The sequence below is a fragment of the Anser anser genome (genome assembly GCF_964211835.1).
Source record: "Anser anser genome assembly, chromosome: 3".
Classification (NCBI taxonomy): Eukaryota; Metazoa; Chordata; class Aves; order Anseriformes; family Anatidae; genus Anser; species Anser anser.
The window spans coordinates 102,901,370-102,962,901 of record NC_139722.1 but is presented as its reverse complement, the minus strand read 5'-3'; the positions used below and the strand labels follow the sequence as shown (position 1 = coordinate 102,962,901).

General features: G+C 41.6%; 1 protein-coding gene and 1 long non-coding RNA gene across 6 annotated transcripts in view; both read left to right on the top strand.

Moving 5' to 3' along the window:
• The window catches only part of PROX1 (prospero homeobox 1), a 48,614-nt gene extending 41,166 nt beyond the window's left edge, over positions 1-7,448 (top strand). For 3 of the 4 annotated variants that reach the window (XM_083832017.1, XM_083832018.1, XM_083832019.1), the window contains exon 5: positions 1,676-7,448. In XM_083832017.1, the coding sequence (XP_083688143.1) occupies positions 1,676-1,864 (189 nt within the window). In that variant the 3' untranslated portion in view covers positions 1,865-7,448. The remainder of the gene's footprint in view (positions 1-1,675) is intronic. The other variant, XM_083832020.1, reaches the window with a different exon arrangement.
• A 16,274-nt stretch (positions 7,449-23,722) lies between these two features.
• On the top strand, positions 23,723-53,986 carry LOC310897176. Of its 2 annotated transcripts, XR_014582118.1 has the most exons (5): positions 23,723-29,200; positions 29,292-36,823; positions 49,048-49,189; positions 52,923-53,025; positions 53,890-53,986. It is a non-coding gene; the product is annotated as an uncharacterized lncRNA (long non-coding RNA). The 2 variants fall into 2 exon arrangements; XR_014582119.1 differs by having other exon boundaries at positions 23,723-36,823.
• The last annotated feature ends 7,546 nt before the right edge of the window (positions 53,987-61,532 follow it).

Genomic DNA, 61,532 nt, shown 5'->3' with positions numbered 1-61,532 from the left:
TGGAATAAGTGAAAGGTAATAGTTATTTTCTTCCCTCCTAATTACTGCTGTAACGAAATGTCTGTGCGTTTCTTTCTGTGCGGCCTATGAAAAATTTCCACAGCTTGTCTTTGGGAACAAAGAAAACACGTGGAGCCAGATTTCGCTCTTGGAGGTACACAGAGAGCTTCCACAGGCTTCAGGAAACAGACTCTGTCAGCTGATGTCAGGGGAGCTGATCTCATGCTTACCCGGTGGCAGAACGTGGCTAGCAAACTGTTAGTATTTCCCCACCGGCGGTAGGTGAGCTAGGCCCCAGAGCCGTATAGTATCAGACTAAACATAAACATTTCCAGACAAGTTTTCTGGAAGTGGCTTCTAAAGGCAGAAGAACAAAGGCCCAGGTCCAGGCACTGATCTGGCGATGCGACATGCATCCAGTGACTGAGTGAGATCTGCCCAGGCCTGTGTTGGCCACGGGGACAGTTGGAGTGGACGCTACTGCAGGTCAGAGCATTGCTCTTGCCAGGTGTACCCAGTGTGGGCAAATAATAGCACTGAGGGAGTGCTTACTATTATAAGTGTGCTGGCCAGTGGCCGGCCGTGCATTAGCAGTTCTAGCGCAGTGAAGCCATATTTCCGTGATAAAAATGGAAAACAATACCCTTATGGAGATGACCTCAACGTTGCGACTGACCTGCAGTTTGTTGTGGTGATGGCTTTCAAGTCGTTTAAGGAAGAGGGTAAGAAGGTGGTGCTGATGTCTGAGGCAACTATGTAGGGTAAATTACCAAAGTCTGGAGTCAATTGTGTTTTTTAACATTCACTCGTTGTTTAGGGGTTTCTGAGTGGAGTGCCCCTGCTAGCAGCCGTTTGGCTCACCTGTGGGATGACAGTGGCATGTAGAAAACCCAGATGAGTTTGACACACCTAATTTCTCTTCTCCTGTTATGACTAATCTATGATGAAAGCATCTTTGTATTGACAAGGAGAGAAGCAACTCCGTAGTGAAAAAGCGAGTAACGTCATTTGGAGCACAGTGCGTCCAGTGAAGGGGTTGGGATTTTATTTGTAGCCTTCCGAAAAAGAAGGGAAGACCATAGTGGCTCCTGAGAAGGCCATCTTACAGGAGTCTCTTGCACAGCAGCCACAGAACCAAACCATTCACGGAAGGCTTGTTTGCTTGCTTGTTTTTCAATTACGAACAACATTCAGAGATATCCTATTTCTTTGGTAGCTTTCAGCACTGGCTGTGACCAAAGTTAAGCATGAAGGTACAGACAGTTTTCTAGGCATGCATGACATGTATTAGTCCCCACGTAGAGTGGAGAACATAGTCATAAATGCATGGGTAAAATATCAGACTGGGATTTCTCTCCTTAAAGACAATTGTGTTTGTTTCCCCTCCTGCTAATTATATCCTATAAATCCCCACTCTCCAAACTCAGACAGTAACATTTTGTTACCTACATTCTGTCAGTAGACTTCACAAAGATCTCTAACACATGTTATAAAAGTTATTGCTATACTACTATATATAACAGCTTTGCATAAGAGAATAGAAGGCTGCCACATTTAGAAAATGCAGGTGCTATGTAAGCCTCTTTCTGAAAGAAAGAACTTAGCTCAGTTTCCTTTGAAGAACCAGAGACTTGAAATTGAAAACTGTATTAATGCCATTGTCTCCTTGTATCAGCAGGTTCCAGAGAGATTCCTGGAAGTGGCTCAGATCACGTTACGGGAGTTTTTCAATGCCATTATCGCAGGCAAAGATGTTGATCCTTCCTGGAAGAAGGCCATATACAAGGTCATCTGTAAGCTGGACAGTGAGGTCCCTGAGATTTTCAAATCCCCAAACTGCCTACAAGAGCTTCTTCATGAGTAGAGAGTTCAGCAGCTATTTATGAATGTATGAAAGTAGCAGTCCCCTTCTGATGCCCAAGTCATGTGTGTCTCTATTTTAATTTCATATATATGTGTATCACATACATATATATGTATATGAAATTAGACTGTGATCCCTTCTGGATTTGAGTTTTCGTTCAGTTCCAAGGGGATAGTTATTTTACTTCAGCCTTCGGTTTACTTTTACCCGAGACCCTTAACATTTGGAGAATAAATGGGGTTAATTTTCAGGGAGAAGAGTTTGGAAGCGTGTAAAAGTCTGTCTTAGCGAGTTAGGGCATTATGTTTAAAAACGCTTTGTCAGATTTATTGCTTGCTGCAAAGTGGCATTTTGTCTTAGTGAGACTAATGTCATGGCACAATACTACAGACAATGAAGTTTATATTATGTTTATACTGCTAAAGGTCTGAACTCTGTGGAGTCACTTCATGAGCTTGGAGCTTCTTTTTTTTATTATTTTATATACTTTTAAACCAATAACTAGATTTTGTTTCATACTTCAAAAAGCTACAACATCTATTTTAGGTACTCACTCCAAGAAGTGGTACCGAAAAAGCAAACCCTATTCTTCATGCTTTTCCTTACAGAAATGAGAAATACCCTGCACCAGTAATCAACATGCCAGGTTTTTGTTTTTCTAAATTGCAGCAAGGGACATTTGCACAAATCAAATACCATTCTTGCAGGGTGAGGCCAGTAATTCATGCACAATATTGTATCAACCACTCTAATTTTAGAATACGGTCAGCTTATTAAAACGGAAGCATTTCACTCTCCATAGAGTAAAAATGAAACCTGCAGTGTACTAAATTGCCATGTCTTGGTCTTACTTCAAGTGGCATCAGTCCCTAAATTTATTCTTTTCTTAATCTGTTCTGCCCCCAGAAATCCCCTTTCCAGTATACAAAGTTTTCTGTCTGTATTTGACATCTGTCCTGAAAAGCACTTTTTGAATGATCTTATATATAGTAGAAGAAAGCATCTTCACCTCACAATGCTGAGGGAAAAAAAAAAAAAAAGACTTGTTTGTAGCTGTAAAATATAATTAGTCTTTTCCTAATCAGAAGAATAAAAATTACATTTTCATAAAAATCTAATCAAGCATATACAAAAATCACAGTGTCCTCCTGGCTATGCAGGTTTCAGATAGCCAAATTGGATTTTTTAAATTACTGTAAGTGCAGCTTAAAACAAAACAAAACAAAAATCTATTTGAGCAATGTGCTGCACTTGTCCTCTGAAGCTGGAGCTAGTCTTTACCAAAATCTGAGCTACAGTGTAAAATCCGTGATGGATCTGGATTCGCCTGAATGCTATACCACGATATGTCAGCACATGGAAAGAAAGCTAGCTGCTAGTTCTTGTGCTTTCTTCAATGGCTCTCCTTGTCTCACGTTTTCAGAAAGGTATTGTCTCCAAAAGTTTGGGGGAAGGTTGAATATGCTATAGCACTCTTTGCTATTGTATTTGTCATTTTCTCTGTCGTCTTTTGTACAGATGCAGTAAGAATTTATTGTTATCGTCAATAGTATTTTCCCCTACATAATTCAGTCTGAGTCTAGAGAAAGTTCCTAATTAGCTAAGAATTGTATTTAGACCATCGAGGATATTGATATCTTATTTCTTTATTTTAAAATTACATTTTGACTTTGGAGAGTGAAAGTTTACCCATGTGACTAAAGAGCTGACCTGATCATTGCAATTTCACTTCATTTACAAATACTGCTGATAGACAGAAATGTATGAAAGCAATTATTGTCAGCAGAAAGCCTTAAAAACCTGCTGACTTCAAATTAAACAGCACAATCCTACGATTCCCTGTCAGTATTTTCAAGCACTGGCAGTATCTTTGGAGTATAGGCAATGCAGACAATAGCATGGGATGAAGTGCCAACATTTTCACTATGCATTAAAAGCAAAACAAATCTTCTTGATCTTAGACTCCCTGAGAGTACCTAATACTGTACATATCCTCACAGTAGACAGGATGTGTCTTTTTCTTTCTTTTCTTGTGTTTTGTTTCCTTTAGTTCTCTTTCTTTTCCCTTTTTTTTTTTTTTTGGTTTTCTTTTTGTGTGTGTGTGCATGATTTGGTAAACATTACACTTCATAAAGATGTAACTCCAGTGAATTCTGAGTAAGAAAGGATGAAAATTGTATTCATGCACTTTTTTTTTTTTGATTTATGGGAAGAAGTGGCATAAAATGCTCAAGTTTTAATATAGCAAGTTCATCATTGGCATACCATCAGATACAAAATATAACACTGCATTGTCACCTTGGACGTAAGAAAGCAAAGCCATACTTTAGTCATACTATGTGGACATACTACTAGCTACCATCCTGATCTGTGATTTTACCGTTACTTTTATTATGTTTATTATTATTATTATTAATATTAATATTATTATTATTTGGCTGCAATGTGATTCACATAATCTAAATAAGTGAAATTGTGTACTCAACAGTTGATGTTGTTGCATTTATTTATTTATTTATAAGTAGCATAATCTCAATAGTAAATGAGGCATAGGAATTAAGAGTAGAAATTTCATCTTAAAAGAAAAATAAAACCTCCTTGGTCTGAAAAAGGAACACATGATAATTTGATCATTTCAGTTATGTGATTTTTCTGCATTTTATAGCCATATTGCCTTTGTGCCTCCGAACACACCTAAAATTATAAATACATGGCATAGCTCCTACTAAATTGTAAGCAGAAAAGTGTTTTTTTTCCAAATGATCTCAATACTATTTCACTAAAATGGCTAAAAGGCAGGAGGCTACTTTTATTGTAAAGAGAAGCTTACATAGGGAAAGAATTTCAAATTCCATGTAGAAATCCCATGTTGCCATTCATTTACTGCTAATTCAAATTTATTTCTGCATATAAACTTGAGGTTATAGTCTGTGCCTATAGTCTAGACCTTAAATGCACCAGCGGAAGGATAAAAAAAATCCTTCAAAATACCAGTTTTTCCCCCACAAGTACAATTGTTCTTGTGCCTTCTGTGGCTTACAATTTTCATCTTTTAAACTTTATTTTTCAATTACTACAGCTGCAATAAACACTAATTTTTTTTTTCCGGCTGTTTGACATACTGTTGATAGCTATGCATATTTTGTGTCTTTTTAAAAATTAAAAAAAAAAAAAAACAAAGCAGGAGAATACGTTTTTGAAGAAGAGAATTTTTAGAACAGTTTGATAACGCAAATTATTTTTTCTCAATTGTTTGAGCAGCATTCAAGTTTTGAAAATTCTTGTAGAAGCCAATTTTTTGTAACTGTGGTGCAAATCTTGTGTTTTCTTAGCCTGATGAAAAGTAGTATAGAAGCAATATTTCATACGTGACATATGTGCATATACATATACATATGTAGTCACACAGAATGTGTGTATGTATGTATATATACACAGAAACACACACACACACAAAATATGCGTATGAAGTGAAAAGCTTACCTTTTTCCTATCTAGATTAAGAACCTATTTTAGACATTTGTTATGTTTTGTGAAAAGAATGTTCTATTTGAAACTACAAAACATTTAATTCTTACTGTATCTCTGGTTGTTTAATGGGAACGTTTCACATTTAATGGTAAACATGTGGAAGATGTTAGAATGTAGTAATTATTTAAGAAAGTGTTCACCCATGTATTCCTGAGGTTTGCTTTGTGCCTCTAAGTATTATTTAATTAAAGTGTTTTAAGTTTGCAGAATCTTTGTTACTGTACCAGGTATGTGGGTGAACATTGAAAACCGAGGGGAACTTTTATAAAGCAATGTAAATATTCAACCTTAAGGCTGTTCTTGCGTAAAGACATAAGATTTTAATAACTACATTCTGAAAACATCTGTTGAATTTATAAGAAACACTACAGTAACTGTATAGATAGTTGAAAGCATTCTTGAAAATCCAGCTCTCTACTTTTAAAAGTTAAGTCTCTTTCATCAGATGTCAAGGGAATGGGTAATACAGTTTCTGTAAAATTGCAGAATTTTTTTCTATGTATAGGAAGTCAGTTAATAGAAAAATGTTTTTTTCCACAGGTTGATATTAATTAAGAAATAAAGGTGAAGATTTTGTGGCTTTAAAGATAGGATTTTCACCAGCAGCATTGAAAGATTATACATATATATATATACAGAAAGATATATATATATATAAAAATGGAAAGTGGTTTACAAAACCCCCAAAAACGAGCACTGTACATGAGAAGTGAAAGCAAAAACTATATTTGCCATGTGTATTATATAGTAATCATTGGTGTTGATAGTGCAAATGTTTCCTTCTGGTACCAACTATGTGTTTGAAAATTCCAATACGCATTGTTTTCAAAAAGCTCCCCTTAAGGAATGTAACTGGTTTATATGAGTAAGCAGTTACTGTATTGCACTTAAATGTTCTGTTGAAGGAAATGCAATTTTGTTTTCTGTAGAACTGTTGGTTGTAAACCATCTATAAACTGAAGCTAAAAAAGCTCATATTTAGAGCTGGGATGAAAACTGGTATTTAACCTTTGCATCTTCTTAGGAATATCCTTTTTAGTCTACGAAAGGTGGTGGCACTATGACTTTATTTAGTCTTTTCATCTGAGCCACAGTCACCTCTCCCTCCCGAAGCAGCCACCTTCCAAATGCACAAATATACTGGGATATGTAGAAACAAATCTAGAAGAAACAGCGAGCTTACATTTTCCTCTAAAATCCATCCTTTCTGCATTAAGTATACCACTCAAGTGAAATATTAGACAAACACGATAACCATCTCATTACCATGTAACATGTAAGAGTCAGAAACTGAAAAAGAAGGAAAAAAAAAGAAAAAAAAAAGCCTCTTTAGGTTGGTTTAAATGCTGCCCAGAAGAGTCAAAGGTTAAGGTTTAAACTGATATTGTCCCAGCCATTACTCATATGTATATAGTTACAAAAGTGACAAAACACTGCCTTTATATTATTTAGCAATATGTTGTAAATAGCATTATTAAGCTCTTTTTTTTGTAATAAAGACCCTTTAATTTGAAGATAGTACAATAATTGAACTGATAAAGTCAATTTTTGATTTTTTTTTTATTTTATTTTTTAGCTAGAGGCAATTTCAACTGTGGATTTTTTTGTTGTTGTCTATTGTTCTGAAGACTTTGCATAATTTATTGGTTTAATTTATCCTAATTTATTTGATGAAGGTGTACAATTTTGTATTACCAAGGATGTACTGTAATATTAATTGATGACAAGATAAAACAATAAGACTCCCCTGTCTGTTTGAAAAAAAAAATAAAAAAGGTGCAGTAGACAATTGATTGAAAAAAAAAAAGTTACAATTCTAGCTTGGCAGCTACTAAATTTAAGATAAACACAGGAAAAATGTTTTTGGGGGGGTGGATTTTATTTTGTGTGTTTAAAGCTTTTGTATACTCTCCAGACTTTTACCTTTTTGCTTTGTACCACTTAAAAGATACAGTAGTTCAATTGCCTTGTGTGCCTTCCATCTTCTCTAAACTGAATGTATGTGCAGTATATATGCAAGCTTGTGCAAAATAAAATATAAATTACAAGCTCATTGCCATTGTTTATATTTCTTTCCAAAAGGTGATGTTGCCCAGTATCAAAAAGGGAATCACTGGAAACTCTCTGCTGTGGCCAGGCTGTATCTAGGATTGTAGTCCTCTGCAGGTTTTCTCTCCCCCTTAGTTAGAATTATTTATTAATGAAACTGCCAGCCCTCTTGCAAAATGGATATAATGATTTATCTAATCCGGTGTCATACCTCCAGCACTGGTTAAGATAATGAATGTTATTTTGCAACAGTCTATCAGAGAAGGAGTAACTCCCAGCACCAGACATGCTATGTCTGAGGCATACATGGCCTCAGACATAGCCAATGTAGCCACCCTGAGCTAGAAAGTTCCTGTCTTTGGGATATTTAATCATTTCCTGAGTACACCTGCCATGCTGGTGTCCTGCAATAGGGATTTCCACCAGTTAGGTGAATGCAGAATAATGCTTGGTTTGGTGTGGTTTACATTTACTCCTTTTATCAACCTTGTTAGTAGTAGTGCCCACATTTCATTCTTTTTATTTCAATCTATCCCTCTTTCCTGGATCGCTTCCTTTTTGAGCTGCATAATCATTAGCACTGTATATAACTAATCTGTTCTCACACCTTTCCTCAAAATGCAAGTCTCATTTGTGCATTGTTTTTCTCTAGTCCTTCTCTCTTTCTGCTGCTTCATGTGTATCTTAAAGTCTTGAGGTTGAATGAACCACTGAATTAAATTATTGTCTGTGTTTCAGATATGAATGGTATCTTTTTGGCTTAGAATTGGTGCAGATGGCAGTAAAATGGTAATTTATTTGGATTGCAAATATTCTTGCAAGAATTTTTTGATTTTAAAGGAGGACTATGTTAAAAATACGTTTTCATCTGAGGTCATTTACTTTCATAATCTTCACAGATTCCGCCTCAAGACACTGTAGACTCGAGCTGGAGCATGAACGCAATGTTAGCTACACTGTAATAACCTAATAAATACTTCATCTCTGCAACAGCAATTAGAACTTCATGTCTTTTTATACAGTTGGAATTGCATTTGCTGGGCTGTATCAACAGCAGGTGTAAAGGAGATGATGAAGTTGCACCTGTGTAACTGGTAGTCCTTGAGGTGTAAGATCGTCTCCGATCTTATTGCAAACAATCTGCCTCATATCTATCTACATTACCAAGCCAGCATACTAGAAGCATTGTCAGGTCAAAATACTTGACATTCAGGTTATTTCTTAAGGAAATGCTGCCCCACAGCACTATTTGTCTGTATATTCGGGAGACTGCTAGGACTGTGGCACGGTGATCAGGGTAGGCTGAAGTGTCTGAAATGTCAAGAATCCTGGCTCGTCTGCTCCCGAAAAGCTCCAGCCTTGAGTAGGTCTTCTGCCAGCCTTGGTTCAGAACAGGCATGGGCATCCCAAAAACGCTTTCCTTGGAGGAGGAAAAAAAGGAGGAAAGCTAAAAAAAGGCTGAGGAGACCCAAATTAGATATCTGCTTAAGCATCGCCTAGCAAAGGCTTACACGGGCAGCCAAGGATTATGTGGAAGGGCTCATTTTTGTGTTAGGTAGCAAGAGTTAACTCGATGAAGGAAAGGGAGATCACCCTTAGGTACCCAAATAATGGACGGAAGGATAAGATCTGCATGGGTAATTGCTAGCTCACCCTGTGCCCAGATCATTTTTTCTCTCAAATATACTTGCTCTATGAAATACATTTTACCCTGCAGTTGAAAACACACAGAGCTCTAAATAAGAAATCCTGGCTATTGGCATCTCATAATACTGCAGGAGTTCAGAGCTAGACTGGAACTTGGCAAGTGGTCCCTGTCACTGCAAAGGGCCAAATCAACTTTCCCAGGCTTCGAGCACCCTGAAATGATCCAAATTCTGCAGATCTGGCCATCTGTGCTTGGAAATCCTCAGTTCCCCTAATACCTGGAATTTTTACAATAAGGAAGATAGCGCGTTCTAGCTTTAAAATCCTTAGGAAGACGTGAATCATCTCTGGCCAAGGCAAACGGAGCGGTTTTATGCCACTGAGACCGTTGGGAGGAACTGGGGTCCTTTACATGACGAATTACCGGGAGGCTGAATGTGGAACATGGCATTTTGTGATTTGAGAGCCTGAAAGAGTTAATTGCTCTCGTTTTCTTGGTCTGTACCCTTATTTATGCCCAGTCTAGGTTGTGCCAACACAATTTCTATGGAGATGATCCCTTCTGATCCAGTCTTCCCTCTTTGTTAGGAGGGGAAGGGAACTGGCTGGTGAGTTGCAGCATGCGACTGCTTTTAGGAAACAACGGCGAGCACATCTCTCGCTCTGCGACGGGTTACAGTGTTTCCCCAAACAGACTAATCTGATTCAGTTTTAAAATATGGCGCTGGGTTTATTTTAAGAACACAATACAGAAAATAAATTAAATCTTCGCTAGAGCTTATTGTTCAGCAGGGATGGAGGGCTCCCATGGTGGTGGCAGCACTGCTTGATAAAGGGGGGGTGTGTGGGGGGGGGCTGCTTCCCTGCCTGGTCCAAGTCTCTGACCCTCTGGGCACGTTGCAAGGCCTGCGTTTCAATAAAAGTGGGGGGAAAGGGGGGCTGAGAAGCTGCCTGTTAAAGCCTGATTGATCGGTGGGGTGCAGAAAACCCATCATTTGTCACACCGCAAATTTCTGTGTACAGCCTACTAGTATCCCTAACACACATGTGCCTCAAAGAGGTGAGAGAGGTATATTATATTTACTTTTTTGTTGTGATTTTTTTTTAGCCATCCAAATGAATTCTTGCTGGCTTAGGCTAGCCTGTCTCTTTCCAGAGCTGCAGAGCAGAGTGAGGCACCAGCTCCGGTGCAGAAAAAAAGATCCCCCACCTCGCGCTGCCCAGAGCCTGGGAGAATGCGATTGCATTTTCATGAATAAATCCTAGGCAAGTGAATAGTGGTACTTTCCCATTTATTTGGGAGTCACTGTGAAAAAACAAACAAACAAACAAGCGCTTTGCTTCCCAACAAAACACATGAAAATGAACTGCTGTTCACACTCAGAGGCAGTTAATTGCTTGCAGAGTTTAATTTTATTCTTTAAAATTAGACTTAAGGTTGAGTCCCTCGCTAGGGGAAAAAAAAAAAAAAAAGAACAGAAAAGAAAAAAAAAGAAAAAAAAAAGATGAGAGGGAAAGATGACACAGATAGCTAAAGAAATACTACCAGCTCCAATGTAAATATGTTTGCAGTTTGCAAGAGACCTGCCAGTCAAGCAGCTGTGGGAGGTAACAGGGGAGAACGCATGAGAGGAAAAAGTCTTGTGGCAACAGTGGCCAGTTTCATTATGGCCACTGCCAGACTGTGAAACAACTCTTGGGGCTTGAAATCCTATTGCCTATTAAAACTGGGCATGACAGCTCTTTTTTATGCTTCACCAACCAGAGATGGAACTGTGTCCTAGGGGAAATAAGGAAAAATATTTATTACAAGTGTTTAACACCTTTTAGTACAAAACAACCCTAATATGCAGCACTCAAGGATAATTCATGCCAGCGCATGTAAAACCAAGGGGAATCGCTTATCAGCTCAATAATTTGATCAGAGCTTTTAAAGGAAGAGATGAAGCTCCGGTCAAAACCCTGAGCCCAGATTTCTCTGAAGTGGAGGCACTTTAGAATAATACTTTCAGAATTTTACCATTTCTGGGAGATGGACACAAAGCTGGGAAATCACAGCCCCTGTCCAGGGCTGTGGAGTGGCTGTTCAGACCAGGGACGTACCTGTCCTTGTGCGTGCCAGAGGCCCGTGGGGCGCTCAGGGGAAGCCCCCGGCGTGCTGCAGGAGGCTCACGCAGCCCGCGAGGCTGAGGCTCAAACCTCCGTCAAGGCTGACTGGGAAAATGCACACCCCGAGCTCGCCTCAGATCGCGAACAGCCAGGGAGCCTAAGGATGCTCGGATCAAGGGGTGTATTCCGACCCATCCCTACTAAAACGCGTGCAGCTAGAGTTGGCAAAACCTGACATAAATTTCCCAGCTTTCTTACACGAATCTGGGCGTTATGGCAGCACCTCCTCCCCAGGACCCCCGCTGCGGGGCTAGGAATAGCGCTGGGCCCTCCGGCCACCCGCCTGGCTGCGGGGCCGCTGCCAGCCCTCCGCGTTACTCATTAACATCCGCTGTTACTCGTTAACAGAGCGAGGGCTTCGCGGGCAGCCCTCGCAAAGCCCCTGCTTTAAATTGCGCAAGCTACGTGCTGCTGCCGTGCCGGCCTGTTTCCGAGTAGGGACGGTGCTTTCCGGCACCCCTTCCCATCCCGATGTTTTAAAGCACTGTTTACCCGCTCGTTTGCTTTTGGAGAACCTGGGGGAGGAGGGACAACGGGCAAATTGGTGAATCCTCTCCCCGAGGATTTTTGTGAGCCCGTTGGCCAGGCCCGACGCTCACAGGAGGGCAGGGCCTCCTGCTTGGACGGCGTGTGTGCCCTTGCAGAAATTTCCAGAGTGTTGGGCAGCCCCTCGCCTGCCGCAGCTGCCACTCCCGGGGGCGACTGGCCTTGCCCAGGCCCCCGCTGTGGCCCCCGTGGCAGCCAGGAAAATGTCCCCGGCGGCGGGGAGCTGCCCGTGCCCAGCCCTGCGTGCCCCACGGGAAGGCCGGGGTTGCCCCAGGGCTTCTATCCCAAACCCAGGAGAGCAAACTGCCGGTGTTTGCAGATGTCAGAGCCGTTCTGGGGGTTTTTGAGGAGGGAAGTGGAAGGGGGATGACCGTAGTCTCAACAAGGTCAATGCGGCGGCAGCCGCAGCGAGTCAGCACGTATGTCCACCCCAGCAAAAGACCTAAACAACTGCCCTGCGATTCTGGATATTGGGCCACGTCACTGGCAGAATTCAGGATTTATCCAAAATGCGGTGCTCTTCTTTGTTTATTTTAACAGATGATATCAGGAATATATCATAATTATTATTGTTATTATTAACCCTGGGGAACTTTGTTCTTCCGTAAACATAAACGAAGTGTATTTATCCTTAACCCGATTTCAAATGACCTGAAAAGAGAATCAAAAAGTGCAAGGCAGCGATACAACAGGGCAGAAAAGGGGGTGGGGCGGGGGGGCAGCGAGGGTGTTGACTGCAAAAGAAAGAAAATTATCCCAATTCTAAGCACTGCTGGAAAAACGTGAAAGTTATTGCCGCACAAAGAACCTCTTGAACTGCTCTGCCTTCCAAAATTTCTACTGCACTCTCTGCAGTTACTTGTGTATGGCAGAAGCAGCATCTTTGTATTATATGAACAGTCTGCTTCATAATCAAATACCATCTGTCGCTACATCTGAACTTGTTTTCAACATCTGTGCGTTCTGGTCTTAACAAAGCTTTAAAAACTAATTCAAAAACTTTCACAGATCACTGACTAAATATGTACATTTACCATCTTTCATATTGGTTTAAAATATTTCTTCTATAGCTGCATCCCCTTGGCTGGGAATAGTTAAGATGTATACACTGAGTTGCTTTATTAAGCTTATTTTCTAATGGCCTTGGGTAGCCAAGTGCAAAAGAGGGACACTTGCTCAGGCACCGAGAGGACCCATCATATTCTTTCTTGGTGCCAATACAGTCCCTTTCTGCCAATGAGAAACCTGAAAGTTGATCAGCTACCATACCCCAATTACTCAAAATGACACTACAGATAAAACTGCAACCAAGGGGAGAATCAACTGTATGGCTTATATGCTGCTAAAGTGTGTCTGAACAAATGGTGAAGTAAAATCATGAGAGCCCTCAGGAGGATAAGTACGTTGTTACTTTGCACATGCTTCAGAAATGTGAAGTACATCTTTACAGAACTTTTGGCCAACCCCCTGGCAGATGTTGACCAGTTTTGCTTATGTATACATCAGTTGCAGAACACTAAAACAGAGATTGGAAATTTTAATTTAGTCAAGGCAGTTGGGCTAAAATGATGGCTTTTGTTGAAACCATTAAATAGAGCTGCCTAATGAAGTACAGTACAGCACTGGCAAACCGAGCCCTGATGAGATGCAGCAGCTTCCAAACTGCAGCCCTGCAAAGGGGAAGAAGGAAGCTTGCAAGTCTTTAACTAAAGTGGAATGGCGACAGCCCTTGTAAAGCTGCATTTGATTTTGTGTTTGAGGGCAGACGCACTTGTACATTATCACCCTGACATTTTAACCATTAGTTGGAAATGTGCCGTTGCAGTTCCTGCCATATATTTCTCAATCCTATTTGTTAGGAAGTGAGCTAATAGACAGCGTGATGAAGTGATCATAAATTCACTTTCAAAGGGCATTTGGGTTCAGAGCCTAAAGATTGAATATGGCAAATTCTTAGGCACGGGGAAGAAGGTGGGGGCCAGGAGGGTCATTCTCACTGATGGGTTCAGTGATTGATTCCACTACAGAACTATATTTGCCCTTTACTTGGCTGTTTAACACAGAATAGCTATAATAGGTTCCCGATCCATTATTCCTCTTCCTCCTAGGGTCAGTATGAAGCTGAAAGAAAATATAACCTTGGCTGTGATAAAATAAACTTTAACATTATCAGGTGTTTGGAAATTGGAAGGTGTCTCCTTGCGTTACGTCCATACACACAAACACACACAAAGGGTTATAATATAATCCTCAGCTCTGCCTCTGACAAATGGTTATTGCCATTCAGTATTGGTTTTTTGCTCATGCAATAATATGGTGTCATGCAAGTCCACACAGCCTTGAAATTCTTCTTATTATATGTAGCCTTCCAAAAAACATGTGCAGCATGCTGCTTTTTTGACTGTGATTAGCAGCATTTTTTAAAGATAGGTGGCTTAGAACAAAATTTGCTTTGAGAGAGCAAAAAACGTTCTGAAACGCAAGATCAGAACGAGTGTTTTAGCACAAGGCAGCCCCAAAATATTTTCAATAATTAGGAGAGACTTATGTTCCATTTCAGTGTTTTATGTGTTATATAGTATAGAGCAAGTGCCACTGTAGTTAAGTGTTTGTCAGCATTTCCCTTGTAAATCCTGGTTTTCCAGAGGGTTGCTGTAACTTGCCAATTTCAAATCACACTGGGCTAGCACTCACTATACACATTGTCAGCCCAGATGCAAATTTCTGTTGTTGTTATTACCAAAAATGAAATCAAGTGAAGCCACTAGTTTTTAGTTCATGGCAAAAGATAATGCTTTGGAGGTGTTTTGTTTTGTTTTGTTTTGTTTCATTTTATTTATTTACTGCTATTGCTCCTGGTTGGGTTTTTCTTGTTGCAATGGTCTGATTCAAATGGGTTCATTTTGAAAGGGATGTGAAAGGAAATTAGAGTAGGGGTATTTTATATGCCCCAAAATATAAATGAAGCATAGAGGACTCAGGGACAGAAGAGGGCAGCGTTCTGATCTGGTGTGACTTACCTGTGGTCAGGAATATGTTACTCAGGAGAAAGCCTACTGACCCGTGTCCCAAGCTTTGGTCCATTCGGTCCATTCAGCAGCCAAATTTTGCAAGAAAATAAAATTTGTTTGAGTCAGCTGGAGCAACTCATGTGAAGCACAGATGCAAACCTCAGCCTCCTCCCTACAACATTCAGGACTGGCTGTTGGCTTCCTCCAGACCCCATAAACTCCGCACAGAAGGGAACAAACCTCCCTCTTCATTCCCCCCAAAACCTGCACCATCCCACAAAGGGCTGAGGATCGTGCAGGACTTTGGGGCTGTGCTGCAATCCCAACCATCCTCTGCCTGAAAGCAGGAGGAGGGTGCCTCCTGCCAGGAGGAGAAGGAGGAGGAACAGAAGGATGCTCACTAAATCGGCAAGAATTTTTCTGTTTTATTTGGTTTTGTTTCTCTTTTCATGATCAAAAATTATTTTTCAAACTTAAAAAAAATGCTGAAGCATTGCTCTCCCCTTATTGATTGAGTCTTTTACTATTTAACAACCATTTGGTTTTGCTAACTGTGGAAGGCTGTACCAGGCTCCCTTGGCTGCTCTCCTTGGAGGATGCAGCCTTCCATCTTTGCAAGCCACAGGCAAAATCATAGCCCCGTCGGAACAGGTAAGTACCATGTCGGCTGTATGGAAAGCTGATGCCAAATTCTGGTTGACAGAGGCACCGTAGCATGTCACTAGTGCCACCAGAGAAAACATTTCCCTCTCTGCAAATGACGGCAGGTGTGCCCAGATCCTGATTTTACCAGCACAGCAGTAAATCCAGACTAAAAGCAGATCTACACCAGTGCAGCACAACAGTATATTGTAAAAGTAAGTCATAAAAACAGGCCTAAGGTAGAAGGGTTGCATCTAGGAGGAGTTCACTTCTAGATGTTTACAGATGTAGAGGGTTTTCCGCAAGCAAAGGAACAGGGAGTCCCTGGACGAGCAGGTCTATCAGCTCTTAACTGGAGAGGATAAAAAGTGACACCATTCTCTGGCTGCCTGGAGAAAGCCAAGTTGGAGAAAATGTCCATATCTCGTGGACACGTTTGGTGCTGTCATCTGTGGGGTTTATCTCGCTGCTGGTGGAGATGTGGGCTACGGCTTGTGAGGGTTGGATGCTCTGTGCTGGAGACTAAGGTCAGCGAAAGGGACTATGACATAGTAGGGTTGCATCAATTCACATCAGCTGAAGTTTTCAGTCTGCTTATATTAGCAGCAGGTTAATTTTACAAGCTATTTTTCATACAGTTGCCTCCAAGATCTACAGTAATCAAACACCACTTTAGCATAGAAAACGAGGTGCACATTTAGTCATGCACTGTTGTCCCCATTAGAAAATACTGAAGTGTATTCCACTTGGAAAAAAAGGGCAATTCCCTACCAAGTTAGAGTTAGGCTAGGATCCCACTATTTTACTATATCCTAGCTCCAGATTTCCATATATTGATGCATTCCACTACAAAATTCAAGCTTAAAGATAAGATGACCCCAGTTAAATGTCAAGATTTTTCCACACAAAAGAGAAACTGGATTTGCCCTCTGTGTAAGACACACAGCAGATAAAACCAATAATACCTTATCTCCTCCCATGACTTCCTGGCCAGGAGCAGCCGCAATATATATTAAGATATCAATTGACTGTTTATAGGATTAAGTAAGGAATAGCTGAAATCAGCCCTTGCTTTTATTTGAGTTTAATTCATCCAGTCATAGATCTGTCTGGTAACCACCTATAATAAAGTAATAATAACAATAATAATAGAGCCTTGCACTTTTACAGCATCTTCCACCGAAAGCTATCTCAGTGTGCTTCATAAACATTACTCTTGCATCCATCCCTTCAATTCCTTCACTTTCTCCTCATCTTTATCTGTAGAAATTGTAGTAATACCACAGCATGGATAGCTTTACAAATAAATTAAGGCAAGATGTTATTTCAAAGAACTATAGAAAGAGCAAGGTGAAGTTATTGGAAAAATATGAGAGAAATTCAGTAGGCTGAGGATGGCTTTATGTTAATTTTGCTAACATATTATGTGCTTGGTTAAGGATAAAAGAAAATCCATACATTCTGCTCAGTCAGCTGATATTTCTTGTATTAAAGGAACATAAATCAACATATACCACTCAACATGTCTTGTTTCTGAGACAAAGAAATAAAGAAGAAAAATGTCCATGAAGAAAGTTTGGAAAGATATGGGATTCATTTCTTTATTATAGATAATATTTTGTAAAATCTCAGTCTTATGATCACACATCTCATGTAAATAAGTCACAGCATTGAAAAGTGACAGGAGATGCAGGTATGGAGTTGCAATTTTGGACTCTGGAATAGCAATGCTGTCTTTATCTATGGTTATATGGCAGCTAGTTCAACACAGTTATGAGACAAATAAGAAATCCTAGCAAATATTGACACAGGTAGTGTCTTCAGTGTCCTGAACTGACTTCAGAACAAGGAAAGAAGAGGGTGTTTGCTTCAGGAAATTCCCCCCTGGAAGGTTAGCCTGTCTCCAGTGGAAGACTTCCCAGGGCGAAATTTCCTCCATGCAGATAGCCAGCACAAATCCTGTATACTGCCAAGCTTGTGGTAATGGCTGCCTCCATCTCAGTGCTTTAATTTAACTTGAAAGGGGAACAGAAAGACAAGGGAAATACTTGAGAATGCACAAAATTAAAGCCAGCAGGCAGATTTCAGAGAATAACGCATAGTAAAGATAAGTCTTCTAAATGAAAAGTGCTGCTAAGCCCCCCACCCCTCAAAAAACAAAGCAACAACAAAAAACACCTACAATCTTCTACGAATATCTGACCAACATCAAACTTGAATCCAGGCTTGAATCAAGCAGGAGTGAAATGCCAGCAGTAACAGGGAAAGCAGAGGGAAAGTGGGACAACTGGTAAGCTCCAGTGGAGAAGCAGGAGGAAGAAAAGAGCCACAGTCCATACCTCAACTTCTCCATCTGTAAAATACAGAGTAGTAAATATCTGCCTATGTTAAGTATTTTGAGACAGACTGTGTAAACATTAAGATTGCTACCAGCTATTACCCCTTCAGTAATTTCATTCTTCCCTCCCCCTTTTCTCAGTTTCACAATGACTGTAGCATTATCCCAGTAATTGGATATCCTCGTGCCTCAGATTGCCTGGTATTTAATTTTTATATCATTCTCAGAACCTATCACATATTTGTTTTGATTTATTCAATATTGATCCTTTCTCTGACTTTCGAGCAGCTATCACCTTCCCCGCCTGTTCCCAGAGAATCTGCCAAGCCAGCAGTTTGTGATTTTGTCATAATACATGTGTTTCGTTCTCCGAGTGGCTGTCACAAGCTTCTGGATCTCACAAATGTTACATCCCCTCTTTTTATTCACACGTTCTGTATATTCAGTGTTCACAGAGATGGGCTTTTCTCATGTGGAGAATCATGGCTTTCGGTATCAGTTTGTAGGGTACAAGTCTGTACCTGGTTTAATGGAGAAAGGGGAGCTTGATTTTTGCTGCATTTGAATAAATGCTCTCATACTGCTTTCTACAATACACTATGCATAGGAGAGGTGAAAAAAAAAAGAAAGCTGACTGTGATGAACCTGGGGCAACGTTTTCTGAAGTGTCAGGGTAACTTGGGCATGTTTCACTTCGATAGCAGATACACAGTTCTCTTGCTTTTGGTACAACTTACTCAAGAGCCTCCCTCAATCTCTTCAGAAAATTGGATCGAGATATTTTAAACTGTCTTCCCCAAATCTGTTCTCTTAGTTCTGTGTCTCGCAGCTGGTTGTCTCCTTAAGCATGGCCATGACCACCATGAGAAGAAGGACACACATCACCTGTCAAAGCATTGTCCAGTTAGGATCTATCCTCTCCCCAGGAAGACTAGAGCAAAGCCCATATGAGGCTATGTTAAGAGAAGCACAACCAACATACCAAGGGAAGTTTTCATCCCCCTTTATTAGGTACTGTTGAGGCTTCATATGGAATACCACCTCTGGCTTTGAGACCCTGCAATTCAAAGAAGATGTTGAGAAACTGGAGAGCTTCCAGCAGAAGGCTACAAAGATAATTAGGGCCTAAAGCTCATAAACACTGAGGAAAGACTGAGGTAACTGAGCTTGCTTACTGTGGTGATGAGGAGGCTGGAAAGGGAGGTCCCTGGTCAATGTGAATATCTATTTGAGGGACAGTCGCAAAGACAAGTCCTGGTGCTGACAGACAGTAAAACAAGGAGCAATAGTCTCCGTGAGCTTCCATTTCTCCCCTATTTTTTTTTCTCCTCGATCTGTATTTCCTGCTTGTGAAAGTCTTATTTCTTTCTACTTCCACATCCCAATATTAAATGAGTTTTGCCTCTTTTCTCTCAGCAACATGCCATCTTGCGTAAAGCTGAGATCTGGCTCCTTATCTCAGGACATTTCCACTCACAGCAGCCTCAGAAATAATTGGTTAATTAGAGGCATATGCTTGGGTGCTGTGTCCCTTATGACAGTTTGTGCTGTAGTCTTTGGGGGAAGCAATGGAAAAAGAATCTATCTTTTTTTTTTTTTTTTTAATGGAGAGATCTTTTGTTTGTTTGTTGTGCAACCCCAGGCAGCTCACAAAATAAAAGAAGGGTTTGCACAGGGAAATTCAGAGATGGGGCAGACTTTTGCATAGATTCTTTTCAATAAACATTTTGCCGCATTACCATTTCTGCTACTGCGTCCAGTATCACCAGGGAACGGTTCAGCATAAACACCTCCTGAGGAACTGTTCCAGAGCCTAATGCCAACCTGAGACAGCTGCTGATGCTGAACAACATCATCAAGGGCCCACTGTCCCTTCCTGCCACTCCTCCTCCTTCACTACCAGTGAAAGAACTATGAAAAGACCAAGAGCTGGTGTACAGCCAACAAGAACTAAAGATCTTGCAGCTGGTTGTACCACCTGTGCCTTGTGAAATTCCAGCCAAAACAACGTCCCCTCCCTCCCCTCGGATAACCCCTTTATTAAAGAGAAGGGCATAACATTTGATAACTTTATAACCAAGAGTGACACGAGCACAGCAGCAGATCTGGAAGATGCTCTGTTAGCTATTGCTGATGGCTGTGGACAACTGACCGTCTTTTGTGGGTGTGCAGGGCCACTCTGGGTGAGCCGTCTAGTACGTTCAAATTCACACGCAGTGTGTAAGCCACATTGTGCCAGATATATATAGCTGTTCAATGCCACCCTGCTGAGCCAGTGCCAGAGCAGATCACATGGTGCTTGCTTTATTTGGGCTGGTTTGTGGGAGATGTACAGAATCCATGAGTGAAAGCGCTGATACATGCTACTCTGACACAAAAGGAAGAATCCTTCACTTAGGGCCATAGAGCAAATCCAATGATCTGGATTTCCATGCTAATATCAAAAGGTGTTATACGTTCTTAGTTAGAGCACATTGTCTCAGGTCAAGATCCAGCACACAGCTCAGGAAGGGGAATTTTGCTTGGAATGGGTCTATAGTCATTAACTGATAACATTCTTTAAGCAGCAAAGTATTAGGCGTGCTTGTTTTTATCTATTGCTAACAACCAATGTTTTGACAAATAATTTTTATTTTAACTGACCTAGAAATGGGAGGAAACACAGTTAAGATGGAAATAATGCATCTTCAGTCTATCTATTTGTGTTTCAGTTCAACTGTTTTCACATCTAGTGTGAGTGTACACTTTTGCACTTTGTGATCATGTCGTTATTTATATCTAATACTGATGGGTGTGAGAGAGAAAAGACCCTAAACAAATACATCTGTGTACAACCAGGGAATTAGTTGTTGTGATTACTGTGCACACCCTGGTGACACTAACAAGACAAGTGAGACCTTCTTTTTCATGGCCACTTGGTCTAAAGACAGTCTCCTGACACCATCAGAAGCCCAGTCTTCAGACACATAACTGGCCAGCTTTGACTCTACTCAGCGAAGGGCAGCAGCATTCATACACAGAGGCTCATTAAAAAATATCAGCATTCCAGCTTTTTTTATCCAGTGAAAAACATCTGGCACTGGGGTGATCCAGCTGGCAGCCCATGGACTGTACTAAGTTGTGGGACTGTTGTATTCATATTCATCCCACCACAGTTGCCTCAGTGAAGACAAAGATCAGCTGTTAGAGTGATGCTGAAAGCTGAGCACCACACGCTGAAGGTTTCTAGACATTACCTGCAGGCAGGATTGCTACCTGGGGCAAGGTCAGGGGCTGGGAGGGCCGGCATCTCCTCCACCTAGCCCATGGTGGGTGAAGATGGGTTAGGGGCAGAAGGACCCTCCAGTATTTTGTACAGTTTTGGGCAACACACTATAAGAAGGACCAAAAACTATTAGCATTCAAAGGAGGGCTACAAAGCTGGTGAAGGGCCTAGAGGGCAAGACATACAAGGAGCAGCTGAGGCCCCTTGGATTGTTCAGCCCAGAGCAGAGCAGGCTGAGGGGAGGCCTCATGGCGGCCTGCAGCTCCCTCAGAGGGGAGCGGAGGGGCAGGCGCTGAGCTCTGCTCTCTGGGGACAGCGACAGGACCCGAGGGAACGGCATGGAGCTGGGACAGGGGAGGGTCAGGCTGGGTGTTAGGGAAAGGTTCTGCACCCAGAGGGTGGTCGGGCACTGGGACATGCTCCTCAGGGAAGTGGTCAAGGACCCCAGCCTGATGGAGTTCAGGAAGCATTTGCACAATGCTGTCAGACACATGGTCTGATTTTTGGGCAGTCCTGTGTGGGGCCAGGAGTTGGACTCAATGATCCTCGTGGGTCCCTTCCAACTTGGGATATTCTATGATTCTATGACCAGCTCCTCCACCCATGAAGTTTGGTTTTGCCCTGCATGAAGTAGCTGGAAATCCTTTGTCTATTAGAAAATGATCTCTTATTAAAGGGTCCCCAAAAATTGTACTGGAAACGCTGGGAACATTTTTAAACAATTCTTTGAGACAGGAACTACTTGGCAGGAAGATCTGATTTTGCACACTTGGCTCTCTCTCTAGCAGTTTCTGCCACAGAACACATACTCTTCCTTACTGACTCCACAGGGCGGTACTGAGAGGAAATACGCCATGACCTTCATCAAAATAAGAAGTACCATTAACACAAGTTCCATTCCTTCTCTGCTTTCCTCACAGAGTTAAGTGAGGCGCAGGAATCATCAAATTAAATGGCTGGGTCAGCTTAATGTAATAAATCTATTAGTTCATATCATCATATATTTGATTTATACTACGCTAGACAATTACTAGCATGTCATTTCTTTGTTTAGGGATTTTTAATTTGAAAGTGTTCTAATCCTTAGTGTCAGCTGTTCCTGGTGGGTGATGACATATCTACTGTGAGTGAAACATTCTGATGACATATAGAGTGTAGGAATCAAATGTCATAAGCATAAATATTTAAGCAATAAGACATGACAGGTAGAGCATTTCTTGGCGATTATCACACACCTCGGGTGGTGTTATGACGAGGCATTTGTCCAAAGGCCAACTGACTTTAACTACACTAAAAGTAGCATAATCGCCTGGAAATGTGCTGCTTGAAGTGTCTTATTGACATTTTTCCTTCTCTTGATGATTTCTTCTTTTTCTAGTGGGAGCCCCAAGGAACTATCATTTCCTTCCTCCAAGACAGGGACAGCTTACACAGTAGAGATATCTGAGCACCTGGAGCTGCACAAAAAGGGGGTTGAATGAAGATGGAACTAACCCTTAATGTAAGACATGTGCTGCCCACATTTTCACAGTCCAAGTGTGGTATTGAAACGGTAGGTCTGGCATTTCCTGCTGTAGTACGTGCTTTCTGAATCAAGTAGACATAGTCAGCATGGCAATGAGGAGCCAAGAAATTTCTTTAGCAACATTCAAGCTACAGACAGGATTTAAGGAGAAAATACCATATAATCTTCACGTAGAAGTTGCTCTCTGTAGGCAATTACTCTGGATTAATAGCACTACTATTTCTGTGAATGCTATGATGAAATGCTGTGAAGTACTGAGGAGTTTCTCTTGACCGAAAGTAGCGTAGAAAACACATACTCGGCTTTTGTTCAGTCCATTCAATATTTCCAAAGGCCAAATGTAGATAAAGCAGCCTAGCTCTACCACAAGCAACTAAACTAGTTGTACCTCTGAAGCTCTGCGGGACTAACTTCTTTTGTGTCTGAATTGGATTCTGTTAAAACGAAACTTATATATAAAAATAAATGTTGTGTCCCTTCAATGCCTATAGTACTTTTTCTATTTGCTTGTCGTGTAAGAGAGGAAACATATGGAGGAGTTTCCTAATCTGGCCAGGCCTGTATCATTCATGGTGATAACTGCTGTGATCACAACACCTCAGCTTTTTATCCTAAGTATACTGCTGGGCTTAGGACAAGTAGGTAGAAGAATGCATACATACATCCAGCGCACCTCACTGAGGAAGATTATGGGCCACATTCATAGTATGAGATTGCAAAGCCAGTTTTAGGCATAACTGACTCCCTCAGCAACTCAGTTCTTTGGTAATGAGTAAGCAGAGCATGCTTTAACTTCATAGATTTCAAAATCATGCATAATTTGGGGTTTTGAAATGACAGGAAAATCCTGCATCCTTTTCTTTTCCTCCCATGAACCAGGCAGCTCATTGAATTAATGAGTAATAGTAGCCATGGCAGCATTTGCTTCCTCCAGACGAGGCACTGATGTTTCTATGGACGACTTTCAGGCTAGTGCTAAGGTGAGCCCCAGTTTTTGTGAAGAAAGAGCCTCTGTCTGGTCTGACAGAAAACCTCCCACTCTCCCTTTTTTCACTGCTCCACTGCAGCTTCAGCACCAGAGCTCGGCTGCGTTCCCCAGCATGCCGAAAAGTCAGTAGCACTCAGCCTTGGTAGCCTTCAGCATTCAAATCACAGGACGGCTAATAGGACCATCTCATGCAACGAAGTAATAGAAAAATGCAGAGATGGAGAAGACACCAGCAAAGTTTTCTTTGTGATCATTGTTTAACACTGTAAGTAATTAAATATTAATGAAAGTATGCTACTTTCATTTTGTGAGCAATTTAATTCAATTAAAAATAAATGGATCTCCTTGGCTCAGTGGATATACTGATATTCAGCACTGCCCTTAACTTAGTTTCATCAGCATTTAACTCCAGCGTAGCACAAAGTACAGGGGCAGAAATGTAGCCCCCAGCTAACATCGTTAACTCTTTAGGTCCCAGCGGCACGATTCTGTCACCCCGCTGAACCAACGCAGCCTCTCCCAGGGAATATTGGCTATGCTGTTTAACTTGCAGGAGCGGCAATTTATACCCAGTGTGGTAGCTAAGATATCTTGCACTGGGGCACTGTTTTCTTGAAAGGAAGCCATTTCAGAAAGACTTAGCAGGCCTGCATGGGTCTGAATCTCCTAGCATGCCGTGATCTGGTTAAGTAATATATCTGGGAACTTCATGTCACATAATGTAGAACTCTTCTTTTATTGCACTGAAAGAGCTGTTTTAGATTCCCTCTGAGCCCATAGGCCATGTCTTTCTGATAATAAGAGTGTTATCAATGCTTTAATATTGAACTCAAATCTCTGCGTGAGAGAGCATCTAAGAGCTATTACTCAGCGCTGAAAGCAAAACCCAACTGTTCTGAATGGGGAGGAAAATGCCAATCTGTTGACAAAAAGTTAAACAGAGGTGAAATCTAAACTCCGGCCAACATTTTACAGCCTTAGCGCATTGTTAACTTTTCATCTTATCTGTCAGGAATAGGAAACTAATGTTTTAAAACAATGTATTGCTTTTACGGGCAAGGTCAGCATTTGTTAGATTTCAGGGTTACACCAAGCACAGGCAGCCAGCACTACACAGAAAGAATTGCTCGAGCACCCACAAGCTGAGGTCTTCCAAAAGCCAAAATGTACACACCGGTTTCATTCCCATTTTTTCCTCTCAGCCAACAGAAGCTCTGTTCTGACTTCTTTGTTCGACCTCTGTTTTCACGTGTGATAGTGCTAGCAGTGGCCAGAGGTTAACATCCTTCAAGAGGTGCCACCGAGCAAACCCTAGGCCAAAGGAGCGGTTATTGCATTTTGCTTTCGTGGGAGCGAGGGTTCAGGGTCACTCCACTCTCTTCCAGGAGCGAGTTCCAGATTTGTGTGCCTGCGCCTTGGACAATGCTGGGCTTTGTTCAAGCAGCAGGGCATCCTTGCTCGGCCATGCAGTTCCCAAGGAGCCACATAGGTAAGATAATACAGGGAAATGGTACAGAGAGTCATTCTCTGCAAGACACAGACAGAGATCTTGTCTGGAACATGCGTCTCAAGGATGTTTTCCCTATATTCTTTTATATTAAATAATTCTACCTCATATCCTCAGAAAGCATATGATCTGTATGACAACTGTAAGAATTAGCTGCTCATGATGTCATTAGAAAAAATCCACATACAACGTCCACCAAGCAGCAAACAAAGCAGCAAGAAATGGGTTTTGTGCAAAATAAAAGAGCTTCCAAAGCAGGTGCTCTGTGCTGCCACATCCACAAATCTGCTTTCCTAACCGATATATCCCCTCTCTTTCCTTACTAGTAGACCTAGTGCACCTTCAGGTGCACAACACTTGTAAGCTTTTTTTGTGAAAGTAGTAAAAATGCCATGAATCCCAATGGAAGTGATTTTTTGTGGAAATCCTAATAACAGGAATGCTTTTGTTATCGTTCACACTGAAACAAAATATATTTGTCACATCATTAAGAATATTCATGGATTATATGCAGACGGGCAAAGTACCATTCAGTGAAAAAGAGGCAATACTGTGTGACTTAGGTGATCAGTCACACAGGAAAGCTTATAAATTCCAAATGCTCAAAAATGATCTGCTTTTGAACAAGTTGTAGACGCAATTTTGTTTACAAGAAATAATACTTAAAGAGTAAAAGCCAAACCAAAAAATAGCACTAAAAACCTCATTAAATCATCTAAATGATTCGGGATGAATTATTTGACCAGCACTAGGTAAGGTATGTTTTGTACCTTCTGCCCCACATGCTTGGAGATTTCCCAGCTTGTTTTAATCTCTCTAAGCAAATGAGAGCCCTCAAGGCTCATTAGGGCTATTTACACAGTTCTTAACTGGAAAAAATCAGATCTACAAAAACGAATAAATAAATAAACTGATGTGAAGTATGAATGGGAAGTCATGTTTAAAATCGATTTCCAAGTCCGCTAGAGACGTGGACCTCCCTTGAGCTACTTCAAAGAAATAGCCATGGGGAGAGAAAGAAAGGAGAAGTGGGGAAAAAAAAATGCTGAAGTTTTTTTTAAAGAATTAAGACTAGGGTTGGTGACAAGTCAGAGACACCAGAGTCTGTAACCATACACAAACACAGCTCAGAGAAGAACGGAATCTTGTGATTAAAGGATCTGTGATTCAGCCTCGGCTCTACTAGGGTGGCTGTTTATCTGACCGTGGCTTCTGCTCTCTATTTGTAAAATAAAGGTAATGGCACCTTCTTTTTCCTCCAAGTTTTTTTTCTATTTCTCTAAGTATAGGATAGCTTTTATTTTGGATGTGCATTCCTGCAGTCATTAAGGGAAAGAGATGGGGACTCTTGTTCCACGGGACGAGCAGAGCATTTACAATCATACTGATCTTCTCCCAGACGTGCAGGTGCAACTACTCATGGCCAGCCAGTTCCTGCCATCCATACACACATGTTCCTTTGAATGGCTGCTTGTACCTACCCACCCACCCCAAAATAACATCTATCTGATTAGCACAGCACCTGGACCATCCACATTTTCCACTACTGAAACACTTCTTGGAAGGCAGACCCTGGCTTCAGAAAGGAGAAGGGAAAAATGGATATTGTAATAGGGGCTATAAATTATCAAGTGGCCAATTTTAACTGATGCATGTGAAAGGAAGAGCATCTTCCCATCACCTTTCTTCTCAGATATTTCAGTTCTGTCAGCAGAAAAATATTCACTTTTTGACCAAAACAGGTTTCAATCTGTTCTGTTGCATGTCTCCTAAGCACGTGGCCTCTGTCCATGCCCCTGCCCTCCACAGACTTCCATCATTATCAAAGTTTGACTCTCTTGATTGCCTCAGTAGTGACATTTTTTCCAGATTCACCAGCATGGGCATCAGACATAAGACATTAGCAGTGCAATAAAGCCGTTTTGTTTTTTTCAGCAGTCCTTTGCTTTGGTGATAGGATTGCCCATTTCTTGTGCTTCTGCTTAAACTAGAAAGGCTCATATGGCTTACCCATTGATCGCCTACATATTTCTAACCTTCTTCATTACCACAGTAAGAAGGACAGAAAAGGAATTTTTTCAAACACCTATGGCATTATTAGCCCAGCAAGAATGAATTGCTCCAAAAGCAAAAATTTAAAATGATCTCTTTAATACCCTGAAAGGCAGAACTGAAGAGAAGGAAGCATCTTGTGGTCAGTGGCACCACAGCTGAGGTTCTCAGCTGCTGCGGTCTCAGATGCACAGTCAGCTTCAGCTGAATCAAGAGGAATCATGCATGCAAACCCAAATGAAAATCGGTCTTGCATCCATAATATATATTTCTGAAAGTGATAAAAGTTACAGCAGATCTGCCGACTTTTAAATTATAATCCCATCAAGCTGAGTTGAATAACTGAAGAACATTTGCTTGGGATATTCAATAACCATTCAATTCATATGAATATTCTCCAAAGCTGCAGAGTGTAGGGTAGGCATCAGAAGCTCTTTCTTGAGAATTCATCCCATCTTTAACAAGATATTTTTAAAATGCTCACAAATTTCCCACAGCATGTGAATAATGGGATACAAATATCATACCATTGTTCAGCATTAACAATTAAACATGGCCTGCAGCTGTACCACCTGGGGCTCTGATCTTGACAGCACTCACAAGTTACAGAAGACTCAACTCCAGCTAGAACTTGGACGAAAAGCCTCCAAGGAAAAAAAAGTGTTACAGAAAAGAATTCTGCAATTCAGTCGGAGAAAAAGACGTAAAGATTTTCTAGTGGTCTCAAGGTGTTTTAACTGATGGCTTTTGTAGGCTCTTTCACGGCTTGGAGCAGGGGAGTTACCTGCCGCATTCTTCCTCAGTTATAAAATGCCTTCCCGCTTCTCTGAATTCCTCTCCGTGATTTCCACATGACAATGAAACTTGCAATGCTAAATTATCGGGTACTGTGGCTGTATGATCTCAAACACCTGCTGGTTTTCACTCCAAAGGTAACTGCATTTCTGCAGCGGGTGAATCACTTCCTAGAGATGTAAGGTCTATGGTAAATTGCTTAGGATCCTTGGAGATGACATATGCATAAGATACTGCTGTTAATGCACTACCACAGCTCAGATAATAATTATGTGAAGCAAAGCTCTCAAAAAGGAAAATCTCTGTTTTGTTTTCCTGTTTGTTTTGGGGGTTTTGTCATCTGTTCTCCATCTCCCTCACCCTTTCACAGCAAAAGCACAACTTGAACACCTCTGCAGAGTTAGATGTATAGCTTCACCTTCAAACTGAAAATTAGAAGTGTTTTTCCCTCCAAACAGCTCCTTCAAAAGCTTTTGAGCTTGAGGTCTGTTCCCTCAAAGAGGTTTCAGTGGGAGAAGTGACACTAAAACCCTTCCCCTCATTGACAGTAATTACATCCTTTCCCCTGCTTCTCCTCACTTACCTGGGCTCGTGGTGAAAACTCACTGCGACCACTCTAAGGAAATTCTGTTATGTGCTGACATTTACCAGGTGACAACGAGGTCGGGTCAGGTGTTTGATACCCCAGCCTTTGCAGGTAATTATCAGGTAGTATTACAGGTAACTGAGGCTCAGCGCATTTCAAGGGGTTATGATGAAGCAGCTCTCTTACTTGTCTAAGCTTTTTCTCAATAATGTTTTTAAAGGGGCAAGAGGAATTTTAATCCTAATCCTATGCTTCTCATGGTCAAATTTAGGGGTTATTTCTTTTGCAATTTAAAAAACCTACATGATTAAAAATGAGTGGGTTTGTGAGCCCAGGAAGGTGATACTCTGTAACATCTCTGAGTGGGAAAAATATTCTGTGAGGTTTTGATATTTGCCACCAGATTTCTTCTCTGATGTTAGCAGATCAATCCCCATTCTCCAAATCTTCTTAAAACCTCAAACGAGTGCTGCTTTCAACTCTTGAAAGAAAAAGCTACCCACTTTCTGTTTTTTCTTCTATGTCCAGAAAATAGTCCAACAGAAGCTTCTTAAATCAACGAGAAGCTTCACTTGGGATTAGAGTATCAGCCTGTGGATCTGACCAGACTGGAGTTAAATTACATTTCAAAACAACATTTTAAATACTACAATCACCATTTCTGAGTCTGTTCGCATGGATTTCGGTTTGTTTAGTTTTCTTTTAAGCTCAAAACCTCGCCGCCACCGCAAAGGTGCCGTCTTAAGTGTAAATCTAATCTAAATATTTTCCAACAGAGGAAAGAAGAAGAAGAAGAAGAAGAAAAAAACTTTCGAAATCATGCTGGAAGCTTTGAAAGCGATCCCGCAGGCAGGCTTTGCTGCCGTGCTTTGCATTTGCCGGCCGGGTGCTGGGTGCCGAAACCAGAGGCTCACTGACACCCAGCGGCTGCCGCGGAGAGCGCAGCGCCCGCCCCGACGCCTCGGTGATGGGCACGGCAAAAGTTTCTGCTGGCCTTCGGCAGGGCCCTCTGCTTTTGGTTAGTCTGTCCTGGGTGCTTGAGAAGCAACGAGAGCTTGCTGCCTAAAGTCTATCTGCAAAGGGGTTGCTGCCCCGGCGAGGAGTTGCCTTTTTGATGCACGCAAATCGCGTGCACCGGTTACCCGCACAGCAGGGGTAAATCCTCTGTAGCTGTGTAGGCGTCGGGCTTCTCATCACCTGGTGTGCACGGCTGGGATTGTAAGGATGAAAAAAAAAAAAAAAGAAAGACAAAAAAGTAGAATTTGGAAGAAGGGGTAAGAAAAGCAAAGGAGGCAGAGGCAAGGGAAGAAAAAAATGGTTTCAAATTAAAAGTAAAGCAAATAGTCAACTTCCACTTCATTGCTCATTATGAATCGGAGGCAAAATAGTTATATGTAGAAGACAAATCAAGTAGCCACAGAAGCTGAGCCTTAGAAATCGGTATCAACTGGTCTTTAGTGTCAAAAACCTCAGCTGCCGTGCTGAACTTCCTTAACCTCTGAGGATGTCCCAGTTAAAGGACTTTTTTCAGTCCTAATGGTAGCTTTTTTTTTTTTTTTCCTTCAGAGTGTCAGACTCCTGGAGCTGCCGGGCTGCAGGGCTGACCAAGCACACCAGTGCAGCTCCAGCAAAGACAAAACATCGCCAAAGAGACGGCTGTAACTGTGCTCGCGTCCGAGGCTAGCGGCCCATCTTGGCACAGTTCTTGCAGCTCACAGCAGCGCTCAGTGAGAGCTTTGCTTCTTTTGCTACCAGCATGCCTGCCATGCTCAGCACCACAGTTTCTGAATGCTTTATGGACGTTGAAGAAACAGTGAACAATGGGTCTCTCTCCCCTCAGTTTCTTACTCTGTCCTCCAAATGTTGCAATCTGTATTTTTTTACTGGAGCAGTACAAGGAGGAATTTCCTATCTCATTTTTGATGCGACAGTGTTGGGTAGAAAAGACATAGTTTTTCTTTTGCCTGCAGTTTATATGCACAAGACAAAGACCGGCAGTGTGGGGTGCTGGTTTGAAAAACAAGTTACACGACCCCAGCTTGCAACAGGTCTATGGCCATTTATTTCTCTTCTGTTGCCCACATGCCACACGCTGCAGTTGCTGGGCATTCACAGAGCATGCTGGGGCCCTCCTTACAGTAAGTGGAGGCTCCCCATCAGCAGCCGGGGGTGCAAAGCCTCTGACACAGGGCTGGGCTGGTCCAGTGCAGCCCAAAAGATAGCAGAAATTTTGCACTGCTCGCAGTGTGCGTTTGATTTCCTTTCCCAGTTTTTTGGCTTATCTTCAGATGTTACTGTCAACTTTTGCAGTTGTAAAGGCAGGAGGTTTGTTCCTCCCACAAGATCTGGAGTGACAGCCCCATGTGTGACACTAACCTTTTGACAGAGAATTGCTTCAGTGTCTCTTTAAGTGGGTGTCCCAGCAGCACAACACAATCTGGAGACAGCGCAACCCAGAACTTTTGACAGACAAATCATCTAAAATATGTGGGATGTGGCCTTAAGTTAAAAAGAATGAATTATTTTGTCGCTTCTTTGGTGGGTAAAATAATTCTCTTGTTCTCTTCTTCAGCCATTTGCATCTGAATAGGTGGATCTGTTCTTTACATTACTTTTGAGAGTCTGCATTTCCCAAATTCCAATTACACCACTGGGCTTTCAAGGACAGGAGTGAAGCCAAAGCATTTCCATCTAATGCAAACATGGATTACTGGAAGGATGTTCTCATTTTTTAAAAATGCACTGGGAGCAAGAGCCAGGTTTGCTAGCACCTTCTCAGCAAGCCATTGCTTCCTTGGCTTGATGCATGCAGAGAAAGAAAACCACACCAACAGGAAAGTGCAGAAGTTCCTGAAACGCCACAGCTTGCAGAGAGCTGAAGACAGTGCTACCAGGCAGGCAAGCACACCCACAGCAGCTGCAAGGACAACGTCTTGCAGTGAAATCCAGCACGCTGGTGGCTGGAGGTCCTTCTCCATCCACCAGGCAGCAGGTGGTCAGTTCAGTTCTGCCTCACCTGCATCACTGGGAGACCACCTCCAAGATAAAAGATCCAGTGCAAGAAGGGAAGATATTTAATAGCTCCGATGTGAGTGGAGCTTAGATTTCAGCTGCAACTAACCCCAGGCAAGTCCAAGTTTCCAAATGTTCCAGGTGTGGTTCCAGGAGGCATCTTCAGCTCTAGAAAGGAGAACTCTCTGGTAGCACAACCAGTGTCCAAAGCACTTCTTCCTTCGAGTAGAGATGGAAACTCCCAAGTCAACCCAAACCATTCTTCCAGCCTATGGATACCGAATTACTGATGGGCTGAATTTTGTCATTGCACGTATGCGTGTGTATATGTATATATACACACAGAGTTCATCGGTACTTCTCAGAACATACACGTAAAAATTTATTGCCTCCACTTCTCCCTCCCCCGCTCCCAAAATTTTGGGGAATCTGGGGAGCTACTCAAACACAAAGTGGGAAATCTCAGTGCATGCTGCCGATGCTCCATCTGTGCAGAACTCATTGCAAGCCAGTTGATGTACTTAGGGTGGTTTGGGAGGGGGATCTATTAGAGAGAAAAAGTGCAGAGTAGAGTTAAGAAGCATTTTTTTTTTCTCCTTCTAACTGCTCTCCTTTTATCTGCTCTCCTTCTCATGTTTCTGGGCTTTTTTTTCTTCTTCCTTCTCCTTCATCCTATACAAGTGATACTGAATGCTGATGAGATAATAAATGGTCCAACCCCAGGCAATCATTTTCAGGTAATTAGTTCAGCTACTGAACTTCTGAGAGTCATTTTTTCACCTGCCCAGCCAGAAAACTTGGGTAGTTAGTTACCCCATTACTGCTGAGTGGTCTTTGGGACAGGGGCACTCAGCAGTACATGTACTTCAGGTCCTGGATATGTTATGCAATCTCTAATTAAGCCTAACTTTGGCCTATATTTAGCATTTTATTTACATTTTAAGGAATTCCCTACTTGTGCCAAACATCACATCCCAAAATTCATGATTTGTTGTAAGCTTCTGTGCACAATCACACCTGAGCTCACAAATTGGTTCAGAAAAGAGGAATAGCACTTCTTCGGGGAACTTGGGGGATGCCCGTTGTCTTTTTCACTACAAAAGTTTCAAAATTTCCACTGGAAGGGAAGTTTGGAGAGGGGAATCATGGCATTTGGCTTAATCAACCTCACAGGAGAGCTTCCATCTTTTCCTTTTCCCAGGGCGCTTAGCTCCTCTTTGCTCCATGTCAAAGCCCTGAGAACCACACATGGGGCTCACTGCCACACAACCCACAGCTGCACTTTCATGAGCACTGGGCTTTCCCAGCTCCCTGCCCCATGACAAGGAGCCTGTAAGCCCTACAGATGTCGATCTGGAACAGGGTGCCTCAGAGCTGAGGGCTCAAGGGCTTCAACTCCAAAGCAGCCCAAGCGATGGAGGAGCCCTGGATCCACAGACCCTGAAACCCCTGCATGGTGGTGGGGACCCATCACTGGTGGGTCCCCAAACCTGCGTAGTTCCAAGAAACATTCTGGTTGCAACAACTTGGTGTTTTTCAACAAAAATCTCTTGCAAGGGAGAGTTCCTACCCAGCTCTGGGGCACCCTCAAAGCTTCAGGTCTGACCTCTGATAAAATGAAGGGAGATTTGGGCTTATGGATGTACAACCTGCTCCTTTGCTGCAGAACATGGGACAGCCAGGGCTGTGGAAGGGGAGAGGAAGTTCCTCGCAGGGCAGTTATGCAGGCTGTGTAACCTCCCCTCTGACACCCGTCAGTGTCAAAAGCAGAACATGGGATTAAATAAACCAACCATTGTCTATTTTGGTATTGGCAATTCCCATTTGATACTTGATAGGGTCAAAAAAGAAATGGAGCATCCTGGAATGATACAGAATTTGTCAGGCATCTCTGTACTTCAGAAACGAAGGAAGGACACAGCCACATTTCTGCTTCCACACAGCTCATCTTCAGAAAGTTTTGTTTCAAATCTTTGCTGTGTAGTCCCACTCCTTTTTTTTTCCTTTTCTTTTTTTCTCCTCTTAAAGTCATCTTGGGTAACAGATGTCACTGGGCCTCAAAAGAGTCCCTTGGATAAATCAGTAACTAATATTCATGAAATAGTATGTGCTAGCATATCCTGCTTCTCTTTTTATCAGTTCTAACAATACTGAAATTCCTCCTCCCTGAGACTCAAATAAAGCCCACAACAGAGGGTTCACATTCAAACTCCAATCAGCAATTCACAAGCTAACAGAGAATGATCTAGCTGATTTCACTAGGGACCTCCATATGGTGATGAAATTTATTCTGAGCCATGTTTAGGTTTTGTACTTGTGGGCACTATACACAAACCCTGAGAGGAACTGAGGTTTTTAAAGCCAAGCTGGGAGTTTGGAAATACAACTCCTACTGAAATAAGTGGATGTGGTTTGCCCTTAGATCTCCGTCGTACTAGAAGTTGGATAAAGTCCTGTATCCTCCACATTTGTTATTCAGACAAATTAAGAATAATCTCTTTCAGCCTTTTGAGTCACCAGTTCACTACAACAATTTCCCAAGGCATATTTTTTTTAGACAGTAGTTTTGCTCTTATACCCTGGAGGTAAACATGTCTTCTCCAGTCATAGTATTTTTAACCTTTAAAATGTTTTGTTGGATTTCATTTTCAAAAAAGTACAATAGAGAATTCATATTCCCCAACCCTTTGAAGCATGTAACAAATATATATATTTTACAGTATGGTGTAGGTGTGAAGTTTGTATGGCTTGTCTTCAAAAGCAAATAATACTGATTCACTCTAGTTTTTCTCCTTACACTTTGAAAATGGATTGATTCTTCTCTCTTTTTTTTTTTCTTGTTTAAGTACAGAACTGGTGTTGTTTTTTTTCTGTATTTTTCCCTTCAGACAGCATATTTTCCTGATGGAACTCCCCTCCCCCCAATACACAATGTGCTTTTCTGATTTACCAGCTCTAGCATTTTCTCAACAATCATGTGAGCAAGAGCAAGGACTGAATATTTTTAGACACTAGAACTAAGCAGATGGTGAAGGATGTAGAAGATCAATAACTCCAGTTTTTGTAAAGTTTACAGTTCTGCTTTTTTTTTCTTTTCTTTTTTTTTTTTTTTCAGTGTATTTCAAAATGCAATGAGAAGAATATAAAATTTCACAGAATGAAATGGGAGCGAACTGCACTGACCTGGGTGCTTTCTACAAGAACATTTTTCGAGCAGATCTTTGAAAGCAAGCCATGCACTTGCTCCAGCTGTAATTTTGAGCTCTCCCTTTGTTAATTTAATTGTACTCATGTTGCTGGTTGGTAAAAGGTCTTGGACAGATGTGTGTTCATCTGACGTTCTTCCAAGCATGTCTGCGTGGTCAAACTTGAAAGGTTTTTGGGAGCTGAAAGTCATCCCATCAGGAACCAGAAACAGCACCATCTGCTTTAGGTGACTAAGCACACTTGAAGAATAGACACCTCCCTCCTCTTCTGGGCTAAAACATCCATGTTTCCTTGGGCTTTTCCTGGAGAGGAGCCCCCCTTCTGAGGTGCAGAGAAAGGGGAAACCACAAAAAAAGCTCTGGCCGCAACACAATTTTCACTGCCACTTCAGGAGCCTGAGGACTTAACTAAGAGCCAAGCAGAGTCAGGCACTGGCTCACAGGCTGGTGTCAGGGCTGGAAGTGGGGCCTCCTGCTCCAGAGCAGGGCCACTTCACAGGAGAAACCTGTTTCTTGCTTTGTCACCCTGAGCAAGTCCCTCCGTCCTCCTGAATGTTGCGAACAGCTAAAGGCCAGGGACAAAGAGGCTGGTTGGCGACCTGTAGCCTGTCATCCACGGCTGCTGACCTTTCTGGCCCCTAACTTTTGCTCGCTAAGGGAAACGCCCGCACCCTGCCAGCGAGGAGGAGCTGACTGGGGCCCCGTCACTCATTTCCATGACCTTGGGAGTGGAGCCGTCCCTAAAACCAGGATGCTTTTTTTTTTTTTTTCAAGAGACATAAGGCAGAAGAGGTTTATGTGGTATTTTTAGGGCTCGCGACATCCTCGAGCTGTTTGCGCCCGATGCTGGCAAGGCAAGCGTCACACAGCTGCCATCTTGCACTCAGCAAGGGCCAGGGAGCTGGGGGGACCAGGACCACCGGCCTGCCGTTCCCCTGAGACCTCGAGGGTTTCTGTGCCTCAGGCCTTGCTAGTGAGGCTCCTCACGCAGGCAGGAGGCCGTGAGGAGCCATGTGGCTCGGGGTGGTAATGCTCTTCTCACACCCTCCTCAAAGAGTTACGGTGGGGTTTCCAGCTTCCAGCCGGATCTTCCCTGCCCAAAAGGGGGCCCACTAAAGTGTCTCGGTGCCACCTCTAGCAGCTGTCCCCTCCACCCGAGCAGTGTCAGCCTTGGAGCTGGGCCAACATCTACGTGTGGAAGCTGTTCCCTCCTCCAACCTTCTGGACCTTAGGCAAAAGAGCTACTAAATGAGCCATACCGACACCAATACCGCAATCAATTTGTTAATAAGGATCAGAGACAGACTCCGCTGCTGGGAGGAGGAGGAGAGGGGAGAGGAGATCATTATTTTTAATTTAAATAAATCAATATGTTAATAGGGAAAAGGATGCACCCCACACAGGGATGGTGGGAGGAGGAAGGCAAATGAGTACAGCTCTTTTTTTGGGGGACGGGAGGGTGAGGGGGTGGTGCCACGTAGTTTGTCATTAGCCTGGGTTAAAAAAATAAAAAGGAAAGAAAGAAAATATATTTAATATAAAAAGAGTGGGAGTAGACAACTTTAAAAGTCCAGTAATAGCAAATAACTAATTATACCCATCTGAGACTCTGGAGCGTGCCTGGCTCTTCTCTTTCTTTAAAACAAATTAAAGAAAAAGGAAAGCTTGATTCCCAGGAGGGCTTATCTAAGGCCTCTCATCTCCAATACACATCTAAGGGGACAGGGAAAATATCTTTTATCACTTAAATCTCCCTGAAATTTAAGACCAGCTGGGAATTTTTTTATGTGGATATGATTCATTAAATTCATATCATTCCAAAGAAACCTTCCTGCCGGTTTATCTTTGCCACTGCAGTCATCTCTCCAGAAAAGCACAGTTTCCTGAATGTTGTCAACCTGGACAGCTCAATTTTTGGCTGAAGGTTAGATTTCATTCGGAAACTATGGAACTGGCCCCACATTTTTCTTTTCAGGGAACTGGTACGTGCAAATCATTCTCTAAGGCAACTTTTTCCCCTCTGCTGAGACAATAGGAAAATCCTGCACCACCGTACCGGTTCCAGCCATTCGGCTTCTCAGTCCTGAGAGGTGGGGATTTTTATTTTATTTTTTCATAATTTGTTTCAATATTTATATATTATACTTGGAGGTTTAGCGTCTTTGATCAAATATAGGTACAAGCTGGGCTCCGAGAGCAGGCTCAGAGAGCAGCCGCATCCAGCTTCCGCTGGGATCAAATGCAGTAAGTTTGTATTTCGGCAATCTTTGGAGCTGCTCTGCGGCGCAGTGATGTACGAGCTGATAAATAGCGGGCTGTGGCGGAGTTAATATCCCGGTGTAGTGTGCGGCTGCCAAAACGCTCTGAGCAGCGCTCTGCGGAGTTTTCTTCGCAGGCAGGGAAATGTATGTTTTACATAATGAGCTGCTTCATATATCGTGCCACAAAAGTTACTAGGGAGACGGTTCGTCTTAAGCGCGAAGAAAAACAAAGGGAAGTTCACGTGGCAAGATCGCTCCTTGCTGGCTCCGTCTAGCAGCCGATGCGGAGGCTGGGGAGGCACTTCCAAGGGCGATGGCTTGAAAAGCGGAGGCGAGCCAGGGCACCCGGGCGGTGGGGAGCGAGAGGCTTTGGGAAGAGGTCAGGCGGAGGGCAGGGTGGATTGAGTTCAGGGGCGGCAGTCAAAGAAAGGACGCGCGGCCCCAACAGATGCTGGCCGCGTTGTTCGGCGCGCTGTCGGGGGGCACGTGAGCGCCATGGTGATGGGTGCGCTCCCACATCCCGAATAAAGGAGCCCCGAGATGGGGGGCTCCGGCGAGGGGGAAGGCGGCCGGATCCCAGCCCAGGCAAACGCTTCAAATCAGGCTGCGCCGAGAGCTTGTGAAATTAAAAATAACTGCTGGTGGTATCACAGAAAAGTAACCCAGAACTCCCTGGATTTACCCCAGAGCGTAGAGCTTTCACCCTGGGAGATTTCTTTCCTCTGAGCCATTGCGCAGACACAGCTCTGGGTTTTGAACAACTCCATAGGATGGGGGAGAGCCTGTCCCTGGGCTCCCTGTTTTAAACACTTCTTTTCCTAAGCAGGTGCCTGAGCACGTCCAGCTTTTGTGTTTCATCGGGTATAAAAGTGTCATTTTTCCTATTTCCTGGTTTGCTCTGGATAAGTTCACAACTTCCCTACATTTTAGCTCTACTTATTACTCGAAGATTTACAGTTATATTTCTAAGGTTCAGATAATTCAACTCGTGCAAATATTCCTGTTAGTAAAGGCTGCATTGTCTGGTTTAGATACAGATGTAGCCCGGGGATTCAAACTAGGCTTTTTAGCACATTTCCAAAATTCTCACAGACCTCCACTACCTTGAACGCAGTAAACACGATTAAAAGTATCAGCTCCTCTCACTAGATTCCTCTGGGAATATCAGATCTAAAGTAGATTATTAAACTGAAACCCTGCTTTTCAATTCAACCCAAGTTAGCAGCCGGGATCTTCTGGTCGTGATTGGAAGCAATCATCAGCCTTTAGGGGCCAGATTCACACAGGAATCACCGGCAAGGGCTCATGCCACAGATTTACTTCGGCTTTCCAGCTACTAAACTCGATACAGCTCTCTGCCGATCTCCAAATGCAGACAGTAATATTAGCTAGCAACCTGCACTAAATATTCATAAATCATATTTTTTTAAAAGCCTAGCAAAACAGTAAAAATTCTCTTGGTAGGATATTCCTCGAATTACAAAATCTCTTTACTTATTCAGTAATGGCTTTTGCTTTAGGACCCCATGCTGTCAGCACAAGAACAGTTTTTACCAGCGGGCAATATTTTGCTGCTGCCTTTGGACCAGCAATTAGAACAACTAACAGATATAGTCCAGACAACAGCCAACTTATCAGCAGAATGCCTCAAATTAAAAAGATTCAGTGTCATACAATAATCAACACTATATAAGCAAGTTATAATTTTAAGGTCTTTAGAGCAGCGACCTTCCATTTTTTATATTGTACCTGTACAAATGCTTTTAAGGTTTTTAAAGGTTTTGAGCCTCCTGTTCATAGCTTTTGACCGTTCTTATGATAACAGTATCAAATTATTACTATATAATGTATAATTATTTTATAATGTATATACTAATATATATACTAAGATTAATAGTGAAATATGTACTATTGTATTATATATTATTATGTATTATGCTTTGTACATTGTAACCTATATATTATATTTATATATCATATATTGTGTATTATATAATGTTTATATGTAAATATTTATTATATAAAGGCAGTATTCACTCATCTCCACACATGAGCAGACCTGTTTTGCACGTACATGTGTCTGTGTGTTGTGCATACATACATCAGCAGAGTGCTATCAATGCATAACAATATTGGGAACTGCTGGGTTTTAAGCATATGGTTTAGAGGAATTTCTTTACAGATGCAGTAATTACATAAACAAAATAGATTATGAAAGTCTACATTGGTATCAGGTGCTTTATTAAGGAAAGTACTATGAAAAAAGTATTAGTAGCTGAACCTAATTATTGGTGATGAAAGTCATTTCATTTCAAACATCCTATTAACTAAAATCCATACATAGAAAATATTGGCTGCTTGCACCAATCCCCATTATAAGAACCGGTGAAATCCCTTTGCAGAAAAAGGGAAGAGTACAGCTTAAACCTTAAGTACTTCGATAAAAATATAAGATCGGTTTCATCCCAAAGTACAAATCCCAATCTTCATCTAAAACTGCCTGACCCTAAAATATATTCAGAGCTTGTTCTAATCACAGGAGATGTATTCTGAATAGGACAGCCCTCTATCATCTGCTAAGTCTCTTTAAGTCATCGTTTTCACTGTATCTGAAAAATTAATTCCTTTTCAGAAATATTCTCATCTTCTAGTAAAAGAAAAAAAAAAAAAAAAAAGCTTTTTTGATGTAGAGTGACAGGATTATGAAGTGACCCTTCAGGTCAGAAGGAGACTTTTCCTTTTCTCATCAAGGAAATCAATTTCTAAGTCCAAGTCTCTTAAAATAATATATTCTTGTGGCACGCATACAGCTTTTTTTGATCTGCTATGAAAAGAATAAGAGGTAAAGAGGATCAGGGGTGGCGATGGAATATTATAATCTGCCACACTCACACATCAGCCTTTCACTAAGTAATTCCAGATAAATTGAGGATTTACATATTTAAGATTAAATGGGGAAAGAGTAGCAATGCATAAATAGAAGAATACAAAGATACAATTTCGGGAAGTTAACTCTTAAAAACTTAATGTTACTTGATGTTTGATACCCTTCTCCTGTCCCACCCCACCTTTTTTTAAAGCACATAATGTTTATTAGGAAATAGCCAGGATAATCTCTTTTAGATCAACCGAGCGCAAACACAGATGCCTTAGGGTTTCTCTCCTCCACCCCTCCCACCTTCACTACTGAAAAAATACCAATTACCATGACAAGAAACAGTTAAATGCCTCCAAAGACACATACACACAGCAGATGGAAAACAGGAGGAAACCAGCTGGAAGTGTGTTTCCCTTAGAACTGTTTTTAACAGCCTGTGCACAAATAATGTCTCACTAATACGCAGATAAAAATAAAACATAAATATTTAAAAGGTGACTGGTCAAAGCAACAAGATGGCATTTGATATGGAAACTTTCCCTCTTCTATTACCTTTGGTGTCCATACTCCAGGTAATGGTTCAGAGACATCCTGAACCAGGTCTGTGATTCAGGGAGAGTAACTTTAACATGAAAGCTCTGGTAACGGCAGTAACCTTTTGGTACTGTTATTTGTAAGGCACATGTGCTTGCTTTCTTTTTTATTACTCACCTGTTCAGCCTTTGCTTTTATGTCGAGCTTCCTGTGCTGAGGGCTTCCCGACACAGCCTCCCAGTGCTGCGTGCCCCAGCTGAGCTCCAGGAGCCGTTGTTCACACCGGTGCAAGACAAGGAGGCCAGCCTTTAAACAGTGACTTCTGCTCTTGGATGCTCAACTAGAAGCATTTTAAAGGAGCTTGTTTCCCAGAAAATGCAAAGCACTTACTTTCTGATAACAAGGATATTTAAAAAATGTCCCACACAGTAATCTGATTCCTGTAATCCATATTTACCACCAAACATCTTGGCTTGGCCCCTCCAAAATCCGGACAGTATCCACGCTCCCTAATACTGTTGCCTTTAAGGAGGGCAAAATCAGTGGAGCAAAATCAATGCTTTCAAGAAATAACAGGGACTTGTGGCACTATAACCAAGGCAAGGGCAGCTAGCAGCAGGGACAGTGAGGATGGGAAGCCAGCAGTTCTTCCCTAGTATTCCCTGGGCCAGGAGCATTTGAGATCTATCCTGCTTGTCCTGTCTTTGATCCTAAAGACTTAATTATCAGCTAGAACAATCTCAAGCATGGCTTGACAGTTGCTTATTTAGATCCTTCCTTTTACAGTTGCTTCTCCGCTGAGCCCCATTAGGCAGCCCAGCACTCTCCAGGAATTCAGCAAAGCAGATCTTTAGCTGGTGTTAATTGTTCTAAGTCCGTTTACTTCAAAGAAACTACTCTACCTTACAGTGCCCAGAAATTTGACCCAGTTTCACTTCTCTGCATTACGTGGTCTCTTGGTGGAGGAACAGATGCATTCCCTATGCTCTGGGTCTGAAGCTTTAAGTCATTTCACACATTTCTGAGAATCTAAAAAACCGTGGATTCTTTGGAACAAATACATCCTGAACATGACGACTTACAGCAGTGAAAGAAATTTCAAGCTCCAAAACATAATGCAGAAAAGTAGCGATAACTCAAAGCCAGAAAGGACCAGAAAATCCTGTCATTAGACATCTAAATGACAGGGGGAGACAGGTGAACATGTTAGCACTTGGAGGAATCTTGGCCTGAATGGCATGAGGCCATCAAACATGCCCTATATACAACTGGTTACACAAGTAATCTAGAGTGATCTGGCATGAGCAAGGATTAATGATTTGGACCAGTAAAAGATGGCTGCACGTCTGATGAGTCTGAATGTGAAGCACATGAGTCTGATGGTGAAACACAAGGATTTTATTTTACTTTGTTGTTGTTGTTGTTATTTTTTTTTATTTTTTTTTTACATTTTTTCTCACTTGCTTTCAGCACCAATAGAAGCCAGTGAGCCTTGGCCAATACCACTCAGTGTTTAGGTAGAGTCTGAGTCTGGTTGTAGGGGACAGCTGTAGCACAGGCAGTAGCAACAAAGGCACTGGGAGGTAAGGAAGGAGGATAAGTAACTGGTGGTCTTTGAGGCAAAGACGGGGGGAGAATGGTCTTACTCAGGTGGTATCAGAAGGGTCAGTGGCTAAGGACGAGCACTTCTCAGAAGCTTTTCTTGGTACAATTCTGGCAGCATATCACTTGGCTTTGCCACAACATTAGCACCATTTTAAAGTTGTTGTTTTTAGTGCTTAATTTCCTCATTAAAACTCTACAGAAAAAGAAAGATGTTTCCTCTGATGTTTCTTTCCCCCCATGAATGAACTATACTTTTGTCTGTTTTTATTTTTGTACTGCCGTATTTATACCTAACACCTTCAAACACATATTATTTTAGAGATCTGATACCATCTAGTGTTATTGCTGGCTTTTCACATCTTACACTTATCAAGTAACCACAGTCAGCAACATGTCAGAGTTCATCACTGCACCACGTCAGTAGTAAAATAAAACCTGCTTCCCACCCAGTATCTATATTTACACACTCCACAGGTGGGTGGTGAAATTTACAGTTCATCTAGGAAATTTACTCTTCTTTAATCTCTGGAAATTAGTTTATCTCTATGTATACTTATCATTATTATCTAGTGCCTCACCACTGATTTGTTTCAGCCCCTGTAGCAAATAGGCTGGGATTATTAATAACAAACACATGTATTTATAAACAGCCTATGTACACTCTTGGGCACACAAGGGTCAAGGGTACATTTACTTTGAGGCAACCAATATTTCAGCCTGTTGTTCAGTGAATTAGATGAGATTTTAATTTGCAATCAGTAATGACTGGTGTAAAGTCTTCCTAAATATTCATAGTTACTAAAAGCTGGTGATGTCTAGGAGGGAGATGCTTGTATTATTTCATGCTAAAAGATCAACAAGAAGAGCCAGTCTCTGCTGGACAAAACAATGCGTTCATCTGTTTGGGCACAGTGAGCTTTAAAACACAATGTGCTGCTGAACCGAAAATACACAGAAATACAGTATATTCAGAAAGGTGAAAAAAGAAAGAAAGAAACAGTGTGGTTAGTATTATAAAAGATGGTGGATTAGTATCCATGGAGACTCCTTTCTTCTCTTTATTCACCCAACATCTACCGGACGATTGGTGATTTCTGTACAACATCCCAACACTGCCTTAATTTGGACAGACAGCAAACACCTTTGTAGCTAAAAGGGTAGTTTGGACTCCATGTCCCTCAGCTCAAGGCCTCTCTTGTATAATTGGGATGTATGTCAGTTATGATAATAACGTCTGCAGCAGGGCCACTTGCCTACTTTAGAAGTAGACTGGTGGCCGTCAATACTTTTAAGTCACTCAGCAACCTAGAAACAGCAATCTGCAGGAGGTTCATATTTATTGCTACTCCTTGCAAGCAATTTACTATCTACAAAGGACATTATTCTTTAAGGATTAAGTGCTTCATTGGAATCAGAGGAAGGGGAGTTCGTTATTTCACAGCTTTGTGTAACATAAAATTAGGATATTTTTCAGGGCTGTGTTTCAGTTACTTATGACTGCTGGCAGTGGGTACTAAATCCTTTTGCATGGTAAAGGTGTAGTTTTCTGTGATGCTTACACACGCTAAATTCCTGGGACTAGGAAACAGATACTTGTCTTTTAGGAGCACTCTTCTACGCACAACTTTTTACTATGCAGGCCATATGAATGAGATCAGCTTAGAGGGGAAACACACTTTTGTGCCTCTAGTAAGAAGGTAAAGAACAACAAAAAGAGTGACAAGGCATTTTTAGAAAGGACTGCCTCCAAAAAATGAGACGATGGTGTGTGAATGTTAATAAATTTTTATATTAGAGAAACTGCAGCAAGTAGGAAGAGTTGCCTCATGCCTCTGTTGTGTTCAAAATGTACGGTTAATTTATAAAACAACCACTAAAAGTTAGTACAGTTCATATGTGACTGTCCACACTCAGCACAAAAGTGTGTTGAACACTGAGTTAGCTGAAGCACACCAGCCACAGTGCAAAAGTAGACCTGGCCAAATCCACCAGAAGCTGCTGCAGTTGATCAATAGATTGACCAAAATGGTGGAGTTGTCAGAGCACACTGCAGCCCGCTCAGATGTGGTTGTGAGAACAAGCATTATGGAGAACTTCAACTAAAAATAACAAGCTTCTACCTTTACGGAGTTCAGCTCTGAGAGGCCACAAAGAGGCCAGATCCAGCAGAGAGGCTGCCCTCAGGCAAAGGGATGGAGACGAGATGCTGTATACACCTGTACCTATCACAAAGCCTGTGCCCCATCTTGTAGCCCCAACTGGAGGCAGATGAATAGGCACTGTTACTACTAACTCAGGGATCTTTAAGGGTTTACTCAAGCCAATTATGCTACAGTAACATAGAGGTTACAAAGACAAGAAAATATCGATACCAGAGAGGGACAGTCACTGCCTCAGGGCCAGCCGCTAATGAGAATTAGCAATGCGTGTCCTTATGCCTACTGTATGGGAACTGAATAACACCAGTATGCACGATATGACCCCAAATGTATTTACTCTTCCCATTCCTCGTGGTCATTTTCCTCCTAGTTTCCCCTCTGTTATTTCAGTTAAAACTTTTTTGATCTCTGTGTTGTGAAATCTCTACGGCCATGCTCATTCTGATTCTGCCAGTGCATGTGCAACAGCACTGTTGGGAAGTTTTCAAGAGGTAGGCTACCTGGAAATAAAGTGTTATGGTTTTATTTATTTATTTTTTCCCTACAGCAGCATTTTTCAAGTGTTAAGAATTGGCTTGGATATCATCTTTTCATATTTTTTTTTCATGAAAAAAAATGTTGACAGCTCTTATTTTGAAACAGTCTTATCAAAGAAAAAAGAAAAAAAAGCAGCTGTTTCAAACTCTTTGAAGCAAAGCTGACTAAAATATCTCAAGTTTTTTTGTTCTACTTAAATGTTCCATTTTCCTTTATATGACAAGATGACTAGAAGCAAGTCCTCTCCTTTGACCTGGCATTAGATTTTTTGGGGGGTGACATCTGTTCTGACTGATGCCTTGAGGAATTCCAAACCACAAAATCCCCTCATGTGAGCACAGGACTTCGATGTCACCGACACATACAGCAACCAGCATATTTATAACAGTTTTTTGACAACAACGGTTCAGTCTACCTCAGCTGATATCCCAAAGTCAACAACATATGCCCATTTTTTTTTACTCTTGTAACACACATGGGCTTTTCAGCCACAAGTACTTTCTGTGTTTAAATTAAACATATGATATAGCTATAAACTGAAATGCTTTCCTTGTGAAAGGTTCCCTGATAGACTGCAATAATTATTTGCTTTTACATAGTTTCAGAAGGTATGTAAAAGCCTCTCAGTTTGACACAGACACAGCTTGGGTGTTTTTATTTTTAACAAAGCAAGCTCTTGAAGTATCCTTATTTGTACTGTTTTGACTGTATTACCAGCTGAAATGTGAATATCCTTTGAGATCCATCATGTCACCTATAGTTATCTGAAATGCTGCTCTTAATTCATTGTACACAGAAATAAATATACAAATCCAGTCTGACAGTCTCATTTTATGTGACAGTTCTCAATCGCATGGGAGATATGTACCACCAACCTGTATTTACTATAAACATATATTAAAAACCTGTTCTATATGAGTACTTGGATTAGAAAACAATTTTCGTGAATGTGTCTACAAAAGCACAGTCCAATCCATGTTCCTTGCCATAATACAGATCTAATAAAAATGTTCACGAAATTCTTAAGGGTTTGCTGCCTTTCAATTTCTCCCCCTCAGGTGCTTCCCTCCCAGGGGACTGGTTGTTTTAAAAACAAATCTAACTATGAGTCTTGTTTTTCCTGGAAAATCTCCAGATAAGCACAAGGTGAAATCATTTTTTTTTTTCCCCCTCATCAGAGCTATTTCTTTATATCTTTGACATTGCTTTTATTCTTTTAAATTAAAGAGGGAATCTGTAAATCTCTGAAACTGCAAAGAACTGAATTGCAGCTCCGCCTGGGAAAGGCCATGGTTTACAGCAAAGCTTATAGCTCTGGAGACAAACACGGGGGCTCCCAGCTCACGCAGGATGTAATGGGCTTTCCAAGCCAGTGCCTTAATGGCTCGTTTCTCCCTGCATAGGTGTGGCCACGCTAATGCTCTGGAACAGTCTGGTAATGGTAAGTCATACGTTGTGTGGACAGGGTCAAGGGAGGAAAGGGGAAAATGTGCCATTTTCCATCACTTACCACCACTCCCTAATTTAGAAGTGAGGCAAGGTCTATGGAAAAAAGGCATTACCTAGCACAGCACACCTGTGTTCTCTCCTGCCATCAGGATGCCACAGCTACAATAACATGACTGGTACAGGCTTAGAAGAGACAGAGCTGAATCGCCCAGAAATTCAGCAGGGGGAACCTTCTGGGCTGCTGTGGAGCATCTAGAAAGACCTACTTTAAATTCCTGTAAGGTACCACAGCGCTCCCAGCAAGAGGCAGGCTGCTTTGTGGAGCCGAGGCAGGCCCCTTCTCTCTGTAAGGTAAGGAGCGCATCCGCACGCACTGACAGAACCACGGCAAAGCCTAGAGTTGCTCAGGGCTTTCTTGACGTGTTTGCATAATTGTGGTTTTTCAGACCAAAAGCGGAAGGTAAACTTCATAAAAGCTTGACCCGACGGCCTTCACAGCTGGAGCATGTTGGGAATCACTCCTGGCACCGAAAAGGTTAATTATCTCCTGCTGTGAGGTAGGAGTCTAGAAAAGGATACCACATTTGGTGGGAATTATAGTAAATGAGGTTTTCTTTATAGCACTGCTCATTCTCAACATGTTGAAAGGGCATTAGTTCACAGTCACTTTCTCTGGAATTATCAAATCTGCTCAGGAAGCCTTCATTAGGATATTAAACAAGACTTAATAAGTGAAAGTGATTTGCATCGCTGATAATCGTGTGCATTAATCAAGCAAGCTTCTGTCTCTCCCTCTGCAATATGTTTCATGTTGCATTGTAAAGCCTCTTTAATTCTGTAGGGCTTCTTAAAAAGGAAACGTTACATTTAGAAAGCCATTTTAAAAATGATTTACTTAGCAAAGATCACTATAAATAATGTTCAACTCACTCCTCAGCTTTAACCATCAATATAATTAATACTAAGGGGTTTGTATCAGGGATATGGACCAGATGTGTTCTCATTTATCAGATATAGATTGCACTTACTCTAATAAATGTGTTTTCATTCTGAGTAACTTTTGAAACCAAATAACTGCATGTAGCACTTTAATCTGAAGTCACAATTTTAGGCTAAGGCATTTATTTCTCATGCCAAGCAGGACTGTGCAAGCGTTCACTACATCATTTCACACGCCAGAGTCACACCCATGGTTCTTAATGAAATTGTGTGGCTAATATCCCCCACTGCTCGGTAATTCCAAGGTAACTTTGGATGATCTGCTCTTAAGTGTAATTCATACCTTGCGTTTCTCCAGCATCTTCCTTCCCAAGATCTCACAGTGCGTGGAAATAGGTTTAATGTTCAGAACACCCCACGAGACAAACATTTTGCACACTTGCAAACTGAGACTCAGGGGATAAGCGTCTTCGCCTATATGGGCGAATCCTTGAGAAAACAGAATGAACCCCTTAAAAAGAAAAAGTCCTATTCTGCTGCTCTCACCACTGGCCCACACTGCACCAGTGTTGGCCACCCCCTCTAGTACAAGGCCACAAACACCAGGAGGGCTTTGCACACAAGTGCCACCTGGACACTCCACATAATTTTAATAATTTTAATTTCTCTAATGTGGAAAAAAAGTGTCAATATCATTATTTTTCCACCAAAAGTCTCACCTAGGATAGCTTCAAGGAAAATCATTTCACAAGAGTCAGCAGCCTCTGTGAAAATGCGGCAAAATGAATAATTGTTGCTTATAGTGCAGCAGTCAGGAAGGACTGGGGTTATGGTCTGTAAATATACAATGAGGACCAACACTGTAGTCTAAGTAAGGAATAATATTGATGTCAGGGTGAAGAAAAGAAGCACGGCACCTAAATTAGCCCACCCATGGGAGTGACCTCTGATCCACCAAACTGATGATGGTGGCAGGAGGTGCTTATGCATCTATTGAGGTGGCCAGATCAGAGTCTCAGCAACTGGGATCCTGTTAGGCTACTTGTGATACATCTGTCCTTCTGATCCTGGAGAAAAATCAGAGGAGGAAATTACCTCAATTGGTGGGAGTACACGGTCCTCTTTTTCTGTAGGTCTGATGATTTGGTCCACTCCCCAGGAGAAGCAGCCATTGTTTCTCAACGCTTGTTGCATGTACTTTTTGTCCTCACTGCATCTCATGGTATTTACATCCTTCTGAGACCTCCAAACATCATTTAAGAAACAATCACTGAAATTAAGACCACGAGAGTATTTATTGCTTTCAAAAACAAAAAGCTGTTTGCAGGAGATCTTGTTTGCGTTCACTCAGGCTGAGCACATTGCTTAAATGGAGCTAAAGAGATGATGTTTCTATAAAGTTGTGGAGGCTCAATTCATTCTAATGGCCTGAAACATGAATTATGCGCCCTGCTTCACTACCTTCATGGATCAGTAAGCTGCTATAGCTCAGATGGAAGCATTTATCTGAAGAGAGAAAGGCGTTATTCCCCGCTTACTGCTGATTTCCTGCTATTTGTGTCTATATAGGTGTTCATGTGTGTTGCTTTCCAGATATCAGGTGTTAAGCTTCATAGGTCTCTCTGACCAGTTCCCTTTGTTTTCTAAAGTATATCTGAGAAGACTGTCATCCAGTAATTCTTTTCTGTTTTCAATATCGAGTTTTATGGTTGGGCTATTCATGTGGGTGTGAAGCTGTGCCTCGAAGCTTTGAAATCGGTTATGTGGATTCACTCTGATGATAACCAAATGGGAAAAATATTTCTGTGTCCACTTATAAGAGCACAAATGCAACCATATTTTTTCCCTAACTGCTGTATAAAAGTTTTACATTTTCAAAACGGGAGCATGACATTTAAGCACCCAAATCAGTGCTTTGATGTTTAAATGGATTTGGCCATTTATTTTTCCAGTATGTTGGGAGTTGCACTGGAGGTCAGTGTGGCAGGCTTGCCCAAGCATGGTCCATTACCCTCTGCAGCAGCAGCAGCCATGGAACAAAGGGACCCCTTCATTATCACGCACAAGGAAAACCCTGGCAGAGGCTGAAAGAAGGTAATGAGTATATCTACAGTGAACAAATACAGTGGTGTACAAAGATACCCAGACTAGCTCTAATTGACAAAATGCAGTTTCTCTACATGGCATTGCACTGTGCCATGTAAACATAGCCTAAACCTGTGTTTAGGGTGGTACCTTCCTGGGAATTCTGGGCAAAGTTAGCTTTAGGGCCAAGACTCCCTCCATTTAGCTCTGACAACTGGAAGATTTGAGCGAAGGCTGATATTCCTCTACTCTGAATTATTGTTGCCAACTGTATCAGACTTAAAGCCCCTGCTCCTGGGATCATATGATTTGCTGAGAATCTCTACTCTCATTTAATAATAAAAAGGTAATTTCCATCAATGATGCAGAGGAAAGCTTGGAAGCATGACCAGAATATGTCCTGAAACCGCTCCTCTCCTGCCAAAAAATCCCTCAGAGGTAATAAAAGGAGCCTAAAAAGGTATTATTTTTAATCTTCCAATATTTAAGCCAATGACATAATTCTCTGTGCTGCAGAATCTTATGATTTTTGAGCACTCAGAAGTATTAATAATGCAGTCTAAAACAGATATTTGTGAAAAGACAGCACTAAATAGCACAGGGGAGAGGCAGATGAGGCCTTCAGAATAGCAGAGCAGGGCTGGGGAGGGAGGGAGGGGGAACGGACACACACGCTGTACTGCTAAATAAAACAGGCCCTGGATGCTTCTCTGTTCAGAAGCCAAGTGGAACAAAATGGCCGGTGTCCATCTACGTAAATTTGCTTTCCCCCCAAACGGGGTGGCTGCCTTCAAAATGCCCACCGGGACGAGTCCCTGGCTAATGCCGGGGAGCTATAGCACTGCTGGGAGAGCGCTAGTGGGTGTAAGCTAAAAGCGTGCCCAGAAGCCTGCTGACAGTCGAACAATATAGACAGTCACATCCTAGTGCTCAGCCCCGCTTTATTTACTGCCATAAGCTCCTGGTATCATAAGAAGGGAACACTCCAGGGCTGCAGACTCAGGTAGCTGGGGAACGGGGCACGTGCAGAAGCCCTGACACAGTGGAGGCTGTGATGGGGCTGCGGGGTGATGGAAAGGGGTAAGAGAAGCACGAAGCAAGGGAGTGTCTGGCAGGTGGGAAAAGAAAAGCACGAGGAGCCAGAAGGCAGCAAAATGTGCAAGTCTTTTAACACGAAGCTGGAATGATTTTCTTAGCCAAAAAGCATAAGTGCCCTTTTCACTATAAAACATTACTACATAGCTTGTTTCCCACCACCTCACCGTCTCTGTGTTTGTAGAAGTTCCCCGATAAACATAAGCCTTGCTAAGCCAGGTCGACATAATACCCAGAAAGAATTAAGGACCAAATTTTAATTTACTCTTCTTTACACATCACATTCAAAACTCAGGCAAGATGATACCAACCAACTGCTTTCAGGAAAACACATACACACACAAAACCACACACAAGACCTCATCTATAACAAGATTGTTGATTTAGGTTTAATTGGAGCAAATGCTCTTATAAAAGGGATTCGTATATGATTTCTCAGCCTGCTAAAATTCATGGGTAATATTGGCGTCAAATACAATTCTGTACGATTTTAAAATGGAGGAGTCTGTCCAAATATAGGGTCTGACTCTATCTCCATTGCCTCTAACTTTCACTCCCCCTCCAAAAGGATTGCACATTAGAGACAAATACTCAAATTTGGAGCAAAATTTGGATGAGGCGTTTTTGGAGGACTCATCTCATGGCCTGAGGCCAAGTCTAGTAATATGTTTTTATAACCATAGGGCGCAAATGCAGAAGGATCTAGACAGAAACATTTTTATTTAGTGGAAAAAGTAAAGCAGAAAACTCTGGCCTTGGAGATACAGGAGGAAGCAAGGAAGTTGATTGAGCTAACATAATCAAAGCACCCAGACTCTGCCAGAAGCCTTGGATATCACCTGTTTTTAACTGCAGGCCAGAAGGTCAGATATAAATTGCAATAATTACTTTCAGAAATTAGAGCGAGCATTCAGCAGTAGTGACATGGGCTTCTCGTAGAACATGGGTCTGATTCTGGCGATTGTGATGTGGAAATAACGATAAGAGGAAATCCTTTCAAGGCTTTGTGCAAGCCTTGCCACAGATTCCCCCAGCCACCAGCTTTCTCACTGTCATGCCTAAATTAATTGCTAATCCCTGTTTGGTGGCCCAGTTGCAGTGGGATCCCCTCCCACAAACTGACTTCTGTAGAAACCCCACTCCTCTCCCCAGAGGCACCTTCTGAAACCTGCAGCAGACAATAGCTCACTGGTAATTTCTATAATGATGTGCCAGTGGTACTGAGATACTTGCCTTCTTGCTGGAAGCACTTGGATAACCTGTCAGTGTCTGTTATGTTTCCATGTCATATCATATTTTATGTGACACTGCCTACAGGGCTGCATATATGGAGTTTCATGAGCCCCTTTCCAGTGGTCATAGGCGGGTGTTCAGAGCAATAATATTTTTTTTACAACTTTTGGGGTAATAAAAACCATTTTGGGATTTAGCATAATAAAACCGACCTCAGACGGGGACTTTGCTGTTGGCCTGATGTGTGGCTCATCATGGAAAGGACAAGAAATGTTCCTGCTGTCCTTCACGGTAAGCTATCACAAGGATCCAGCAGCCACATGCAATTGAATTCTGGCACAGTGATCAACTCATTTGTACTCATCTTTCCTGTCATTTGCCTTGTGATCTGCTTAGCAATGTCCTCTTGGTGAACCTGACATTACGTCCTAAATCCACAGGTCTTAGTTTTTTCAGCAGTATTACCACTCTCACATGCTGCAAACTCAGCACTGGTGGTGAAAAGTACTCAAGTAGGAGAAAAACACAGATTAACCAGCAGATTAACCAGTAAACAAGCACACAACTGACTGCAATTAATAGCAATAAAACTTCATCATAAAAGCAGAAAATTGAAGGAAAATCATTACAGCCAATTTTTCAAAGTAGGCAATGTTTTGGGTTTACATTACCCTGGTACAATAGCAACTGCATCTTTCTTCCTGTTGGAGGTATACTATGGACAGAGAGGGAGGAAAAGGAAGGAAGGAAAACTGGTGTTGTTCACTTTCTATTTTGATTAAATCTGGGTAATACATCTTGTTCAAGGAAACCTCAGATACCAGTAAGGACCAGACAGAAGATTACCAAGACTGTGGGAGACCAGAGTTTGAAATACTTTCATACACAAAATAAAAATATATATAAATTAAAAACTTTTATGGATTTGTATTAGTTTATCTGCATTTATAAGAAAGTTAAGCACTGTTACATCCTTAAAGAGGTGAGGATAGCCTAAAGTACATTAGGGCTGAAAAATGTCTGTGACAGTGACAGAGCCAAAGATGGAACCAAGTGGCAACAAATCCCAGATCTTTGGTCTGACAAATATTTAATACTTCCCCTCAGATGTTAAGAAGTCCAATTTTCCTGGGTTACATTACCCTCCTGGGTTACACAGCCTCTTAGTGGCCAAAATATGAGTTGTATCAAGCTCTAAGCAAAACAACAGGTTCCAGAATGGCCCATGCTAGTGAAACGTAGAGATTTCATATTCATTTGCCTGTGGTAACCTCCACCTCCAAAGAAAATCGCTCATTTCAAAAATGATTTTATTACAAAAACAACAGAAAAAGACTCCTTTCTTAAATGAAGTTATAAAATGATTTTTACCACATCCTTCCGCATCTCCCTTTTCTACGGATCGGAACGACAGGAACCAGATGCTAAGCCAGAAAGGACATTGTTCCACCTGCAACATCTGGCTCTTTGGCAAGCTGTACGGGAAGCTTCAAAGTTGCATCTCTGCCTCTCACATGGTAAGGCTGCTGGTCGATTGCTTTATCTTCCTGGATGTAATTTTCCTTTGATTCACCTATAATTCTGAGGAACTGATGCATTTGTATCCATTTTGAATAAGGTTCTGTACAAATGCCACATTTGATCTCTAGGCAGATCCTTTTATTTCCTTTTATATGTTCTCTACTTTAATTCATGCACTAGCTTTACTGCTGCTCGGCTACATCGTGGTTGATACTTGCACACACGCCATAGCCTTTTTTCCCTACATGAAGTTAAATATCCAGGCTCTCAGCCATGCAAAACCAAGTAGAAATTAAAATAGTTTTCTTAGTATTTATCCTTGCTGCAGCGAGGCATTTTTAGAGGCGAGGTAGCCTCCTGTTACTTACTAACATTCCTGAATCACTCCTTTCCTCTACTCCTCAGTCCTCTTCTATGAGACTGTTTCCACCTCTCTGTTTCTTGTAAGCATTAAATCAAGCAAGTTAAACATTAAAGTCACTTTGACATGAAGCAGAAAAAGCAAGAAGGCAGTTAAGACTGGGCACCACACTCCTCAGAACCAGCTGCTCTAGTGAGGTAACAACACATTTCAGCTGTTTCCAAGCACTTTGATGTCGAAGTAGCAAAAAGCCCTTGTCCCTACAAACAAAACAGTGAGATAATCCCGACAGTGGAGAACTACACAAACCACGTACATACAGCACAACAGTGTTCTGACTGGGCTCTCTAGAGGGTGCTGTGAAACATTCTGTTAATTAATAGGAAAGGAGTAATAATTCATTAGCATTCATTCATTTCAGATTTAAATCCTGATTAGAAGTGTATCCTGCCCTACAGCTATCTTGATTTTTTTTTCTTTGTGCTGGAATCTGTAACAGGGAATGTGATTTCCCCCTTGCTCTGCTCTTCTCTTCCTCTACCTGCCTTGCTGTCAGACGGAGATCTATTTTCCCAGCTACAGAATTCCTGCTCTGACGTAGGTAACATCTTAATGTGGGATGATGAAGTGTGGCCTAAGAAAAGCATTTTTTTTCCTGAAAGGGCCATTTTTTTCAGGTTCTGTACCTGGGGCCAACCAAAACCCAGAAGCTGCTTTGAACCAACATAACCCATGACAGCGGGGCAGGTAATTAGTCCACAGAAAGCAATTAGTACTTTCCAGGAAGTGGCACAGAAGTACTTGCCTCATGTATTTGCTTTAAATACACTGGGGCAGGCTCAGTTTCATGGTGGATGGACATAGATCTACTCCTCAGCAAGCAAATCCCAAGGAAGTGGGACTTGCACCTTTGTCTATGTCTAAGTACCAAGCTCAAGGAAAAATGCTTTGCAACGTATAGACAAAGTAATAAAAAGTAAAATTAATGGAGTTTAGGAGTGTAACCAGCAGAAACATACCACCCACTGCACTCCAGCTTCACGAAACTCAGCAGGAGTAAAGGAAACCTACTGCTGAATTTAAGTTTATTTGAAAATACAGGCAGAAAAGAACCCCAGACTATTTTGCTTCTCTGAATTTTAGTGAAAAGCTGTGTTTTATTTTATCTTTCAGCAATTTGTTAAGGTGAAAGTTTCCAGGTTTTTCTCTTAAGTGACACAGGAAGCTGCAAGCTGTGTTAAGTCCCTTATCAGGGGGACGTACCCTGGGGTCAGTACCAGTATCCTAGGTACTGTATGAACACAAAGTAAGGGACCCAAAGGGCTAGCAACAAAAATAAAAAAGACATACAGAAAATGGCAATGGAAAGAGAAGCACAGAGGTAAAGTGACTTCATAAGGTTACATAGCAGAGCTGAGAGTAGAATCCACCTCAACTTCTTAAGTACCCACTAGAAGAGGTCATAGACGTATTTTGGTGTTTCAGGACAGAACACCAGTATTTTTTACCCTTTCCTGGATGCCTTCAATTGTTTTGTTTTGTTTTCTGAGAAAAAAATAAAATAAAAAACCACCACAGTCCTTAGTCCGTACTGCTCAATATTGCCACTGTGATTTACAATTATAAGCAGCTATGAGTGAGTTTGAGCTCAATTATTACTTTTTTTTTTTCCACCCATTTTCCTCATCTACGTAGTTGGCTGTGTAGGAATACAAGTATATGCTGGGTTGGACTAACTTCCCCTGCAGTCTGTACAGGCCACCTTCTGCAGTCTGACACTACGGTACCCAACATCCGAGGATCACACGTGGACCTCCGCAGCATGAGGCCATGATGCTAGAAGTGAGCTGACTCACCCATTTGGCAGCATAAAGCACTGCTCAAATTGTAGCTTGCATCATGCCAAACTGACACCAAAGTTACTATTTCAGTACAGAAATACTCATGAAAAGCTATACACCACAGTGATGTAGTGATGCCTGGTAGTTATTAATCTCTGTTATGATGCAGCCACAGACATTTGGTGGAGAAAATAGTTTGCCAGCATTATTTGCTTGACTCATAAAGAAAATAAGAGCCAAATACAATCTGAGGGCAATAGCTTCCATGGGAATCTACATGTCTTTTCCTCTCTTAACAGCAAAGGAGCCAACCAGAGGTTCAACACCTGGAGCCTCCTCATACAGATGGGAAAGAAGAACCTAATTTAATTCAATTCACCCAACAGCAAGCAATGAAAGGGAAGGTATGGGTGTCTCTGGCTGCCAAAACATCATACGAAAACTAAATCCATGCTGATTGCAGTCCTAGGAGTGAACAAATAAATGCTATCAATATGTATTTAGTAATATGCACTTTTGAGAAGCAGAGGGGCAGCACTCCTAACTCCGGTGGATACTGGGCATCACAGATTCCCTGGGTAGGTGTTGGCTGGTGACAAGTACTGCCCAGTCCTTACAGGCCAAGTGGCAGCAGCTAGCAGCCTCCCCACCCTCTCACGTTTCTTTCTGTCCAGGTGAACCAAACGACTACTTCTCCTGCTCTGCAGGGTGTACCATCCACAATTTTCTCTCAGATTGCCCAATCAGCCAGTATAGTTAAGTCCAAATTGAAGAGGTTGTTCCCAGCCTTTATGTATCTTGCTCCAGACTGGAAGAAAGTTTTGTGTACCGAAAGCCACACCTGATTTTCTAGCCTGACCTAGAAGCAGATACTCTTCTTCCAAGCCTTATCCTTCTCCCAATGTGTCCTTCACACTTCCATCTCCTGCAGAAAGTTTGTCTTGCAGAAGGGAATCACCTGGAAAAGGGAATGGCCATGGAGAACAATCACTCTTCACAGGAGATCCCCTTTTCTGCTATCATTATTAACCAAGAGATTCATTAACTCTGTTGATAACGTCACCTGCCACACAATGCTCTCTGGTATCTTGAGGAGAGGTCGCAAAGAACAACCTAGGATCTGGGAACCTGACAGGTACTGGAAAGCTTAGACAGCATAGAAGACTTGGCCAACAGAGGTGAGAGACATGGAAATCAGACATGCAAAAGAAGTGATTACAGGTTTCCTCCAGAGTCACAAGCCATCTAAGTGCCAGTGAAGCCTCTACTTCTGAATCCTTCCCTAATGCTGGTAGACTGTGTAGAAATACATGGGTTTGGTCAGACCTACACCACCTTGCTCAGCTTTCCCAATACATCTTTCCTCTCCTGCATTTTTAAGCTGTGTAGTGATGAAGATAATTCTACGACATTGAGCTTTATCTTCAGAATAAAATATCTTGTGGTCTAAAAAGACTTAGTGTTTCTCTCCACATATATGATTTTATGAGTTTTCCTTCCTCCTTTATAGTAACATCGAAGTTCTTCAATGGTCAGAAACCTTGGGCTTATTTTTGAGTGTCAAGGACCAGAAGAAAATAATCCCCTGTGAAGTGTGTGTGTGCTCAGCACCTTTGAAAATCAGACAGTCTTGTGCTTAGCTATCAAAATGACTGGCAGCAGGCATATCCCTAGACAGTGTGATCTATATAAAAGTTTTCCTCCTTCAAAACCTTGTCACTAATTCCAAATCACATTCCTTCAAAACCCTGTCAAAAATATATTAAATTTCTACACAGTTCAGTCCAGCTTCTCTACAGAAGAACAGTTTAATCCACCCTGCTCAGCCTGGTTAGGCTATCCATATTCTCCATTCAATTAGGCCAGACCTATTTTTGATTACATCAGCACCAGAACAAGCATCATTTCTCAGGCACAGTCTCAGGATATTTACCTTTTAATGTCTCCACTCAAACTCTTCCATCTTGATGCTTTGTCTTCTGTTCTTCAGTCCTCTTCCTACACTTCCTATCATTTTCAAGATTTCTTTCTGTGTTGCCCTGTGAGACCTTCCTCCACTGAGGCACTTCAGTGTGCCTCAAAATTCAGTGGCAATTCCTCTTCTCTTCAGCCATTATCCTTTACACATACATTTGCAAAAATCAACAGCATCCTGCTTATGATGACAGTGGCACTGGTCTTTCATAAGCCACTGTTTATATTTCTTTTCTCTGTGTAGTCTTTCCCAGGAAAAATGGGATGACATAAGGTGTCAACAGTGGTTAGGGAATTCTCCCTGTTTCTGTGGAGTTTGCTTACAACAGGCAGCCTTGCACGTGCACACCCACCCACACATAATATTTTTATAGCAAACTGAGTCCATCTAGTAGATGGAGATCAAAAGGGCTACACTGACCTGTCACATATCTACCAAATACCCAGGAGAAAAACTTGGCATTAACCTTCAATAAATGAATGGATTATATTGCAAATAATAAAATGGCTAAATATAGGCACAGTCTATGAATTAAACATTGCCTAACTTTGCATGATGCTAATTTATTTCAGCATATCTTGATGATTGTGCTGTGACTGTGTCCTTCTGAACGCATTTTAATTGTCCAGTGGTTGTCCTTTACAATCCAGCTGCTGGCTACAGTAAAATATACAGTAATCCATGTCAACACTACATACATGACTACACACACAGTGTATACTGGACATGGATTACGTTTTGTTTGGTACAGGTAGATAGGGATACATGTATGCAAGCACTCATTAATTTCAATAAAAATATAGCAAAGCTCAGTCTATTGAAATGATTAGAAATGCTGTCAGTAGAGTAACTCTGGGTGTATCACAGGTCTGAGACTAAACTTTTATTTGCATTTCCTAACAATAATGCATTATCATTCCTGGTACAGAGGAATATTATCTTATTCTCAGGTTTAAATCTCTATATTCGGCCTTCTGTAAAAACTGGAGGCCTCAGCCAAGATAAAAGCGACCTTTATTGGGTGCTGTACAACAACAGAAAAAGAATTAGCTGCTGCTCCAAAGGCAGTCTAACCCAGAAAAGAAAGGACAACAGTTGGAAAGCAAACAGAGAGAGGGGACTTGCCCAAGTCCCAGGCGCACGGCAGTTATTCTGCTCCTGTAGGCTTCTGCCTGAAAGCAGGATGGGACTAACGCCAGACAAGCCATGGGACAGCCATGGAAGAGGAGCAACCAAGATCCAAAGCTCCCTGTGGCAGGTTGCCGAAGGCCCCAAGCCAAGCCAGGAGGATGTGCTGAGCCTGCCCCTGGCTGGAGTGCCATTAAAAGGCACTTGTTCCAAGGCAGGGACATGCCTTCCTGTATGCATATAGGGTGCACATTTACCTCAATGATGCTTAACATTACAAGCACCTTAATATGTACACAGCACAACTAGTCATGGCACGGCCAGGACTGTATGGCCTATGACTTTGTCCCCGTGTGTTCATTTCAAATACAGGTGCACCTTGAGCTCCATGCTTCTTTTAGCCAGAAAGGCTGTTGATCCATAAATACGCTTTTCACTTTTTTAGTACTCTTAGAAGCCCATCTTTGCCTCACAACTAATTATTGAGTGGGACTTTCAAATGCTCCAAGAGGTTTTTTTCCCCTCTCTGCTCCCAGAGCTTTACCTAATGCACCAAGGAAAATGTGCCAACACTTTTGCACCAGACATTGCACACATCATCAATATGAAGCTGACTTTTCTGCTAAGACACAAAAATTCACATTTCCTGCCTTCCTTGTGTTCTAAATGGACAATCACCTGGAAGGAAGCTGCAAAACCAAGCAAAGAAGATATATTTGCCATATATTTGCCATACACTCGGAGGATACTAGCACCCAAGCCATAGCAGCCTAGAAAACCTACTGGACCAAACCAGGCACAAAGTATTCTTGTTTATTGTGCCTCTCCCTAAATTCAGTTATGCAAACCCTGCCCAAGATTCTCAGGCACCACTCTCAATGGATTGAGTCATGTAGATCAGGGCTGGAGAGGGCTTTGGCCCTTCTGTTGAAATTTGTCTTCAGCGCTATCACTATTACCATGTTTTTCATGATATTTTCTTTCCAACGCCAAATACTGACTATTTTGTCGCTTTAAATCTGCAGGTAAGAAGGTTAGATAGCTTTGGAACATGTCAATGTGCTTTTGAGCAAGTGGCAAACACCATCTCAAACATGCAGCCCTGAAAGACGTGCTCAGTAAACTCATATGGCTTTTTGGGAATAAAGAATTGAGCTTCCTATTGCTCTCTCCTGTGTAAGAGTAAGGCTCATTATGGAAGCCAGTCTCACCAGTTCACCCCCATGTTTACCAAACCTACATACTGAGAGCCCAGAGAAATAAAAGAAAATGCTGAAGTGGATAAAATAATAAACATTGGAAATTGTATATTTAATTCATGCAGCAAATTACCAGAGATTACTTGTACAAGTAGCCTGCAATGTCCTCAAAAATATTCTTTAACTGAGGAAAAGTTTTCTGACCTTTGGAGGAAATGCTTGCTTCTAGCTATGACTAAAAAGAGATTTCCTTCTTTCTCTGTTGTGTTAAGAATCTTTTCTTCTTATAAAGAAGGCACCACAGTGGTTTATAACTGTCATAAAAGCCTGCAATCCTTTTGAGGTTAAGCTACTCAGCTATTCAACTTTTACTACAGAAACTTTGAAATTCAAAAAGAAAAAATAATGTAAGTTTTTGAAGGACATGTGTTGCTGTAGGTGATCCTGTTAATTAAAAGTGATTGCCTGCTAGGAAATCATACTTTAAAAAGTTTCATGAATTTATTAGAACCCTGAAGGTATCTTTGTATGCACAGGGCTTTACATGCCATTTATGCAATTTTGTTTCAGATCTGTTTAAAGCTTCACTGACGCTCCCAGAGCAGGGAACAGCACTGCCAGCATTTGTATGTATTTTGGCTAATTGAATTATGTGAAAATACATACTAATGAAGCTTTACCAGTGATGTTTGCTGAGGATAGTTTAAGTCTCATTTTCTTCTATATTAGCAGTATCTTTCTGCTGCAGATTTACCTTTTTGAAAAGTACAGATTCCTACAGCTTTTTGTGCAGAAACTAAGTCCCAATTTTTGTGGCTTTATTCAGAAAGTAGCTACGTGAATTGTATACGTCAAGGTATGTGAATATACATACAGCCTTTAATAGAGATGAAAAGATGATAAACAGTAAACTCTGATTTGATATTAAAATATACTAGTTCGTTATTAGGAGGGAACAATTTAAAATGCAAAGCTAATGAACATCTATTGTAACAATTTATTTTCCTGCTTCTAGATTTACAGATTGTATTTTAATTGGTCATTACTTAATTATCCATTTCTGCACAAATCCATCTGGCAATATTCTTACATAGACTTTTCCTCAGCAATGCTTTGCTACCCCTTGACAATGATGTTTGAGGAATAAACGATTGAGACGGAACAGTTATTTATCGTGTGTGTTTTTTTAACTTGAACCATGGGAAATATCAAAGCTGAGGTATGTGAATCTCTTTGCATTTGAGGTGGGCTGGGATCCAAATCCCTACACTCACCAGCTAACTGCAGGTATCTCAAGTTTGTCACTACTTCACAAAAGCAATCAGCTAATTGCCTAATAAAAATTGCGATCGGGTATTCTCTGTTCACATTTTCTTTTTCAGCTCACAGACATTAGAAAACTTTTTTTTTTTCTTTCTTCTTTTCTATTATGTCATTTTTGTTCTTTATAGCATATTGCATAAACTAACACAATATGTAGGCAGCACCCTGCCTCGGTATAATATCAAATATTGAAATGTTAAAAGGAAAAAAAAACAATCCTCTGCATCTCTTACCAGCCAAGAAAAAAAGAGCTGAGGGAAAGTAACAGGAGATTTATGAAAGTTCACCATACACTTTGATGAATATGTGGGCAGGTACCTTTGCACATGCTTTGGAATATGTTGTCTGTTACAGAGAAATTTATGCTCCCCAGGACTGACTTGGAATGATCAGTGATGGGGAGCTGTTGAGACCTGCCTGGGCACTCGGTAGCGTTAGTGTTCATCTGGAGCCACCGCCCTCAGTTTTACAGAGTTTTTCTGGAATTAGACTATTTTAAATAATGTCCTGGTATAGCTATAGACAGTATGCATGATTTCAGAAAAAAAAAAAAAAAGGCATATTAATAGCAAGCAGAGGAAAGTATCATTTGGTATATTTTAATACTCTTCTTTAACTCTAGAGTCTCCCAAGTTATTGTTTTTGTTTCATTAGAACTGGGGTTTAATTTTTTCAA